Below are 72,089 nucleotides of genomic sequence, written 5' to 3' on the forward strand. Positions count from 1 at the left end.
ATGCCGTTAATAACTATATTCAGTGTAAAGAAGAACAAGGAGTCCTGGAAGTGATGGTTTGGCCCCCACAGAGCTTTAATTTCAAAATCATGTAGTCTGTCTGGGATTACATGAAGAGACAGAAGGATTTTAGGCAGCCTACATCCACAGAAGATCTGTGGTTCTCCAAGATGTTTGGAACAACTTACCTGCCTAGTTTCTTCAAAAACTGTGTGAAAGTGTACCTAGAAGAATTGATGCTGTTTTTAAGGCAAAGGGAGGTCACACCTAATATTGATTTAATTTTGACTGCTCTGCTGTTCATTTACTTTCCATTGTGTTAATTGATAAAAATGAACTATTAACACTTTTATTTCGGAAAGCGTTCCTAATTTACAGCATTTTTTCACACCTGCTTAAGAATTTTACACAATACTGTTTGCATGTATGCATGTGTGTGTGTGTGTGTATATGTATAGTAACTATACATACAAAAAAAAAAATATATATATATATATACTGTATATATATATTTTTTTTTTTCTAAAAGAATAGGTGTGGTAACTCTCCCCCCGCCCCTGGGTCACATTTGTCTATACCCCTACCAATTTCCTAGCACCGCCCCTTGTCTTAACCACACCCCCCTTCTGGCACCACTTTCCCATTTAACATGGAACCAAGTATAATTTTTTGGGGATATGTATTTTAACAAAAAAAAAAAGTAAAATATATGTACATAACATTTGAAATATACAGCACTTACCAACGTAAGCTCAGAGGCACCGTGCAAATAAATATTAAAGCTTTGTTCAAACAGACACTTGCACCTGTACTGCATGAAGGAGGCATTTGTTTTAGCTTCTGCATCTGCCTCGAGCTACATGCAAGCGCCTATAGAAGTGGATGCAAACGCAGAGGTTGTATAGACACAGCTGCATGTCAAAATCTGACAGTCATGCAGGAGCATCTGCACAGCCCTGTATGCACACTGTGTTTATGGATGCACGCCATCTGCATTTGGGGCTGTGCAGCCTCTCCTGCACAGCTGTCAAATGTTGAGATGAAGCTGCATCTGCATCCACTTCTTTAGGCTGTTAAGCCAAAACAAAGGCAGCCTTCACCCAGGGTGGGTGCAAGTGCCCATCTGAACGAGGTCTTATTAGCAAAACTTCACATGGATGTACTTCCAAGATCTGTGCTTTACTGTGCTCTACTGCTCGGTGACCCTTTAGAGTAGGGTGGCCAGACTTCCCAGGTTCTGTCCCCAGATTCAGGGGCGGTGTACTGACAGTGTGCTGACAGTCTAACACTACATTCAGTGTGACCGTCCGTCCAGCACAGTGAGAGTGCAGAGCTGTCAGATCGGAGCTCTGATGTTGGGGATGGGCGGGCTGAAATGTAGAACTCCTCCTCCCTTCCATCCACAGCCAGTCAGCAGGCAGTATAACACTCCTCCCCCGCCCCTCTTCAGCCCGCCACATTTGACTGGGAGCACCAGGAGGTAGATTCAAGGCAAGAAGGTATGACTACAATTAGAGCACTGTCAAATGTAATGCTGGTGGGCTGCAGTTTGTTCCAGATATCTGTGTATTCAGGCAGTGTGCAGGTTACTGATCAGCCTCCTCTCCCCTCGCTCCTTACCTTTTTTTTTTTATCTCCCTAACCTGAGCTGTACATTGCCTGATACACTAATAAGAAGAATAAGAAAACGCTGCAGCAACACCAGGAACACATGGCTGTTAACCATTTCAGCTTCCATTCAGCTAGTTTGAGCTCTGTGTGTGCTGCATGGGTTTTTTATTTGATTTTTTTGGAGGATTTACTGTTGGTTCAGGCTAGAAGCTTCACAAACCCATTACCTGTTTACTGAACTCCATTAATCTTGAGCAGTTAACTGTTTGTAAGACAATTTGTATTTTGGAAATTGGATGTGCTGCTGTTTTCTGTCACTTGGTTGTACTTTTAAAGGAGGATTACTGACTTGATCTTGCAGAGCTGGTTTAAATAGAGTGGCCCGGATTGGATTTGAATTTTGCCACCCCATCCCTCCCTCCAAGTTTTTCCTCTATCTTATCTTCTTTACGTTTGGTAGTCCTATCCCAAAAAATTCTGAACAGTATCTTTATCTTTTTTTTTTCTATCTCATAGACGAAATGTGAGAAATAACATATATATCATACAAACATTCCATAAACACATCCCACATACACTGCATATATCATTTCAAGGAAATATGCTTATAAAATAGTTTACCATTTGCCAAAAAAAAAAAATGTCCCCGGATTTCATTTTAAAAATCTGGTCACCTTACTTTAGGGGTCATGTACACGGGCATTCTGATCTGTACAGCGCAAAAAAGCAGACGTAATTTGGCCACACGTCTTTCAAATAAATAGCTGCTAACATCATGTAGAAATCAATGCCAGGATGAAATATGCAGGAGTTGTATTCATATTTACACATCCCAGCGATAACTGCATACAGGAACAAATGCCTACAGCAATATATGTCCTGAATGCAGACTGTGTTCAGAGCACATCTCCCTATACACATAAATCACTGGGGATGTGCATTAATATATTTGTTCTGCTGCTGTGTATTTCAGCCCTCTATTGATTTCTCCTAGCTGCATGCAAGACCTTTGATTTGCTAGCACAGATACATGCCCAGTTTTTACACTGTACAGCTCTAAGCACCCCTGTGCATGAGCCATTAGAGCACATCTTTGCTGCAGCAGCAACAATAACTCCCACTGACCCCAGTATTCAGTCCCCTTGAACTTTTCAACCTTTTGCCACATTTCAGGCTTCAAACATAAAGATATAAAACTGTAATTTTTTGTGAAGAATCAACAAGTGGGACACAATCATGAAGTGGAACAAAATTTATTGGATATTTCAAACTTTTTTAACAAATAAAAAACTGAAAAATTGGGCGTGCAAAATTATTCAGCCCCCTTAAGTTAATACTTCGTAGGGTCACCTTTTGCTGCAATTACAGCTGTAAGTTGCTTGGGGTATGTCTCTATCAGTTTTGCACATCGAGAGACTGAAATTTTTGCCCATTCCTCCTTGCAAAACAGCTCAAGCTCAGTGAGGTTGGATGGAGAGCGTTTGTGAACAGCAGTTTTCAGTTCTTTCCACAGATTCTCGATTGGATTCAGGTCTGGACTTTGACTTGGCCATTCTAACACCTGGATATGTTTATTTGTGAACCATTCCATTGTAGATTTTGCTTTATGTTTTGGATCATTGTCTTGTTGGAAGACAAATCTCCGTCCCAGTCTTTTGCAGACTCCATCAGGTTTTCTTCCAGAATGGTCCTGTATTTGGCTCCATCCATCTTCCCATCAATTTTAACCATCTTCCCTGTCCCTGCTGAAGAAAAGCAGGCCCAAACCATGATGCTGCCACCACCATATTTGACAGTGGGGATGGTGTGTTCAGGGTGATGAGCTGTGTTGCTTTTATGCCAAACATAATGTTTTGCATTGCTGCCAAAAAGTTTGATTTTGGTTTCATCTGACCAGCGCACCTTCTTCTTCCACATGTTTGGTGTGTCTCCCAGGTGGCTTGTGGCAAACTTTAAACAACACTTTTTATGAATATCTTTAAGAAATGGCTTTCTTCTTGCTACTCTTCCATAAAGGCCAGATTTGTGTAGTATACGACTGATTGTTGTCCTATGGACAGAGTCTCCCACCTCAGCTGTAGATCTCTGCAGTTCATCCAGAGTGATCATGGGCCTCTTGGCTGCATCTCTGATCAGTCTTCTCCTTATATGAGCTGAAGATTTAGAGGGACGGCCAGGTCTTCGTAGATTTGCAGTGGTCTGATACTCCTTCAATTTCAATATTATCGCTTGCACAGTGCTCCTTGGGATGTTTAAAGCTTGGGAAATCTTTTTGTATCCAAATCCAGCTTTAAACTTCTCCACAACAGTATCTCGGACCTGCCTGGTGTGTTCCTTGTTCTTCATGATGCTCTCTGCGCTTTAAACGGACCTCTGAGACTATCACAGTGCAGGTGCATTTATACGGAGACTTGATTACACACAGGTGGATTCTATTTATCATCATTAGTCATTTGGGTCAACATTGGATCATTCATAGATCCTCACTAAACTTCTGGAGAGAGTTTGCTGCACTGAAAGTAAAGGGGATGAATAATTTTGCACGCCCAATTTTTCAGTTTTTTATTTGTTAACAAAGTTTGAAATATCCAATAAATTTCGTTCCACTTCATGATTGTGTCTCACTTGTTGTTGATTCTTCACAAAAAAATTACAGTTTTATATCTTTATGCTTGAAGCCTGAAATGTGGCAAAAGGTCGCAAAGTTCAAGGGGGCCGAATACTTTCGCAAGGCACTGTATATATATATATATATATATATATATATATATATATATATATATATATATCACACACTTGTATATTTTTCAGTTAGTATGATGCAAGCCTCCACATAATGCCTCTATGGTGAACAGAACTGAATGAAATGTCACTTGTAACATTTCTATAAAGCACTGGCTAAATAGTAAACAGCATGATGCAGACAATTTAGATATAGCGGATGACTTCTACATAAGTAGTTGCATGTAGATAGTATTGTGTGACAACTGCAGTAGGAGGAAAAATGTTTTGTTGCTAACAGCAACCAATCAGAAGTGGGTTATTTTCACACTCTGGAGCAGCACTGACAGCTAAAAGCTGACTGGTTGCTAGGGGCAACACGAGATTTCTGACACAGAACACTTCTCCTACATCATCCCAAAACTGCTGCTTCGGGATGATGGCAGACTGTACATACCACACTGCCATGATATCTAAAGGCATGCTGGGACTTGTAGTCTGTACAGGCTGCATCCCACATTATGATATATAGGAGGGAATGAAAGACAGGGGGAAGGGCTACCAAAACCACATACCCCCAGGGAGAATGACTGGTCCTCTAGAGAAGGGGTAAGCCTGGCGGGTGGGGCTAGCACTGTAATTGGGAATATTGATTGGACCCAGTCTCAGATTAGCAGGGACACTGCTGGGGACAGGCCCTTCAAAACAAGGACAAACGGTAACCATAGTAAAGGTTTAAAATGTATTTATAAACACATACTAAGTCTCTGTGCATGAATAGACGTCATCTCCAGTCCTCTCCGAAAATTCAAATCACTGAAAAATCGCTGTGGGTATGACTACAATTCACTAGCCAAGTCTCTCATTTCCCTCCTCTCAGTCGTCTGAAAGCCGAGTGACTTACTGGTTTGAGGCGCCTCACATCATAACTGACATGATGACATCACAGTCACAGGTCACATGACACACCCTTTCACTGATGGAGACTTTTTTTCTGCATTTTCTTGCACACAAGCTAAACGGCACAGTTTTGGGATGACAATTACTTTACATTCTCAACAAATTATATATTTTCTGAAAGCAGAGACTCTGGGGAATAAAATAATGGTAGTTGAAATTGTTTATGAGACAAAATATTAGCACAGCAGTTTGAAAATTCCATATTGTTAGGAAAACATGACATTAAAGATAGCTTTAACCTCCCTGGCGGTCTGATTATGTCAGAATTTCTGTGCTAAAAGCGGTACATTGTTTTGCATGGAAATCTGTTGTTTTATATTTTAAAACTCATCTTCCCCTGCGATCCCCCGCCATCCTCCCCCGCCGTCCTCCAGCCATCCTCCTGCTGTCCTCCCGCTGTGTGCTCGGCCGATGCCGGTACTTGCCTTCCGGTTTCCTTCCCTGCGAGCGTTGCAACGCAGGGGGGTTGAACCGGCGGCAATTTAAAAAATGTAAATAAACCAAATGACATGATACAAAGTTGTGATTCTAATGGATTACACTGTATCATGCCATTTCACCACAGGATTTCACCTGGTGGCTTTTCCAGTGCCCTGCCTGTGCTTTTCCAGTTCTTTGTGCCTGGAAAATAGAGAACAACCATGGCGTCCAAAAAGCGTTCTTTTTGCGCAAAAGCGCTTTTAGACGAACTGGAAAACAGCGACAATGAAACATAATTACTTGAAGAACTGAGCGATAGCGATTCGTGGGTAAATTCGTCATCAGGTACGGAAAGTGACGACAGCGACGACTCTGATGTCTCTTTCTGGCACACAGCTCCATTGGAAATTCTGAAGAATCATTTGATATACTTCCCAAATTCCACAAGCTATGTGCCAGAAAGAGACATCAGAATCGTCGCTGTCGTCATCGGTTCAACACCCCTGCGTTGCAACGCTCGCAGGGAAGGGAACCGGAAGGCAAGTACCGGCATCGGCCGAGCACAGGCAGTGACTGGAAAAGTCACTAGGTGCAACAAAACAAAATATGTCCTTTTTTTCCCCCAAATAGAGCTTTCCTTTGCTGGTATTTGATCACCTATCACCTATCACCCTTTATATGTTTGCGCTATAAAAAAAAAAAGACTGACAATTTAAAAAAAGAAATTTTTTTTACTTTTTGCTGTAAAACACATCCAATAAAAAAACTGAAAAAATTCAAATTTCTTCATCAATTTAGGCCAATATGTATTCTGCTACATATTTTTGGTAAAAAAAAATCCCAATAAGTGTATATTGATAGGTTTCCGCAAACGGTATAGCGTCTACAAACTATGGAGATTTTTTTTAATATTAATGGTGGCAATCAGCGAACTGTAATATTGTGGCAGACAGTCTGGACACTAAAGCCCCGTACACACGTAGCGATCGTCGGCCGATCGATCGGCCGTCTTTTGTCCAGGGCTGTCGTGTCTGTTGAAAACTGCAAAAGACTGCACACGAATCTGTACTGACTGGCGAACAATCGGCCGTTCTGGTGACGGCCAACAAATATTTTAAAGTCTGCACGACAGATTCTGTTCGGCCGAAAATGCGCTGTCGGAAGCATCATACTAACAAGCCTACAATCGGCCGATTGATCGGCGGCCAAATATTTACGGCCGACAATCGGTACGTGTGTACGGGGCTTTAGTGCCTAATTCACTGTACCTCCAACGCTGATTTTGTTCTATTTTACCTCCATTTCGACTATTTTTAGGTGCAAATGCAATTCACTATAACACCATCAGAAACGTTATGAGCAGTGTCAAATTCATTAAGATCAAATAACGTCAGGACTGGACTTAAAAACAGTCCAGCAATGCGCCCAAGTACAGGGATATCCTGGACAAAAACCTTCTCCAGAGTGCTCTGGACTTCAGACTGGGGCGAAGGTTTACCTTCCAACAAGACAATGACCCTAAGCACACAGCTAAAATAACGAAGGAGTGGCTTCACAACAACTCCGTGACTGTTCTTGAATGGCCCAGCCAGAGCCCTGACTTAAACCCAATTGAGCATCTCTGGAGAGACCTAAAAATGGCTGTCCACCAACGTTTACCATCCAACCTGACAGAACCGGAGAGGATCTGCAAGGAGGAATGGCAGAGGATCCCCAAATACAGGTGTGAAAGACTTGTTGCATCTTTCCCAAAAAGACTCCTGGCTGTATTAGATCAAAAGGGGGCTTCTACTAAATACTGAGCAAAGGGTCTGAATACTTAGGACCATGTGATATTTCAGTTTTTCTTTTTTAATAAATCTGCAACAATGTCAACAATTCTGTGTTTTTCTGTCAGTATGGGGTGCTATGTGTACATTGATGAGGAAGAAGAATGAACCTAAATGATTTTAGCAAATGGCTGCAATATAACAAAGAGTGAAAAATTTAAGGGGGTCTGAATACTTTCCGTACCCACTGTATATATATATATATATATTGTGACAGGAAGTCAGGTAAATCTGTGAATGTAGTCACAGACAGGAGATACATTTCCCCCTGGTTTAGAAAGTTCACCAATTACTATCGGCTGAAAAGGTAGCCAGGACGGCTTAAGGAAGTTGAAAGGCCTTCAGCTGTTCAGAATGAGGAAGTTAAGGCCTCTATAATTTGTCCAAAGGAAGTCTATTGATTGCTGCCTCCTGACGCTGTGTGAGCTGGGGAGAGGAGGACAGTCAGATGTGTGCCCCCTGAAGCTGTGTGAGCATGGGGAAGACCTCCTGGAGCGATGTGCGCTGAGGAGGGTAAAAAGGGTGAAGACTTCTCAAGGTGAGAAAATGAACTATTTCTATGTGAAGAGTGTGAAGAGAAAAACCAATGGATGTTTTCTATGTTAAAGGAAAGTCCAATGAACATGTGCTGTGTGAAGAGAAAAGGGACATTCTCTATGTGAAGAAATAATAAATGGACTATTGATAGTCTGCTGTATGATCAGCCAAGTCTGCCCAACAGTAGGTTGGGGACAGACTTCATTAGATAGGTTCCTGTCTGTGAGAAGGTAGCCGCCCACAGTGGCAAGGATTTATTTTGTGTTTTATTTTATTTTGATGTTTTTGAGGCTTGCACTTGTGTGAAGAAAATTGCAAGAATAAAACCTTACACTGTTGTTTGCAACCACTTCTCGGCTATCTCCCTGTGTAACGAACCCCCCAAAGGGGTCATCCACGCCCGCCACCGAGCTAATTCCCCACAATATACATATATATATATATATATATATATATATATATATATATATATATATATGCCCAAAAATAGATCTACCACAAACCACATAATGTTAGGTCAAAGCTAAACAACACATTCACTTGTATCTAATTAGGCAGGCCTTTGTACTACATACTTGAAGGTAAATTTCAAGAAAATTGGACAGAAAATTGGAAGAAAATTGGAACATGTATGGCCAGCCCTAGTCTAAATGAAAAAGCCACTTTGTGCTCATGCTGAGATTATTGAAAGCATTTATTATGTGTGTTGACTTGTAAGAAACTTGGATCATGGATGGCCAGCCAAACACTCATTCATTAGTGAACTGGTGATTTTGGTTTAGGAACCAACAGACCCAATTAATTACTTTGCTGGGCTTCCTATACTGGGTGGGTGTAGTTTAACCAAGGTTATATATATATATGTATAAGAGCATATCATTTGGCCTGTGGCAGGGCCACATGTCTTTATGTGCGAATTTGCTTTTGGGGGTGAGGGGGGATTTGCTGGCATGCCTAATGACCCATATTGCAGTAAGTGTATTTTGTTGGATGAATACTTTTCATGCTCTAAATGTTTTGTATAGTTTTTGCAAAGTGTGTCTTTATGTACTATAGCTATACATGTGTTCTTTTTTATTTTCATGCCTCTGTGTAGCTGTATGTTCTACTGATTTGATGGTATTTAAATAGAAAGGCAGGCTCATGCAAACAATAAACATAAAAGTATGTTGGGTATGTTTTATGCTTAATACTAAGGTGTCTACAACTTATTTTGCTTGACTTTTGGATATTGTAAGCTCTATCTATCCATCATATGTTGTATCTTTGCACTGTAATTTGAATAAAAATTACTTGGTTTGGGGGGCATTTCACATTTCACATGCCTGCTTGAGTGATTACTGATGTTTTATACATGTTCAATAAAGCTTATTCATTTGTACACCGCTCCTGGTTTTTGTTTTCTTTTCTTCATATTTGTCTGGATGTAATTCAGATATCTTTTGTGTCTATTGAATGTGATCCATTTCTTGTATTTTTTTGTGTGTGCAATGGCAGTACAGTATGAACATGGGTAGGGTTTCTCCCTTTACTCCAGCGAAGTGTGTATGGGGGGGGGGAGGTGTGTGTGTGTGTGTGTGTGGGTGGGGGGGAGGTGTGTGTGGGGGGGGGGGAGGTGTGTGTGTGTGGGGGGGAGGTGTGTGTGGGGGGGAGGTGTGTGTGTGTGTGTGTGTGTGGGGGGGAGGTGTGTGTGTGTGTGTGTGTGTGTGGGTGGGGGGAGGTGTGTGGGGGGGGGAGGAGTGTGTGTGTGTGGGGGGGCTAAATTGTAAGAAATAAAGTGTGTATGTATATATTTAGCTAAAAATCTATATAAATTATGGAATAATACAAAATTTCCATTCAGCCTCTGTGGATGAAGGTAACCAAAACATTTAATAAAAAATCACTAAAAATTATTACTAAATAAAAGATTGCTACAGCGCTCACTCACCTTTTTAGTTGGCCTAGGTCAGTGATGAGGAACCTTGGCAACACAGGTGTTTTGTAACATTTCCCATGATGCTCACCTACACTGCAGAGTACATAAGCATTATGGGAAATGTAGGGCAAAAACATCTTGGGGGGGGGGGGGTGGGGGAGTTAAGGGTTACCATCACTGGCCTAGGTAAAACATTTTCAATACATATTATTTGTCTGTGTGCGCCATTTTTAAAATAAAGCAAAATCTCTTTACAATAAATTGCAAATGGCACATTGGCGTTCGCCCTGGACCAGACATGACACCGAATTGGCTTGCACACATTCCAGCAAGTGGTCACAATCAACTGGCTAATCATGGTGAGGGCCACTTTCAGCTGTAAAGAAATGGCATTCATATGCAAAGTAAGAGTGTGTGTGTGTGTGTGTGTGTGTGGGGGGGGGGGGGGGGTCTGTGCTTGTAATCAGAGCATTGATTACCAGTGCAGACCCTTGGGGGATGCCACTAGAGCCACCAGGGATGCCCACCCATGCCACCATTGATGCCAATCAGTGCTCAGGGAACCTGTTAGTGTCCTCCTCATCAGTGCTGCCCATCATTACCATCTATCAGTGCTGCCCACCAGTGCCAATCATTGCCCATCAGTGCCACCTATCAATGCCCATCAATGCTGTCTATCAGAGCTGCATATTAGTGTCTCATCAGTGCCTGCCAGCGCAGCCTTATCAATGCTCGTTAGTGCAACAAAAAACATATTGATTTACCAAATTTTATTACATAAACAAAAACACATTTTTTTTAGGGGTCAAACATTTAGGTCTTCTTTTTGCCAATAAAAAAAAAAACCTTGCAGTGATCATATACCACCAAAAGAAAGCACTATTTTTTATGAAAATAGTGTCATACATTTGTGTTAGGTACAGGGTTGCATGACCGCGCAATTGTCATTCAAAATGCAACAGTATAAAAAGCTGAAAATTGGCCTGGGCAGGAAGGGGTGTAACTGCCCTGTAAGGAAGTGGTTAACTATTGAAACATGCTCAATGGTTTAGTGGTTAGTGTTCCTGGCTATAAAAACTGAGAGCATGAGTTCAAATCCCAAGTGTGCCATCACCTCCTTAAATTTTAGACAGCTGTAAATAAATACTGAAACTTGGCAAATGCATAATTGCACCCTACACATATGCATGTCTGTTTCTTGAATATACATGGCCATTGACATGCAATTTTAGGTGATGTAGCCAAAGTATTACTATGTGGTCAAAAAAAAATTATGACACACAACTGTGAGCTCACAGGGTGTTATCATGGTTGGGCCTTGAACTCATGACCTAGCAATCTTTGGCTATGAGCTTAGCCCACTACACCAAAGTGCTGAATATAATCAGATATGCCTGAAAGTTTCAGATGAATAAAGAATGAAGACTGCTAATTAGACAGCTGTGTGGTCTATTAGTAAATCTAAAGGTTAAAACACATAAGATACATAACTATACCTTAAAATTAAAATAAACCATAATAGATGACATTGCTGTGTAATAGTGATTCAGAATAGACAAATTTCCTTTTATGAAAAACACAACAGGAATTTGGCTAACTCCAAACTCAAATTCAGCCTAAGTTAACTCCAAACCCGAATTCAGTCTAAGTTAACTCCAACTCCGAATTCACTAAAGCACCTAGTTGAAGGTTTAACTCCAGCCACTTACCTAATTAGGATGCAATGAGTTTAGGCTGGAGTTATTTCTGGAGAAGTGAGCAGCTCTACTCAAAACTTATACTGAATTAGGCCCTAACTGACACTTTTGACACTTCGAGCCGGTTCACACTGCCACGACTTGACAAGTAGCGATCCATTCTGTGCAATGGAACCATTCTAATCAGAGCAACCCAAGTCGCTCCGACTTAGAAAAAGGATCCTGCACTACTTAGGGGCGGAGTCGGAGCGGCTTGCATTGACTTCTATTAGAGAAGTCGTTTGCAAGCCGCAATGAAGTGGTGCTGCACGGGTGGCTTCAAAGTCGGGGCGACTTTGAGTCACACCGGAGTGAACCAGCTCTTATTGGGGACCAGTGACACTAATACAATGATTAGTGCTAAAAAATATGCATTGTCACTGTACTAATGACACTGGCAGGGAGGGGGTTAACATCAGGGGCGATTAAAAGATTAAAATGCGTGCCTGACCAGTGCTTTACTACTTTAGGGAAGGTGCTTGTACTAGGAGAAGGCATGGATCGGTGCCCCTGCTTGGCAGAAACGCAGGATCACATACGGTCGGCAAGCAGTTAAGGATGTACAACTGACATCCTCCTTGCTACCAGTGACACTGACAATGGGCAAAGCCTGATGGAGGAAGCTGAGGGACTAGTTCCCCATAGGGTCCACAAACTCCTTGTGACTGACAACAGGAATATTCTATTGCTAATAGCAGGCTGGGTATTGACTATGTATCCTCCCACTGCCAGCTGTCATTCATAAGGAGAGTGGACCTGATGGGGAACTAGTGTCTCTGAATTCCCGTCAAGCTCCAGCTACAAAAATGCCCGGCCATAGTGCTATCAGTGTGATAGTAGCAGGAGTGGGATCAGCTGCACTGAGTATTGAGTGTTCGTATGGACGCTCTGGCTCTTAGTGTGCACATCAAAATTTTAAAGGCTTTCAGTGCCATGGGTCTGTCACAGCCCCACAGACAACCCGGTACAAACTGGAAGAGGCCTACGTGTTCACATCTCAACAAAGCATCTTCCATGGGGACCATCCTTTTGTTCAGATCTAGTGCATTTACCTTCACTTCCCAATCCAAGTCAGCGAGCATCACTTCCAATATGCGAGACACAAGCTGCTCTGTGTCATGGATCTCTGTCATGTGACCTTTTTTTAGCCATTTAGAGAAGACCTTTACCAAAGCCCTCTGGGGAATCCTTCAGTGTCCTGACATAAAATGTCCATTAAAGTTGGCACCAGGTTCTGTCAAGAAAAAAAATGTAAATAATTCAAGAATGTTAATGTAGCACTACTGCCATGGGAGCCGCTGAATGTGGATTCCCCTGGGTTACCCATAGCAACAACTTAGTGATTTGAGGTACTCTTAAGTGCTTGGCTCGGTCAGAAAACAGTCCAGGGTAGTTGTTTTTTTTGTTTTTATTGAGAACTGGGATAGGAGAAGGGATGAGTGGGATACTCCAACTAGATGAACTATGCACAATTTCAGGACTTCTAACTGTGGTTGAATGCGGCAAGGCCGCTACTTCACTTTGCCACTGTAGTGAAGTAGTTAATAAGCGAACTGTAACGTGAATCACTCTTCAGGGTCCCGCTTTGCACCCCCTTTACCCCTACTCTTCAGGTTTCTACTTGGCACCCCCTTTACTCTGACATACTGTGTAAGGTGACCTTTTATCCTCTGACTTCACTTCCCCCCTCATGGGCAGACCCCTTGGCAAGCCCCCTGGTACTCACAGACACTGTTTTTCCCAGATGACTCTGCCAGCAGCTCCACTGTCAGCTTACAGGATCCTTTCTGGCTGTAATGTTCCGGTACCTTTGGTACCCTAAATTACACTTTCCACAAGTGTATGCGCCCCACCATTTACTTTTGGAAAGGTGCGCATACACCTTTAAGACTGGAGCTGTCATCACCCAGCGCCGGACTAGATGGCTATTTAAAGCGCCGGTTCTCACTCACATGTGTTCGTTCAAACACCCTTACCTGGATGCTAACCTTGCTTGAAGCTTCCATGCTTGCAAGCTTACTTCGCTGACGGAACCTCGCTGCGCTGATCCCTGTATCCCGCTACTGGATCATCCGCCTCTCCTGAACCACCCTTCGGCTGTATCGCTAATAGTGCTAAGTACCCCGCAGGGGAATTCTCTATAAACTTATACTAAGCTTACACTATCTAGCTCTGCATAGTAAAGACTGTTTATCACATCTGCATAACTAGATTGCTAGCTCTTTAGACTACTGCTACTTTTCTGCACTGGGTTGATCTCTTTTGTATGTCCACCTGCTATTCTATCATCTGCTATCATACAACATTGCTAAACCTTCCTGCATCCATCTGCTACTGTCTCACCTTCAAGTGTCTATCACCTACCACCTCCACTCAACCTATCCCTCAACCTTCATCATTGTGTTACCACATACATAAAGTCACTCTAGGAACCAGCTTGCTAATTGTGTGTATTTACTGGCTGAAATAAGACCTTCCACACATGATGAGTCATTGAGGTTGGGAATGGTATCTCAGCATATCTCTTACATGACTACTGACGTGGAACTATTTCTGCAGCTGAAAATCCACACCATATAAGAAACGCAGGAGCGTTACAGATTGAACGAACCAAAAAAATGGATTCAGCAGAAATAACCACTCAGGTGACACAATTAAAACAGCAAGTATCTGCGTTAATACACGCACTTGCTGAATTAAAAGAAGACAATCAGGCTCTGTCGCAGCAGGTAATTAGACTGACACAACTTACCTCTGCTCAGTCCCCTGAACCCAAGATAAATCCCCCTTTGGTATTTACAGGCGATCGCAAAAAATTTCGCGAATTTAAAAACGCATGTGAGTTACTTTTTTTGCTAAAACCTCGTACCTACCTTACTGATCACATTAAGGTTTGTACTATTATTTCTTACCTATCAAGCGATCCTCGAGCCTGGGCAGATTCTCTTTTTGAGAAAAACGACCAGCTTCTCAACTCCTATGCCTTGTTCCTGGCAGAGCTCACTAGCCTATATGATGACCCCAATAGGCAGAGTACTGCTGATCTTCAGTTAAGATCCTTGAAACAAGGAAGGAGGCCTGTAGAAGACTTTGTCGCAGAGTTCAAGAGATGGACCCTTGATTCAGAATGGAATGATGCATCTCTGAAAACCCAATTTAGGCTTGGCCTATCAGAAGCCGTTAAGGACGAGCTCGCCCGAGCGGATCTGCCAAAAACCCTGGATGCATTAATACAACTCAGTATTACCATAGATAGAAGACTACGAGAAAGAAAGGCTGAAAAGATGGGAATGCCATTATCCGTTTCCTCTCGGAGTCTGGCCGTTCCTATGGAGGTAGGAACCATACGCCCACCGCTATCAACTATGGAAAAAGCCAAAAGACGAAATGAAAATCTCTGCTTGTACTGTGCATCCCCGGATCACAAGATAAACGTCTGTCCCCTAGTCAACAAAAAGGAGGGTGAGTGTTCACATGTCTCCCTAGGAGGATTGACAACTTCATTCACTAACCCCTACATTTCTGTTTTTTTGACATTACAGTGGGACCAGAACAGGATTACTACTAAGGCCATGATTGACACAGGATCTTGTGGAAATTATATGGATATATGTTTTGCTGCTTTAAATAAAATTCCTATTATTTCTAAACTCAAACCTGTCTCAGTAAGTCTTATTACCAGTGTTCCGTTATCCTCTGGTCCAATCACCGATCAGACACAAGCACTTCTAGTCACTATTAACGAGTCTCATAGGGAGACTTCTACCTTCGATTTAATACCATCACCCCACTTTCCCATTGTGTTGGGACTTCCCTGGTTGCACACACACCAACCAACCATAGATTGGAAGAAACGGTCCTTGACCTTCCCTTCTTGTTATTGCGAGGAAACGTGTAACCTCCCGTTTTCCGGGAAGATTCTGTCTGTGGTGACAGATGAGATTGCACCACTATGTTATCAGGATCTTTCTGAGGTTTTTCTTGAGAAAAATGCTCAAGCATTACCTCCTCATCGAGACTATGATTGTAGCATTGATCTACTCCCAAATAGCAAATTGCCGTTCGGTCATGTTTATCCTCTTTCACAGGATGAACTTGCTCATCTCAAAACCTATTTGGATGAGAACTTGGAAAAAGGTTTTATTAGACCTTCCACTTCTTCCACAGCAGCAGGACTCTTTTTTGTTCGCAATAAAGATTCAAGTCTCAGACCTATCATCGACTACAGGAAATTGAATGCTATCACAATAAAAGATCGCTATCCTCTACCGCTTATCCCTGAGCTCATTGAGCAGGTGCGTGGAGCTACCTATTTTTCAAAATTAGACCTGAAAGGAGCATACAATCTCATTCGAATCCGTGATGGACACGAGTGGAAGACTGCATTCAGAACTAGATACGGATTGTTCGAATATCTTGTGATGCCATTCGGCTTATGCAATGCCCCTGCAGTTTTCCAACGATTTATAAACGATATTTTTAAAGACTTACTAGATGTCTGTGTTGTGGTATATCTGGACGATATACTTATATATTCACGGACCCTGTCTGAACACATAAGACATGTAAGACTTGTATTATCGAGATTGCTTGCACATAATCTTTATGTGAAGCTGAAGAAATGCTTGTTCCATAAAGATGAGGTACTCTTTCTAGGCTACATCATATCCAAAACAGGAATCGAGATGGACATGAGTAAAATATCCTGCATTCAGGATTGGCCTACACCAACTACACGCAAGGCGCTACAGCGATTCCTGGGATTTTCAAATTTCTACAGGAAGTTCATAAAAAACTTTTCTGCTATTGTGAGACCCCTCACACAGCTCACTAGCATAAAAATACCATTTAAATGGTCAGAAGAAGCAAATAAGGCTTTCCACTTGTTAAAGACAAGGTTTACTTCCGCTCCCATATTACGCCATCCAGACCCATCCCTCCAATACATTCTGGAGGTAGATGCGTCAAACATGGCAGTAGGAGCAATACTCTCCCAACGACCTACCCACACTTCACCACTTCATCCAGTCGCTTTTTTTTCTAAATCCCTGAGCAGTCCCGAGATAAATTACCCCTTGGGTGAAAAGGAACTGCTTGCTATAAAATTGGCTCTGGAGAATTGGCGACATTTACTCGAAGGCACCCAACTACCAATAATTATATACACGGACCATAAAAACCTCCAATATCTTCAGACTAGCAAAACTCTCTCGCATCGACAGGTACGATGGTCACTATTCTTTCTAAGGTTTAACTTCCTTGTGACCTACACACCTGCAGATAAGAACAAAAAGGCGGATGCACTATCACGACTAACTGAAGAAAACTACTTTGAAATCCCTTCCGTTCCTATAATACCTCACAAACGCATTATTGGAGTTGTCCGTTCCTTAAAGGAAGAGGTTCTGCATGGTATAAGTTTGGATTCACCCCCACCACAACTAAATACTGATGCAGAAGGCTTCCTCTACTACAACGACAAACTTTACATACCACCTACCCTACGCACCAAGATCTTGGAATTATCGCATGATGTGCCTATGGCAGGACATATGGGTATGACAAAGACTTTCAATTTGATTTCTCGACAATTCTGGTGGCCTGACATGAAAACATCTATACAAAAATTCGTCTCTTCATGCAATGTCTGTGCCAGGTCCAAGATTGACACTACGAGACCATCCGGTCTACTATGCAGTCTACCAATACCCCAAACTCCATGGGAGGTTTTGTCATTGGACTTCATCGTAGAATTGCCTCCTTCCAAAGGATTTAATACCATCTTGGTGTCAGTGGACCATCTGACAAAGATGGCACATTTCATTGCTATTCGCAGACTACCTTCGTCCAAACAAACGGCAGAACTCCTGATGAAACATGTCTTCAGATTACATGGTATCCCAAAAACTCTTCTGTCTGACCGTGGATCCCAATTTATTTCTAAATTCTGGCAAGAACTATGTCACATACTACGGATTGAGCGGAAGCTCACTTCTCCTTACCATCCGCAGACCAACGGACAGACTGAAAGAGTCAACCAATGCATCGAGCAGTATTCACGTTGTTACACTTCTTACCAACAGGATGATTGGTTGGATCTTCTCCCCCTGGCAGAATTTGCCTACAACAACGCAACTCACAGTACAACCAAGCAGAGTCCGTTCTACTTGAACTATGGGTTCCATCCCTCTATTCTCCCTCCACGCATCCTTCCTTCAAATAACCCAGTAGCCTCAGACTATCTTACCCAAATAAAGGATTCTCTGAGTTTACTAAATACTACCATTGCACACGCTCACAGTCAACAAAAGAAGTAGTATGATCTTCGTAGAAGACCTTCTCCACAGTATACTATCGGGGACCTCGTTTGGCTCTCAACAAAAAACTTGAGACTGAAGATCCCTAGCAAAAAGCTTGGACCTCTGTTCTTGGGACCTTTCCCAATCAAGAAACTTATTGGAAAAGCTGCAGTGCAGCTTACATTGCCAATGGACCTAAAAATCCATCCCATTTTCCATGTGTCGCTACTAAAACCCCATGTTCCGGACCAAGGAATAAGGCCTAATATTCCACCTCCCCCTCCTGTACAAGTTGAAGGTGGAGAAGAATACGAGATAAAAGAGATTCTGGATTCTCGTATCTACAGAAGAAGACTTCAGTACTTGGTTAGATGGAAGAACTATGGGCCCCAAGACGACACCTGGCTAAACACCTCTGACATACATGCCCCTAGATTAATCCGCAATTTTCATGCAAGATACCCAGACAAACCAGCTCCAGAGGCCTTCAGGAGCAGGCCTTAAGGGGGGGGGGGGGGTATTGTAATGTTCCGGTACCTTTGGTACCCTAAATTACACTTTCCACAAGTGTATGCGCCCCACCATTTACTTTTGGAAAGGTGCGCATACACCTTTAAGACTGGAGCTGTCATCACCCAGCGCCGGACTAGATGGCTATTTAAAGCGCCGGTTCTCACTCACATGTGTTCGTTCAAACACCCTTACCTGGATGCTAACCTTGCTTGAAGCTTCCATGCTTGCAAGCTTACTTCGCTGACGGAACCTCGCTGCGCTGATCCCTGTATCCCGCTACTGGATCATCCGCCTCTCCTGAACCACCCTTCGGCTGTATCGCTAATAGTGCTAAGTACCCCGCAGGGGAATTCTCTATAAACTTATACTAAGCTTACACTATCTAGCTCTGCATAGTAAAGACTGTTTATCACATCTGCATAACTAGATTGCTAGCTCTTGAGACTACTGCTACTTTTCTGCACTGGGTTGATCTCTTTTGTATGTCCACCTGCTATTCTATCATCTGCTATCATACAACATTGCTAAACCTTCCTGCATCCATCTGCTACTGTCTCACCTTCAAGTGTCTATCACCTACCACCTCCACTCAACCTATCCCTCAACCTTCATCATTGTGTTACCACATACATAAAGTCACTCTAGGAACCAGCTTGCTAATTGTGTGTATTTACTGGCTGAAATAAGACCTTCCACACATGATGAGTCATTGAGGTTGGGAATGGTATCTCAGCATATCTCTTACATGACTACTGACGTGGAACTATTTCTGCAGCTGAAAATCCACACCATATAAGAAATGCAGGAGCGTTACACTGGCTCAGCTCCACACCTGGCTCACCAGGCTGACTGCCTGTGACCACCTTCCTCAGACAACAGGAGGAGAGACAGCCATCACCCTCCTCCTGGGACTCTGCTTCCTGCCAAAGACGCCCTGTCACATGTCTCCTCAGTATTTATGGTCAATCCCAGGATGCACTGTGGTGGTGCCCTCCCACTGGGACTGCCACAAACCCTCCTGTGTCACTGGCTGGGTTACTTCCACTGTCCAATAGGCCTCGCTACTAGTCCATTGGATAAAGTGGGGACACTCCCTCAGACCAAGTGACTCACACCTGGAAACATGAAACAGACATAACTAACAGATCAGGCTCCTCTGATAAGCAGATGGAGAATAATAATGCTTTTAACCTAGCACCTATCTAGGAGGGTGCTACATTCAGATAAGTACTAGTAAATGCGTACAGTATATTGGGAATGTACAAATGTTTTTCAGTGTACTTGTTTTGTCAGTGAGCGGGCTTTGCATAGGAGAAGGGCAGAGAAGGACAGTGGAGACCAATATGTAGCCACAAAGACTGAAGAATGGTCAGCAGTGAGAAGATGGAGGAGAACAGTTACCAACAAAATACTTTTTCTGCTGGATTCACTAACCGTGTAACCCCTCCGTGCCGAAGGGTAAAACAAATCTTAATGCCTATGCACAGTTTTGCTTCTTTGACATGTGTTAGTAAAACTGTACATATCACAACTACTTTGTGCATCCAGGTGGATTATACCACGTTTATTTCAGGAAAAATTGGGCCTTCCTTTGGTTGCAAATGTTAATCTGATTTTTTTTTAACAAAGGAAAACTGGTCTAAAATAGTAAAAAAAACTTTTATTAAAATGTAGCTGTATATTTCTTGCTACTACCATAACCTACAACCTAAGAACAACCCAAATGTAATTCCCCTGCTCCTGACGATCAAGCAATACCACATATTTGTATGTTAGTTGTTGTATGTACCCGTAGTACAGCCCAAAAACAATAGTGCGCTTTTTACATTTTTTTTTTTTTTATCCTACCCAAAAACACTTAGTACAGTAACTACAGCCCGGGCAACAGCATAGATGACAGGCTGATCATTTTTAATGTCAGCCTTGCCCCCATGCTTAGTCCCAACTCTGGGATCCAGGCTGCAGTAGGTACCCGTTTTTTGATCTTCTTCTTCGCTATCTGTGGCTCACTGTCTTCACAAGAGGGCCTCTTCCTTGTCTCCTTTCCACGATCCTTCTGGTGTTCCAAAGTGGGCAGGTCCTCTACAAACATAGTGCAGAGAAAGATATATTTACGTATATATATCCTGAATAATGTGCAAACACAAATGATGACAAAAGTGTCAAAAACCGTTAATATAAATTGATTCAATAATCAGTAATATGTAACACTTCTTTCATAAAGTGCATCGATACGGAGCTCTTATATTTGTGAAAATAATTGTTAAAGTGCAAAAACTGCCCCCCTTCAAGTTCATTTACATATCCAAATAAAACAAGTCAACACAAAGGTGATGCTGCATATATTCAATGCTGAATTACTTTTACTTACTGGACTGTTTTGACCCTTTAATGTGATAGTATAGGTATTTTTTGTTTCAAAAAAGTATTTATTGAAGATAGCAAGATAACAATCAATTGTAAGGTACAATTTGCACATATGTTGAGAAACCAGGGAGAGGGTATGAGAAATAACACAACATAATACATTGTCATGATAATGTAGCAAGAGCTTAATACACAAGAACCAAACATTTATATGATGAACATTATATAAACTCTTCAGATACTGGGAGTATCTCCTCCTTTAGAATTGAGCAGTGAGTCATGCTGGGTCCCAATCCACCGGACACCCCAGTGGGTTCAAAACTGCGTCACGGTGTAGGGACATCGATGTTAGTCTGCATCGTCAGTTCGTCAGAAGGTTTGGTTTAATCTTAATGGTGAGGTACATTTTTAACAACTTTGGGACATAAGTAATGATAATCAATCTGCATTTTAAAAACTTTAAGTTTTTGAGTACTAGTGATGTAGAAAGAGAGGGTTCTGTATAGAATATATTGTGGTAATAGAGTGGGAAAAGATAATGAGGTTAAATACTTGAGTAGGCAAGTATAGGTATTTTTATTTAAATTAACAATATTACATGCTCTGTACAATGGTTTTGCACAGAGCAGCCTTGATCCTCCTCTTCTTTGGGTCCCCCCCCCGCCAATCTTCCTGTGTCCTTTCCCCTGCCTGCTATTGGGCACTTGTGCATGCTCACTCCTGAGCTTGCTATGTGTGTCAATAGAAACACAGAGCATGGCTCATACCCACCCCCTTCTCGCTGGCTGTAATTGACAGCAGCGGGAGCGCAGACCCGGAAGGAAGACGGGCGAAGATAGATGCGGTCACCAGTGGGGACAATGCAGACTTTGTTTGCAGGTAAGTGTCACATAATGCGCTATAATGCGATGCATACTAGCACATTATGCATTTATTTTGCAGGGAAGAAAAAAAATGGAAGCCTTTTTAACCATTAGACATCCAGAGCATTGCCAGAGCACTGCAATTGTTATCACATTTTTTGCAATTTGCGATAGGACACTACGTTCATTTAACCACTTGCCGACTGCTCACATTATATTTACTGCGGCAGTCGGCCCCGGCCAGGCAGAATGACGTAGGTCTACGTCGCTCGCCTGTCACTCCTTTTAGAGCCAATAGCGGCGAGCGCGCGCCCGCCGAGGCTCGTTCACAGAGGAGTGCGGGAGTGTGACTGGCGGACCTGAAGGCCGCCGGTCACACTACGATCGCCGGTACAGCGGGAGAAAGACAGAGCGGCTGATGTAAACAAGCCGCCTGTCATTCTCCCCTGTGTAAAAGTGAAGATCAGACGGTTCTACTATGTAGAACCGTTGATCTTTGTTTTTACACTAGGAGACCTGTCCCCCTACAGTTAGAAACACGCCCCTAGGACACACTTAACCCCTCCCTGTCCAATACAGTTAACCCCTTCCCTGCCAGTGTCATTTTTGCAGTAACAGTGCATATATATAGCACTGATTACTGCAGTAATGTCACTGGTACCCCCAAAAGTGTCAAAAATGTCAGTCAAGGGTCCGATCTGTCCGCCGCAATGTCGCAGTACCGCAAAAAAAATCGCAGATCGCCGCCATTACTCGTTAAAAAAAAAAAACACCAAAAATGACAAAAATCTTTCCCTTTGTTAGTAAACGCGATAACTTTTGCACAAACCAATCAAAATACACTTTTTGCGATTTTTTTTACCAAACATGTAGCGTAAAACAATTTGGCCGAAAATTTTAAAAAATTTAGATTTTTTCATTTTTTTGGGGGGGAATTTCATATAAAAAAAAGTGAAAATATTGCTATTTTTGCAAAAATTACGCTCTTTTTTTGTTTATAGCGCATGATCAAAAAATCGCACAGGTGATCAAATACCACCAAAAGAAAGCTCTGTTTGTGGGAAAAAAAGGACGTGAAATTCGTTTAGGTACAACGTCGCACGACCGCGCAATTGTCCGTTAAAGTCACGCAGTAAAAAACCCCCTGGTCATTAAGCAGCAAAATCTTCCGGTCTTAAAGTGGTTAACTGACAATTGCGCAGTCATGTGACGCTGTACCCAAACAAATTGTATGTCCTTTTCTCTGTCGCTCATTGACAGACGCAGGACTGATATCTTGCTATCCGTAGGGTTATACTACCCCCTACAAGAGTAGGACACTAGGCAGGAAAAAAGTTCTGGCCACACCTATGGGCAGTCCCAGGGGGTATATCCTCTCTCTCCCTGCCACAGGATGTCAGTTTTTTTCTGCCTAGTCAGGATTTAGGACCTAAGTTCCTTGCTGGGATCTCTGGTCCTGGCAAGCTTTTTTAGATAAATCTTTTTTTAGTTAGCTTTTTTCTCCAGTTGTTCCTGGGAGATCTTCAAGCAATTATGCCGGATCTGGGCGACAGGCTGGATGTTGAGATCCAGTGGTCACCCCAGCCGGCCTACGAGCGCGTGCAGACCCAGCTCTGCGCTGGGTCGGCCGCGGCATAGTCCCGCTGGACGGGGACTGGCCCGTGGGTTAAACGTCCCGCCGAGTCGCATATGACCGATCGACGGCCGAGTCACAGCGCCTCCTTTGGCCGACACCCCCCCCACTGGGCGGTGAGGGGTTTTGTCTGGAGTGGCGCCCGCTCTGTTCCGGTATGGTGAGTAAATGCTTCCCCCCTGCTCCTCATGGCTGACTCTGGGGTGGACCCGGGCCCCTCCCTGGGACGGTCGGACCCACACTAATCTGGGTTCCCCTCTGTTCCCCTGTGCACCCTCCCCCTGTGGTGTCCCTTTCTCCCCTCCCTTCCCCCCTATGGGGGGGAGGGGTGTTTGTGTGTGTGTGGGGTGGCGCGCCGTTCATGCAAGCCACTAAGGGGGCGGGTGGCTTCCTCCCTGGCTTCCCAGGGCCTACCTGCCGATCGATCGTCTGTTAGTGGATGTGGGGACCCCCCTTCCCACCGCAGCGCGCGGGGCCGCCATTTGTTTGGAGTCCCTCATGTGGCTCATGGGGGCGGCCATCTTGGTACACCCAGCTCGTTTTGTTTGCAGAGCTGGGCAGCTGTGGGAGTTACTGAAGGCGTGTGAGGGGGCAGAGCCCCTCCCGAGACCAGGGAAGATCGCTCCACAGGACTTCCTTGTCATGCAGACAAACGCTGAGAGCAGTCCTGTTGAACTCTGGTGCATCGTGTGGTGAGCCTTTTGGGGGTCTCTCTCTCTCTGCCGGGATCTCGAGGCACGCTGTCTGACCATTGAGGGGCGCTGCAGCGCTGGGTGACATTTTGCAAAAAAAAAATTTTTTTTCAATTTTGTCATATTTTGCTGACGGGTTCCCCTGGTGTGTCCCCACCTGATCCCCAAGAGGTGGCCGCAGGGCCCTCCGATTCTCCGCTCACCATTGAAGCGCTTTCGGCAGTCCTGGAGTCATTTGTGTCCCGGGTGGAGGTGGCCTGTCAGGGACGGGGGGCTAAAAAGCGACCCCCGCCTACCCCTGTCTTGTCTGATGCCTCAGATTCTGATCCTGAGCCAGACGCTGCTGCTGCGGGTTCCTCCTCTGGAGCTGCTGTCTCACGCCCCGTCTCCTCTGATAGTGAGGATGACCTTTCTGCCTCTGCCATAGCGCAAGACAAGGCACTGGTGGACGCATGTAATGTTCTGGTACCTCTGGTACCCTTGTTCCATATTTCTCCTTTGCTAATTGCGTCCCATCTTGTGTAACAAGAGACGCATATACCTTTAAGACCGGATGACATCATTGCCGAGCGCCGCTATGAGCGGCTATTTCAGTCGCCGGCTTTCTCTCACTCATCGCTCGTTCAAACCACATGTTCACCGCACCTTCTCCTGTGAAGTCGGAGCTGCTGACATTTCCTTTGCTGAACTGACGCCGGAACCTCGCCGCTGATCGGTATCTCGCTACGGGATCACCTCTCTATCTATGGACATTGTTACTACTAACCTATCTAAGTGATAAGTACCCCACAGGGGATTCCTTACTAACCAATCTCCTACTGTCATCTACTGCAAAAACCAGGACTATCTATCTATCTATTCCATACCATCTGCATAGACTGTTAGCTCTTGGGACTACCTTCAACTATCCTTGCACTAGGTTACTCTGTCTAAGTATACTCCATCTGTGTCCTCTTACCATCTGCACTATACTAGACATCAGAACCTATCTGCTTTACCATCACCTGCAACTCTCCTAATATTACTCCTAGTAATCACCATACAACCTGTCTCTCATCTATACATTCTCATATGTTCTATCCCTCCACTAAAACATCTGATTGAGTATATGTATATTGCATAACAGGCTGTACACCGTGATGAAGTCCTGAGAGTTGGATAGGTTTATTCAACAGTATCTCTACAAGGCTACTGAGTGTGATAATTCTGCAGCTGAAAATCCATCCATTAACAAAAACGCATGAACGTTACAACGCACTGATTGTGTCCGTCCGGGAGACCCTAAAACTGGAGGTTGCACTGGCAGATGCAGCTCATACGGAAGTTGCCTTTGGCACTCGCAAGCCCTCCAGGGTGGCGAAGGTGTTTCCCTTTCCCAAATGCTTTGACGATATCATTAAGAAGGAGTGGGTCCGTCCAAAACTACCCCCTGGGATGCCCAAACGGATTGCTAGGCGCTACCCGTTTGAAGAGTCCCTCCTTAAAAAATGGACGGTGCCACCTTCGGTGAATCCGCCGGTTTCCAGACTAAATAAGGCTACTGTTATCCCGTTGGAGGATTCCCTGTCCTTTCGGGATCCAGTTGATCGTAGGGCGGAATCTGTGTCCCGTTCCATATTCTCCTTGGCAGGGTTGGCCTTAAGGCCAGTGTTTACCATTGCTCTGGTTTCACAGACATTGACGGAATGGGCCAAGCTGTTACGCCATGACCTGGAGGGGAGAAGTCTCCCCCCCCCCGCCGTGACGGATTTGCTGGAGCAGATGGTGCAGGGGCTACAGTTTGTTTGTGACACCACACTGGACGCTGCTCCATTGCTGGGGCGTGTGTCGATCTCGGCGGTGGTCCTCTGGCGCATGCTATGGTTGAAGTGCTGGTCGGCGGATCAGGCTTCCAAAAAAGCCTTGACTGATCTCCCTTTTCAGGGGGATCGCCTGTTTGGTGCTACCTTGGATGAGATTATCAAAGATCTTACTGGGGGCAAGAGCACCTTTCTACCATCCTTTTCAGCTCACAAGAAGTTTTTTCGCTCTTCCGGGGCGGGCGACAAGGCGAAGTCCTCCAAAGCACCCCCGGGGGGTTTCAAGAGAAAATACGGTCCTTCCAGACCTGAGGATAAGACCGCTTCAGTCTGAAGGTGCGCCCCCACCCATAGCCCCCCCGTGGCTCTCCAGGATTCAAGACAAATGGGTTCACGAGGTCATACGGTCGGGATACAAGATCGAGTTTCGATCGCTTCCACCGGTGCGGTTCTTCCCTTCCAATATGAGACTGTCCCCAAATCTCCTAACGGCTCTGTTGGGGGCAGTGCAGGACTTGATGCAACAAGGAGTGGAGGCCATTCGCACAGTGGTGACCTCCCTGCATCAGGGGGATTTTCTGGCGTCCATAGACATCAAGGATGCCTATCTTCATGTTCCCATTTACGCAGGATACCAGCGGTTTCTGCGCTTTGCTGTGGGAGAGGACCATTATCAGTTTGTGGCATTACCCTTTGGTCTCGCTTCTGCTCCCCGGGTTTTCACAAAGGTTTTGGCCCCAGTTCTGGTGCTGTTGCAGCATCGTGGCATATCGGTCCTGGGCTACCTGGACGACCTCCTCCTCTGTGCGGAGTCTCCGCAGGCTCAGTGTCATACGCGGACTCTCCAAAAGGAGATTCTTCTCAAATGGAACCGGAATCCCGATTCCCTGGACAATCGGATCCGGCTGAGCGAGCGGACCAGGGAGTCTCTGGTTTGGTGGCTTCGGTCTCCGATGCTCAGTCAGGGGAAGTCCTTTCTTCCGATCTATTGGACGATTGTCACCATGGATGCCAGTCTATCCGGATGGGGAGGGATTCTTGGCAGGCTGTCTGCTCAGGGGCTCTGGTCCCTGGAAGAATCCAGGTGGCCGATAAATGTGTTGGAACTGAGAGCGATCAGGTTTTGCCTGGTTCACTGGACCGAGCATCTCCGGGGCTGCCCGGCTCGGATTCAGTCAGACAATGCCACGGGTTGGGGCACCCCGGATGTGGATCTGTTGGCATCTCGGCTCAACAGGAAGGTGCAGAGGTTTGTAGCCCACCCCCGCGATCCTCTGGCGGACGCCGCAGATGCACTGGTTTCTCCGTGGGGGCAGTATCAGCGTCCATAGACATCAAGGATGCCTATCTTCATGTTCCCATTTACGCAGGATACCAGCGGTTTCTGCGCTTTGCTGTGGGAGAGGACCATTATCAGTTTGCGGCATTACCCTTTGGTCTCGCTTCTGCTCCCCGGGTTTTCACAAAGGTTTTGGCTCCAGTTCTGGTGCTGTTGCGGCAGCATGGCATATCGGTCCTGGGCTACCTGGACGACCTCCTCCTCTGTGCGGAGTCTCCGCAGGCTCAGTGTCATACGCGGACTCTCCAAAAGGAGATTCTTCTCAAATGGAACCGGAATCCCGATTCCCTGGACAATCGGATCCGGCTGAGTGAGCGGACCAGGGAGTCTCTTGTCTGGTGGCTTCGGTCTCCGATGCTCAGTCAGGGGAAGTCCTTTCTTCCGATCTATTGGACGATTGTCACCATGGATGCCAGTCTATCTGGATGGGGAGGGATTCTTGGCAGGCTGTCTGCTCAGGGGCTCTGGTCCCTGGAAGAATCCAGGTGGCCGATAAATGTGTTGGAACTGAGAGCGATCAGGTTTTGCCTGGTTCACTGGACCGAGCATCTCCGGGGCTGCCCGGCTCGGATTCAGTCGGACAATGCCACGGGTTGGGGCACCCCGGATGTGGATCTGTTGGCATCTCGGCTCAACAGGAAGGTGCAGAGGTTTGTAGCCCGCCCCCGCGATCCTCTGGCGGACGCCGCAGATGCACTGGTTTCTCCGTGGGGGCAGTATCAGCTGCTGTATGCTTTTCCTCCTCTCAAGTTGCTACTGGAACTTCTTTGCAGAATAGAGGCGGAGGGAATTCGAGTCATCCTTGTGGCTCCGTACTGGCTTCGTCGGGCCGGGTACGCCGACTTGGTCAGGCTGGTCGCGGACGTTCTCTGGCTACTTCCTCTCAGGGAGGATCTGCTGTCTCAGGGACCGATCTTCCATCCTGCTTTACGATCAATGGCTTTGACGGCTTGGCTGTTGAGAGCCAGGTACTGAAGGACATGAGTTTGTCTGTTTCAGTTATTCCTACTCTGATTAAAGCAAGGAAAGCGACTTCCAGAAAGATCTATTATCGCACATGAAAGTCTTATATCGCGTGGTGTGAGTCCCTCGGGGTTCCTCCACGTTCTTACTCGGTGGCTCGGATATTGGCCTTCCTGCAACGGGGGGTTGAGCAGAAGCTGGCCCTGAGCACTATCAAGGGTCAGGTTTCAGCATTGGCAATCTTCTTCCAGAGGCCACTGGCTACTCATTCCTTGCTGCGGAATTTCATCCAGGGGGTGCGGCACCTGGCTCCGCCGGTGCGCACGCCCTTGCTGCCCTAGGATCTTAATTTGGTGTTGTCGGTTCTCCAGAAACCTCCCTTTGAAAATATTAGGGAGATTCCCTTGCTTACCTTATCCCAGAAGGCCTTTTTGGTGGCTATCACTTCTGCATGCAGGGTGTCGGAACTGGCCAGTCATTCCCCCCATCTGGTGGTTCATAGGGATAAGGTGGTTCTTCGTCCGAATCCATCCTTCCTTCCTAAGGTGGTTTCCGACTTTCACTTGAATGAGGATATTGTGTTACCTTCCCTGTGTCCTAAGCCCAGTCATCCTCTGGAGTTTGCGTTACACTCCTTGGATGTGGTTCGGGAGATCAGGGTGTACTTGGCTACTACTGACTCTTTTCGTAAGGCTGATTCACTTTTTGTGATCACGGATGGCCCTAGAAAGGGGTTGCCTGCGTCTGCCGTGACTATCTCCAGATGGATCAGACAGACGGTGGTGCAGGCCTATTCTTTTAAGGCTCGGGTTCCTCCGTTCCCTATTAAGGCGCACTCTACTCGGGCTCTTAGTGCTTCCATCAGGCGTCGGTGCTTCAGGTTTGCAAGGCGGCTACCTGGTCTTCGGTTCATACCTTTACAAAATTTTATAAGGTTGATGTGCTGGCATCGGCGGATGCCTCTTTTGGCCGCAAGGTTTTGCAGACTGCTGTTTGAGGGGACCTTTGGTCTACCTCGGTGGTTTTGTTTTTTTCAGGTGGGTCTCATCTGCTTGTTTCGATGAGTCCTCTGGTCTTCTGGTTGGCTCTGTTTTGGCCTTCTGGATTGGATTTTATTTCTGTTATCCCACCCCTCATTTATGGCACTGCTTTGGGACGTCCCTACGGATATCAAAATATCAGTCCTGCGTCTGTCAATGAGCGACAGAGAAAACTGGATTTTTGACTTACAGTAAAATCCTTTTCTCTTAAGCTCATTGACAAACGCAGTACCCGCCCTTCTATTTTGAGTTGGGTTGGTATGAGTCTCTGACACTGCTTTGTTACATAACTGACATCCTGTGGCAGGGAGAGAGAGGATATACCCCCTGGGACTGCCCATAGGTGTGGCCAGAACTTTTTTCCTGCCTAGTGTCCTACTCCTGTAGGGGGCAGTATAACCCTACGGATATCAAGATATCAGTCCTGCGTCTATCAATGAGCTTAAGAGAAAAGGATTTTACGGTAAGTCAAAAATCCATTTTTTTCCCACTAATAGAGCTTTCCTTTGGTGGTATCACCACTTTGATCACCACTGCAACTTTTATTTTTTGTGCTATAGCCAAAAAAAAAACAATTTTGAAAAAAAAAAAACAAACAATATTTTTTACTTTCTGCTATAAAACATATCCAATAAAAAAATCCAAGACATGAAAAAATCGAATTTCTTTACAATTTAGGCCAATATATATTCTGCTACATACAGTCAGGTCCATAAATATTAGGACATTGACACAATTCTAATCTTTTTGGCTCTATAATGGATTTGAAATGAATCAAACAAGATGTGCTTTAACTGCAGACTTTCAGCTTTGATTTGCGGGTAAATAAAATAAAAACAAGGGGGAATTGGGACTTTTCATGAAACCGCGGGTGCAACCCAGGGAAGTTGAATAAAGGGATAATATCACATGTTTGATTAATGTGTCCATGTGTAAAGACATAGCACAACAAACATACATATAAAATATTGCATTTAATTCATGAAAAAACATGACATACAATATGGTAATAATAATAATCAGGTAACAATTTATCACATATAATCAGTGATGGAAGTAACTGCGTTAAAGTAAACGGCGTTACTTAACGCAGTTACTTTTGAGGGTAACGAGTAATCTATCAGATTACTCGATTTCTCCCTGTAACGCCGCTGCCGCTACTTTCGGCTGCGTTACTGCAATTACATCTACTGCCACCAGATGGCAGCAGATGTAATTGTAATTCCCCCTCTCCTCTATGACTGCTGTCTGCGGTACAGGAAGTAGAAGAGGAGGAGACTCAGCCAAGGAGTTTCAGCATCTGTGCTTCTGCTGTCAGGCACATCATCTCAGCAGGGGGCTGCCTGTCCTGGAGACACTACCATACACAAAGATTACCGTTTTCTGCCAGCAAACCATTGCTATTAATCCTCTAAAACATGCCTGACCCTGCCAGCCTGTGCCTGCTCGGTTAATGAGAGGAACCCCTGAGACCTGCATATAATCTGTCACTGCTTCTACAAACAACAGGTCGTATATCAGTTGCGACACCTAGTGGTCACACAGGTGGATGCAACTTTCTTCTTTTTTGTAATACACAGATTGGGAATTGTTTATCACCTTTCACCATTAGCATCACCAGAAATTCTCATATTTTTGAACACTAAACTCTTTACAGTAATCACTAATGTCTGTCAGACTCTGCACTGTTTAAAGAGGTTTTGGAATAAAATACCACTTGTTTCTAAAAAAAAAAAAATTTTGTTTATTTATTTGCACATAAGCACTTTGCACGTGGTCACCACCACACACAGTCCAATCCAGTGGTTTTCAATTGGATCAAATATTGAGGTACACTTATATTATTTGGTGGTATTTCTTTCATTTGGATTTTATTACTTTGAGTCACTACACCATTTATTTGACACTTGGTTATTCACAGTTAGCGCCGTTTCAACCTCTTTTGCACTTGTACTTAAATCAGCCAAGGAGACACTAGAGACTCGGCAGATGATGATGGCTGCAGAGGGGCGGAGATGATGGCTGTGGAGGCGGAGATGACGGGGAGATGCAATGCTCTGGCAGAACCTGCCTGGCTACATATCCATGGAGGGTTTTGCAAACTATGGAGATGACTACAGCGGGCGGAGGCAGATCGATTTTCATGCTACGGAGCTGCATGCGGTATAGAGTATGGGGAGAGGCACTGCTCTGGGGGGGTGGGCTAGTGGCTACATATCCATGCAGGGTCCTGCAAACGTCAGGAGTTGGGGGGGGCTGCAGATGAGTGTGCATTGGGCCTGTTTAGTAGTGGGATGGGAGTTAGTTGCTGGATGATGGATGGCAGCCCCCAACTCCTGACTTTTGCCCCCCCCCCCCCCCGGGCAGTGCATCTCCCCGTACTCCACACCGCAGCTCCATAGCATGAAAAACTATCTGCCTCCGCCCGCTGTAGTCATCTCCATAGTTTGCAGGACCCTCCATGGATATGTAGCCAGGCAGGTTCTGCCAGAGCAGTGCATCTCCCCGTCATCTCCGCCTCTGCAGCCATCATCTCATAATGGGTTAATCATATCAAGGTATATCGGGCTCGGCGCTCGGCTTGTTCGGTGGAAATCCTGCGCATGAGCATTTGCGGCAGGCAGACCGCTTCTCTCTGGGAGATTGATTTTCACGCTACACTGGTTCACACTAGGTCGCTCTGACTTCGGGGGCGACCTGAGAGGCAGAGAGCACAGCACGCCAGCCCCAGGAGGAGGATGGAGCCAGACGGACCCGGACAGTGTGCCAGTGCCTGCGAGGCCACATTACCTCCAGCAGCCAGCACAGCAGGTACCAAAAAAAAAAACCCTCACAGTCAGTCAGGACTCAGACCCACACCACCACCACCAGTGTGCCACACTGCCACCACCAGTGTGCCACACCATCAACAGCCAGCCACTCCAGGCAGCAGGTACCAAAAAAACAAACAAAATACAGTTACTCACAGTCAGGAGGACTCAGGACTCAGACCCCCACAGTGTGCCACACCGCCACAACTATTAAAGATCTCATAGAACGTAATTGCATTATAGAATAGTAAAAATAGTCGCAGTTACTTTTCTGCGTAACTAATTACTTTTTCAATGTGGTAACTGAGTCAGTAACTCAATTACTTTTTGGGAGAAGTAATTTGTAACTGTAACTAATTACTTTTTTAAAGTAAGATGACCAACACTGCATATAATACATGAATATCAATGCATGGTACATAGCATGAGTGCACATTATTTGTCAATGTAGATCTAGGTGTCTCTCTGAATAAATAACAACATAAAGAATAAATAATACTTAAAAAATATATAAGATTTCTTAGAGATATATTATAATAAACGTATGATGGTAAATCGTGGCATCTAAAATAGCTCTACGCGTTTCGTGAATATATTCACTCATCAGGAGCAGATGCGATGCGTACAAATGTACATATCTATAAAAAGATGCAAGTTAATTAGGTTACTATGTCAGTGGGCCGGAGAAGAAAAAAGGGGGCAACAAAATGGGGGAGAAGAAAGGAACAGAGAGCTACCCCCAATAATACTTACAGAACTACCGAGGTTGTGAGCATTTAGACGCAGAGCATGTGGATGGCTGGGACAGTATTTTTTTCTTTTTACTGTTCAGCAACTGGGGTAGCAAAATTTGCCTGGTGGTGAAATCAACAAGTGGTGTACTGCTAGCAGATTGGATGCAAGTACCTGTGGCACCCACATGCAAGCTCTATTAAAGTCTATGGGACACAAACATGAAAAATCAATAGTCCCCATTTTAAAGGCTTATATGCAAGTTATTGCCATAAAAAGTGTATGGGGACCTGGGTACTGCCCTTGGGGGCATGCATCAATGCAAAACAAATTTTAAACGTTAGTTTTAACAGGAGCAGTGATTTTATTAATGCTTAAAGTGAAACAATAAAAATGAAATATTCCTTTCAATATCGTGCCTGGGGGGGTCCCCTTAATGTGCCTGTAAAGTGGCGCATTTGTGTGATGTATGTAGCCTGCTGCAGCAATACTGACATATTGCTAAAGGAAAAAATGTAATTTAAACTTCCTCGCGGCTGCAATGTATTGTCGGCTCCCGGCAATATAGATAAAAAAAATGCGTGGGGTCCCCCCCCCAATCCACACCAGGCCCTTATCTGAGCAAGCAGCCTGGATGGCCAGGATGGGGGGGACAGGCGAGTGAACCATACCAGGCCACTTGCCCTCAACATGGGGAGGGTGCTTTGGGGTGCCCCCCAAAGCACCTTGTCCCCATGTTGATGGGGACAAGAGCCTCTTCCGGACAGCCCTGGGCTGTGGTTATCGGGGTCTGCGGGTGGGGGGCTTATCAGAATCTGGAAGCTCTGTTTAACAAGGGGGCCCCCAGATCCTGCCCCCCCCCATGTGAATGGATATCGGGTACATCATACCCCTAGCCATTCACCAAAAAAAGTGTACAAAAAAAATAAACACAAAAGACAGTTTTTGACAAGTCCTTTATTAAAAAAAAAAAAAATAGTGTCCCCAACTGTAAACCTATCGTCAATCACGTCGCCTGCCGCACCCAAAAAAAAAAGACGCTCCTGCCTCTTCACACACCTCTCGTGTAATGAGCTGTTTGAGCTGTGACAGCTCTTTTATAGGAAAGGGGTGAACTTCCCGCCGAGCGCCCTATTTGTTTGTGTGTTCAGCAAACACACGAACAGCTGATGTTCGACTCGAACATCAAGCTGATCCCTAGTAGAGATACCAGATGAGGAGCAAGGAGAGGCCTGCATTTTTTTTATGACGTGGTTCTGTCAGGTGCTGTTGCCAATGGACTGTATGGCAGGTCATCATATGTCTTGTCAAGCATGTGGTGCCCAAGCGGCTGGTGTTCAGGCCACGCTTGATCTGCTTCAGTCAGAGATTGCAAACAACAATGCTGCGGTCTGCTGCTCATATGTTGAAAAAAGCCCACACCAATGAACTTTTGGAAGTCAGCGGGGAGTTAGCAGTGCCCTGCACCTGTGGAGCTTTGTGGTGTGATGCAATAGGGTGGCTGCCCTTAAGCTGGCCCCTGGAGGACATCCTGCCTCATTGGAGTTGTGCCTCCTCCTTACTTTCCTCCTCTGTTCTCTCAGTCACACAAGTACAGTCAGTGACCTCAGCATCCCCTCCCTCCTCGTAACTGGAGCAAACTTGACAGTATGCTGCAGCTGGGGGGACAGCATCCCATCTAATGTAATTAACTTAATTTAAAACATTTGGAAAACCGGATCATTGACATAGTTTGCAATCGTTTGCTCCAAGGAATAGTGATCTTGCACACCGGAAGAGCAAAAATAGTGTTAAGCATGTCCAAAAAAATCATTCCTATTTTGTCCCCGGAAGGCACCCTTATGAAGGTGCAGAACCTAACAGTCTATTAGAGAGTGGGCGGTTATAGAAGCCGGTGGACAGCGATTGGATGCTGTGAGCTTACCAGTCTCTATTTATATTGTGAGGAAAATTACGGTCACATGATCCCCTGATGACGTCAGCGTCATCAGGGGATCATGTGACAAAACGTGCGTCGGGAGCGTGAGACCGTAGAGTTCCGGTGAGGTGGAGCGCAGAGCGCAAGGGGCGTCCCATCCACCAGACCAGCCGAATGTATTGTACTTCCAGGCGTTGAAATACTGCTATGATGTAGGTGCAATCTATCTTATTAAAACCCAGTATATGACGGTAATACACTATTGGAGTTTCCTTTATCTTTTTTGCATTATGATGCCCGGAGATCCGGAGCTTTGTAAAGGCATTGGGGCTAAAAATCCTTTGATGTGGTGACAGCGATGAGGACAGTCTTGAGCCTGTGCGGAGATAAATGCCGGTTTTGACCCCCTGTAATTAAGGGGTCATCTTCTTCTGGTAAGGAGTATATTGTCTGACCACTGGGTGGAGGTGTTTGGTGGAGGTTTCCCATCAAGTCCAAGTTTGCTGAAGACACAGTCTGCACAGAGCACTTTAAGGACTTTTAGTTCATCACATAAACCACCATTGATTTATTTATTTATTCACTAATTTATGCAACATTTATTTATGCATTTATTGAATTAGATTTTTATATTGCAAGTTTGTGACCAATCACATATGCACTAAAGCACTTTACAGTGAGAGCTGATTGCTGAGCGCAATACTCACCCTTGCTAACAATTTTTCACGTTTTTACGTTTATATTGCGGCTCGCAGTGTGGAAGAAATTCCCAGAAACAATTTCACATATATTTATTTATTGAAAATTCCTGTTGTCAAATATTATCTTTTTTGCGCAGGTCTCTTTTTGGTTAGCACCAATTTTTTGCGTTACATCATCATGTCTGTGATGCTTTGAAACAGACAGGTATGTCCAGATCGGCCTTCCAACTGTTGACAATCAGCTATCTGTGAAGGGGTGTGGATGCGGCAACAGATGTGCATTAGTGGCAGCCCAGGATCAACTTGGTGCTTTCAACAAGCCTACTGGATAGTGGCGAGATCGTAGCAAACAGTTCTTTGCTGCACATCTACTTTTTTCTCACCCCTGCATAGCATCTCTTACATCTCCATACCTGCACACCGCCCATACCCGCAATCATCTACTACTCACCTGCTCTAGGTTATCCCATGTGCTGCTTTGCACTAAGTGGAAGACTCCCATCACTCATATAGCACGGAACTGCATGCTATCTGTCTAATGGGCCATACACACTATAAGATTTTCTGAAGACTTTTTCCTTTAGATTTACCAAAACCATATAATATGAGGTCAAACCTAAACACTTTCAATGTGTATGCAATCTGGCAGGCCCTTGCAATACATAGAAAAGGTAAATCTGAAGGAAAAAGTCTTCAGAAAATCTTATAGTGTGTATGGCCCTTTAGAGTTTGATTTTTCTCGGTGCAGCCTGTAAGGGATTGGAGGAGCTATTCACTCCGAACACCCATCTGATAATACTACTATATGTGTATGGCTTTGGTTTCATTGGATTGACTTTCCCCTGCCTTTTAAAGCAGATTTACTGCTGTGGACTGTGAGATTAATATCTGTTTCCAATACCGAACTGTCCTGATCATTACTTATTAGGTCAACTCAGATATATGTGTATGGATGGAAGGGTGTCTGTTGAAGCTGCCTGTTTGTGGTGACAAACAACGTAGTCATTTTTTAACTATGGTCATGGTGGAGGTGTTTTTTCTTAATATTTGTATATTTTAATAAAAATAATTTTGGATTTTCAAGCCCATTTTTTGCCTCTGTGATTAAACTTTTGAGGGCTCTTTCCTCTTTACCTGTCTTTCATGGCATTTGGTGCCTAGGGGGACATATAAGTGGGGAGTGTGAGGGGGCTGAGCAGTTTGTGGTGGTGGTGGTGGGGGAGGGGGGGTAGATACCCTTCTGTCCAAATTTCATCTCCAAAGGCAGATCAGTTCGATTCGTTACCATTCCATTATTTTCAATGCTATGCCATTCTTCCTGCACCTTCATCACCTTTCTCTCACACATCCCCTATGGCAGCCTAACAATCCTTGGCAGCTCCCCTCAGCAATCCATTATGCCTCTGATCACACCTCCACTGTCTGCAGCTGCCTTTTTGTGTGCACACACTTTTTCTCCCCAGGTCTAATCGTCACCTCCTCAGTAACCACTTGGCTCTATTTCCTGCACCTAAAGCTGGATACACACTATCCAACTTTTGTGGTTAGATTTCCTTCAGATTTACCTTTTCTATGTAGTGCAAGGGTCTGCCAGATTGCATACAAATTGAAAGTGTTTAGGTTTGACCTCATATGATATGGTTTTGGTAAGTCTAAAGGAAAAGTCTTCAGAAAATCTTATAGTGTGTATGGCCCTTTACTAAACCTCCATGCACACCTGCTCCCTTTAAAGTCAGCTCAGCAACTCCCAAAACACATGGATCTTTATAGCTGACAAATGTTTCATGCTGATGCTGGCTATATTCCAATAAATTTAGTAAAAGTCTGTATTTTTAAAGCCTTTCTTTACAGTCCATTTTTTCATTTTCAGCAAGGAGATAGTTTGCCTAACAATTACTCAGTCATGCAACACTGTACCCAAATCAATTTTTACATTTTCTTTGGGAGAGATAGAGCTTTCTCTTGGTGGTTTGTATTAACCACTTCTTTTTTTTTTTTTTTTTATATTTACTGTACAAAGAAAAACATTTTTGGGGAAAACTGGTTTACCAACTTTATAAACAAATATCTAATAAATATTCTTACTTCATAAATGCAGAACAAAATACTTCCACTTGTACATTCCTGAGGGGGTGTATACAGGAGGGGGTGTATACATTCTATAGGGGGCGAGTATCATGCTCACACATGTACAGGCAGAAGGGGATGTATATAGATTGTATAGGGAGTGTCTTGTTCACTCGTGTACAGTTATGAGGGGATGTGACTTAGAAACCAGCAGGTAAAGCTATGATCTGACCCCTATGGATCCTTCTGTCCTGAGTAAACCACTTATTAATTTTTAATAATAAAAGAGGCAGTTTTTACATTTGTAATCTCTGTAATTGGCCATCACAGTGATCACAAAGCACAGAGCCAATCTGATTGGCTTTGTAGAATTTTCCTGTCTAATGACAGCTTGATCACAGAATTCAATGGGCATACTGGCCACATGTGTTTTCTGTAGCTCGGTATATAAACTGTGCTCCAGAAAACTGAATCCACTTACCCACTCTATTTACTCCTGCAATCTAAGCACTTAAAATGTGATCTCTATAACTAAGCCAGTTGTGATGGGATAGCTTAAACACTTGCCGACCAGCCGCCGTAGTTATGCTGCGGTAGGTTGGTTCTGTTATGTGAAACAACGTACATGTACGCCGCGTTGAGTAGCAGTTAGTGTGGGTGTGCGCGCGCCGCTGGAGGCTTAAGGGGGAGCCAATCAACTAGTCTGGCGGCTGCGATGCTTGCTGTGGGGGCACTCAATAGGAGAGAGGGGCTTGAAGCGCCAGTGAGGGACCTGAGAAGAGGAGAATCCAGGTGCTCTGTGTAAAACTATTTGCACAGAATTGCTAAGTATAACATGTTTGTCATTTAAATAAAAAAAAAAAAAAGAGAGAGACTTTACAATCACTTTAAGCAATGTTTATTTATTATTATTTTTTTTTTAATGCTTTAAATCACTTTGCAGCGATCTGATTTCATGAAAGAGTCTGTTTCTTTTGATCCTCTGAAGAAAAAAAAAAAAAAGTGAATAAATAAATAAATACACTTCGATTCAAAGTTTTAAGACAATAAAACATGAAGTTTGAAAACTTTTTATAGGCACTGTTTACAGAAATGCTGCACTGTTTTTACCAGTAGTTGCTATTTAAAAATAGTCCATTAGGTGGTGCTCTAGCAGTGTAAAAGTATAACTAATTCATAACCTAGTGACACTAATACAAGCGTGGTTTTGTTCATTTTTCGAAGGCCAGAGTGTTTGTTTTTTTTTCTTTTTGTACACATAAACAAAGAAAGTTTGCTTTTAGCCTCGATTCACACTAGCGCGACTTGTCAGGCGACTTGTCAGCCTGACAAGTCGCGCTCCCTCGCGGTCCTTGACTGCTACAGGACCGTTCTAATAGGAGCGACACAAGTCGCTCCGACTTAGAAAAAGGGTCCTGTACTACTTCGGGCGACCTCGGAGCGAATTGCATAGACTTCCATTATGTGAAGTCCATGCAAGTCGCTCCAAAGTCGTGGTGCATGGGAATGCACAAGTCGCCCCCCGAAGTAGTACAGAGTCGTGCCGCCCCAGTGTGAACTGACTCTTAACCACTTAAGCCCCGGAAGATTTTCCGACCAGGGCCTATTTTGCGATTCGGCACTGCGTGACTTTAACAGACAATTACGCGGTCGTGCGACGCTGTACGCTGTACAAATTTGACGTCCTTTTTTCCCCACAAACAGAGCTTTCTTTTGGTGGTATTTGATCACCTGTGCGATTTTTTGATCATGCGCTATAAACAAAAAAAGAGCGACAATTTTGCAAAAATAACAATATTTTTCACATTTTTTTATATGAAATTCCCCCCCAAAAAATGTAAAAATCAAATTTTTTTAACATTTTCGGCCAATTTGTTTTATGCTACATATGTTTGGTTAAAAAAAAATTGCAAAAAGCGTATTTTGATTGTTTTGCGCAAAAGTTATCGCGTTTACTAACAAAGGGAAAGATTTTTGTCATTTTTGTTGTTTTTTTTAACGCGTAATGGCGGCGATCTGCGATTTATTTTGCTGTACTGCGACATTGCGGCGGACAGATCGGAACCTTGACTGACATTTTTGACACTTTTGGGGTTACCAGTGACATTTCTACAGTAATCAGTGCTATAAATATGCACTGTTACTGTAAAATTACACCGGCAGTGAAGGGGTTAACTTTTTTTGAGAGGGAGGGGTTATGTGTGTCCCTAGGGGCGTGATTCTAACTATGATTGGCTGTGGCTTGAGGTGTAGGAACAGTGATCAATGTCCTACATAGTAGAACCGTATAATCACTGTTTCTACACCGGGGAGAATGACAGGCGGCTTGTTTACATCAGCCGCCTGCCTTTCTCCCTCTCCACCGACGATCGCCAAGTGACCGGCGGACATCGGGTCCGCCGGTCACACGCCCGGGGGTCCGTGACCGTGCGGGAGCGTGCCTCCGGAGGCGCGCGCTCGCTCCCCAGAGCCCTTACAGGCTAGCGACGTAGTACTACATCGCTCTGCCTGTGAGGGGCTGACTGCCGCAGTAAATATACTGTGAGCAGTCGGCAAGTGGTTAAAGTGGAGTTCTACCCATTTTTAATAACTTAGATTACATAGATGTATGTAACCCCCTTTAAAGCGACTTTTACCAATGGAAACTGTATGTATTGTATTGAGGCCGTGCTATGCCCCGTCTCCGCCCCGCCTCCTCTCAGTGAGCGAGGACTGAAAGCATTATATCCTCACTGAGCTCACTGAGAGGAGGCAGAGCACGGCCTCAATACAATACATACAGTACAGCTCACTGAGAGGAGGCGGGGCAGAGCACGACCTCAATACAAACAGTACAGATCAGCTCCTGTGTAATAATGCGAGATTGCATGCCATGAGATACATCCCAGCACCCCCTGCGAATCGCCGAATGACGTAATCGCCGACTGGACCCAGAAGTGGATTAATTTAGAAGAAAATAAAAGTCGTTTTAAAGGGGATTACATACATCTAAAGTTACTAAAATGTGTGGAACTCCACTTTAAGGGTCCTTTCACATGAGTGATCCGATCAGATCCGCCTGTCAGTTTTTTAGGCGGATCTTATCGGATCCTCCATGCATCTCTATGGGGCAGAGGAGACTTGTCCGCTGACACCCGCTGCCATCCGCATCCGATCCTGTCCATGAAATCCGGACGGATGGAAACCCTATTTTACATCCGTCGAGGGGATCGGATGGGATCATATGAGAGCGGACAGGCGGTCCGCTCTCATCCGATTCCCCCATAGAGATGCACGGGGCTCTGACCACTCCCTCTCCGCACACAGAGTGTAGAGGGAGCTGTCACCTGCCTGCTCAGCGGGGATCTGTGTATGGATCCTCCGCTGAGCAGCACGGATCCACCTATGGAGGCGGACCGTGTGAAAGAAGCCTTACTGTCCAGATATTGATAAATCATTATAGAAGTGTTCATTTTGTTTTAGAATGTTTGGTGACAAATAAGTTGAGTTTTTTGTTATGTTTGATGACTTTAAATCCTAAACTAAACAAGAATGTTATATTTTGCAGCTAATCAGTTCTCATATGTGTTCACTGCATTATTTTTATTTTTCCAGGATTTAATTCTTATTTTTCAACACACCCTGCCCTAGGGTGGCTACGCTTACTCGCTACTCTGTATCTGTGGAGGGAGTCATAGTTGTCATCCATGCTGGACTTCAAACATATCTTCCTTTCTTCGTCTACATTACATGGGGGTGGGGATTAGTAGTAAGACGTTTGCTCTTCCAGTGATGAGCAGGCTGGCCTGAGCCCTATTATGTGTGTCTTTTGGTGAAACATAGCAAGGCACGAATGGGTGCCCCCATAGCAAGCAGCTTGCTATGGTAGGCACTCGGAGGGAGGGAGAAGCCTGGAGCGCCAGCAGGAGATCCGAAAAGAGGAGGATCATGGCTGCTCTGTGCAAAACCATTGCACAAAGCAGGTAAGTATTGTGATGGTTGTGCTTACTGGGGCTGTGTGTGTGTGGCAGCCATGTTGTTCAAAATACAGCTTTTGCATTCTACTTGTCACTATCTTTCCTGTGTTGAACCAGAGACATAACTGTAGTGACCTTCCATTCTCTCTCCTCCTTTAGTTCATGGAATACACACCAGTTAACTGATGCCAGCAACCAGGGCCGCCATCAGGGGGGTATAGGCAGTACTGGTGTAAGGGGCCCGAGCCTCTAGGGGGGCCCGGCAGGGACTGCTTCCCTTACTTTAAAAAAAAAAAAAAATTTCAGAACTCCCGACCGCCGCCCGCACCCGACCCCCCCTCCCCCCGCCACGGGGGGGGGGGGGTTGTATGGGATAATACTGTTTGTGCGTGTCTGTGTTTAGTGGGGGTGTTCTAATCATCACCAGCAAGATCGTCGCCGCATGCCTCCTGCCCCCACCGCCGCCTGACTGAGGAGGAGAGAAGAAATCCCTGCATACAGGCTTCCGAGTGGCCGCTGGTAGATCCTGGCAAGTAGTAGCTGATTGGCCAGCACTCAGCATGGGGGTGGAGTTATCACTATGCAGGAGGAAGTGTCCCCAGCCCTCGGTACATGCAGCAGAAAGAAGATCATCGTGGAAGGCAAGTGACTGAACTTTGAATGTGCTGCCTGCTGCTTGCTTGTTCACCTGTTCTTTTGTTTGGACTCCTGATGAGACACAGACAGACTCCAGACATGATGGAGTTGCATTGTGAAAATGGCTGGGGATGATTCTGTGTGGGGAAAGGAATTACACTGTGGAGAGCCTCTTCACTTAGTAACTCTCACTTCCACCCAGAATCATCCTCATCCATTTTCACAATGCAACTCCATCATCCCCATCCCCACCCAGGGGGGGCACACTGCATTGAAGGGGGCACGCACACACGCTGGTCTCTGCATTGAAAGGGGGCCTGTACGCTAGTCACTACATTCTCAGGGGGCCTGTACGCTAGTCACTTCATTCTCAGGGGACCTGTACGCTAGTCACTACATTCTCAGGGGGCCTGTACGCTAGTCACTACATTCTCAGGGGGCCTGTACGCTAGTCATTGCATTTTCAGGGGGCCTGTACGCTAGTCACTACATTCTCAGGGGGCCTGTACGCTAGTCACTACATTCTCAGGGGGCCTGTACGCTGATCACTACATTCTAAGGGTGCATGTACGCTGGTCACTACATTCTCAAGGGGCCTGTACGCTGGTCACTGCATTCTAAGGGGGCCTGTACGCTGGTCACTCCATTCTCAGGGGGCTTGTACGCTGGTCACTGCATTCTAAGGGGGCCTGTACGCTGGTCACTACATTCTCAGGGGGCCTGTACGCTGGTCACTACATTCTCAGGGGGCCTGTACGCTGGTCACTGCATTCTAAGGGGGCCTTACGCTGATCACTACATTCTCAGGGGGCCTGTACGCTGGTCACTGCATTCTAAGGGGGCCTGTACGCTGGTCACTACATTCTCAGGGGGCCTGTACGCTGGTCACTGCATTCTAAGGGGGCCTGTACGCTGGTCACTACATTCTCAGGGGGCCTGTACGCTGGTCACTACATTCTAAGGGGGCCGGTACGCTGGTCACTGCATTCTAAGGGGGCCTGTAGGCTGGTCACTACATTCTCAGGGGGCCTGTACGCTGGTCACTGCATTCTAAGGGGGCCTGTACGCTGGTCACTACATTCTCAGGGGGCATGTACACTGGTCACTGCATTCTAAGGGGACCTGTACGCTGGTCACTACATTCTCAGGGGGCCTGTACGCTAGTCACTACATTCTCAGGGGGCCTGTACGCTAGTCACTACGTTCTCAGGGGGCCTGTACGCTAGTCACTACATTCTCAGGGGGCCTTTACACTGGTCACTACATTCTCAGGGGGCCTGTACGCTAGTAACTGCATTCTAAGGGGGCCTGTACGCTGGTCACTACATTCTCAGGGGGCCTGTACGCTAGTCACTACATTCTCAGGGGACCTGTACGCTAGTCACTACATTCTTAGGGGGCCTGTACACTGGTCACTACATTCTCAGGGGGCCTGTACGCTAGTCACTGCATTCTAAGGGGGCCTGTACGCTGGTCACTACATTCTCAGGGGGCCTGTACGCTGGTCACTACATTCTCAGGGGGCCTGTACGCTAGTCACTACATTCTCAGGGGACCTGTACGCTAGTCACTACATTCTCAGGGGGCCTGTACACTGGTCACTACATTCTCAGGGGGCCTGTACGCTAGTCACTGCATTCTAAGGGGGCCTGTACGCTGGTCACTACATTCTCAGGGGGCCTGTACGCTAGTCACTTCATTCTCAGGGGGCCTGTACGCTGGTCACTACATTCTCAGGGGGCCTGTACGCTAGTCACTACATTCTCAGGGGGCCTGTACGCTAGTCACTACATTCTCAGGGGGCCTTTACGCTGGTCACTACATTCTCAGGGGGCCTGTACGCTAGTAACTGCATTCTAAGGGGGCCTGTACGCTGGTCACTACATTCTCAGGGTGCATGTACGCTAGTCACTACATTCTCAGGGGGCCTGTACGCTGGTCACTACATTCTCAGGGGGCCTGTACGCTAGTCACTACATTCTCAGGGGGCCTGTACGCTGGTCACTACATTCTCAGGGGGCCTGTACGCTAGTCACCACATTCTCAGGGGGCCTGTACGCTAGTCACTACATTCTAAGGGGGCCTGTACGCTGGTCACTACATTCCCAGGGGGCCTGTACGCTAGTCACTACATTCTCAGGGGGCCTGTACGCTGGTCACTACATTCTCAGGGGGCCTGTACGCTGGTCACTACATTCTCAGGGGGCCTGTACGCTGGTCACTACATTCTCAGGGGGCCTGTACGCTAGTCACTACATTCTCAGGGGGCCTGTACGCTGGTCACTACATTCCCAGGGGGCCTGTACGCTAGTCACTACATTCTCAGGGGGCCTGTACGCTGGTCACTACATTCTCAGGGGGCCTGTACGCTGGTCACTACATTCTCAGGGGGCCTGTACGCTGGTCACTACATTCTCAGGGGGCCTGTACGCTGGTCACTACATTCTCAGGGGGCCTGTACGCTAGTCACTACATTCTCAGGGGGCCTGTACGCTGGTCACTACATTCTCAGGGGGCCTGTACGCTGGTCACTACATTCTCAGGGGGCCTGTACGCTGGTCACTACATTCTCAGGGGGCCTGTACGCTGGTCACTACATTCTCAGGGGGCCTGTACGCTGGTCACTACATTCTCAGGGGGCCTGTACGCTGGTCACTACATTCTCAGGGGGCCTGTACGCTGGTCACTACATTCTCAGGGGGCCTGTACGCTGGTCACTACATTCTCAGGGGGCCTGTACGCTAGTCACTACATTCTCAGGGGGCCTGTACGCTGGTCACTACATTCTCAGGGGGCCTGTACGCTAGTCACTACATTCTCACTATTCATGCAAATATGCATAAAGAATATATAGAAAGAATACAGGAATGTTTATAAAATGTGGGGACCTGATGGTTGGGTTTTTTGGTTTTTAATAGTGTTTGTTTCATGCCTGTTAAATTGAATTTCTAAGGAGAATAAAGGTATTGTGTTTTAGTCAATCAAGAGTTGTTATATTGTTTGATTCATGTATGAAAGAGGAAATATCTAAGATAAGGGAGGGTTGTATTCCCTAAGTCTCGGTTCACACTGCAGCGGCACGACTTTCGGGGCGACCTGTGAAGTCGCGTGCACCGCGACTTTGGCACGACTTGCACGGACTTCATTAAATGAATGTCTATGCAAGTCGCTCCAGGTCGCCCGAAGTAGTATAGGACCCTTTTTCTAAGTCGGAGCGACTTGTGTCGCTCCTATTAGAACGGCTCCTGTACCGCACAATGGGAGCGTGACGGACCGCGACTTGTCAGCCTGAGACGGACTAGTGTGAATGGAGTCTTACTGTTAAATATTGAAAGCACTGATGACTTGTAATACACTTTTCATTTCCATATATTAAGTTGTAAGAGTGCTAAAATAAAAGTGGGTGCACTGAAGGACTTGGTAATATGGCCAGTGGGCAAATTTGGTGGGATGGCCAGTGGGCGGGCCATGGGGAAGATTGGTGGTCAAGCACCGGGGGGCCCAGTCCTAAAGCTGTGTAAGGGGCCCCAACATTTCTGATGGCTGCCCTGCCAGCAACCTATGAATCTATAAATCGGACACACAGACCTCTTCATTACCCAATCCACAATTTCAGTCTGGAAACACAAATAAAACTGTCACCCTCACAACCTTGAAAAATCCAGAGAACTAACTAATACCGGTCGTGAATTTCTTAGCTGGAGTGAACAGCTAATATACATTTCTGCTAGAATGGTTAGCAGCCATTCTAACAGAAAATTGTACAAGAAAATTGAACATGTATGGCCAGCTTTAGTCACGTGTACCTAGCTCTAATTTTTGTTTTATTAAAGTGTAATTCCAGCCAAGATTTCTTTTTTGGTCTTTAGCAGAGAAGTGTTAGGCTTCGTTCACATCTATGAATGTAAAAGAGAGGGATAGGTGATGCTGCCTGAGAAAAATGTCAAGTATCTAAATTAAAAATGGTAAAAGTGCTATTTCTTTAAACCCACGTGTACAGGAAAAATATAAGTGATGTATATGCAATACAATAATAACACATTTAACCAGGTCCAGCACACTGTGTCATGTGACACAGCGTGCTGGAAGAGCCTGGAAATAATCACAAACAATAAAAGTGCTATTTCTTTAAACCCATGTGTACAAAGCATAAGTGATGTATGCAGTACAGTAAATTGAGCGCCATCGCGTCCCTTTCGGCCTCGCACTTCCAGTCCGTGGAACACATTGCGCACATGGAACAGACAGCTTTGAACTTAAAGTGGAGTTCCACCCTATTTTTATACTTACCTCCATCTTCTCGCTCCGGGTCACCTGAAAAAGAAATGGATAATCGCATATTTTTTTTTTTTTTACTTACCTCGTAGCGAAGAAAATATACTTACCTTACTTCCTTCTTCCTCCTTCCTCGGCCGCGGCCCGTCGTCACTTCCTGGCTCTGCAATGATTCCTGGGAGCTGGACGTCATAGCTCCCAGGAATCATTGCGCCTGCACCGGCCCCGACGTCAGTTCCGGGTCGCGCGCGTCATCCCCTTCTAAACAGCTTCTGGGCATGCCCAGAAGCTGTGGAGGGGTGACGCGCGCGACCCGGAAGTGACGTCGGGGCCGGCGCAGAGCATCGTGGGACCAAAGAAGGCGGAAGAAGACGCCGAAGAGGACGCGCTGGCTTCAAGCTGCCCACATCTGAGATGGCAGCGCTGGACAAGACGTTTGCAAGGTAAGTATTTCGTCTTGCAGGTAAGTGCAACCCGGGACAGATCAGAGGCTAGCCATTGTGGAATGCACTAGCCCTGACTGTCCCGGGGGTATTAAAAAAAAAAAAATCCAGGGTGGAACTCCGCTTTAAGGCTTTTATTTACTGCTCCTTTGTAAGTGCATTTTACTTGTATTAAATAAAATTCCCATATACGGAATTACACTATGAGATGCCACTTTTCATCGATATAACCCCGTGATAGGAGCGCCCAATGACCTGGTATATTGAGGTGGAGAAGGAGACATATCATTGTTCTGATTATCTTTTGGTGTCTGTGACCTCTGCAGGGGTTCTACCCTCTGGTGAGTGTGGACCTGAAAGGGGGGGAGCACGAGTTGATGCACCTTTACAGTTCAACACCAGAGACTGTGTTTTATTTGCACTCATTTTGCACTTGTCACTTTAATATTCTATATGGACTTATACATTTTTTGGATTTTGGTACTGCAATTTTTGCACTGAGAGCACTTTTTACCCTACATGACATAACGTGTTGTCATGACATAACCTGTTGTCATACATTTGTGAGATAAATTGCCTATTGAAATTTATATTTTTGTCACTTTATCTGCACTGAGAACACTTTATCATTGGATTTATAAGCTACAATGTACTGGAATCGGTTATATATTTACTGTATGGCATAAATGTCACTTATGCTTTCATGTACACACGGGTTTAAAGAAATAACGCTTTTTATTGTTTGTGATTTTTTTCCAGGCTCCTCACATGACACAGCGTGCTGGAATTGGTTATATACTGTATATAATTATAGTATTGCATATACATCACTTATATTTTTCCTGTACACATGGGTTTAAAGAAATAGCACTTTTACCATTTTTCTCAGGCAGCGCCACCTATCCCTCATTTACGTTCATTGCATTTCATATCCCACCTTTCGGATATGTGAGGTAGGCTGCAGCCTTTTCACACACATCCTAGCACTGAATTAATTTATTGTATTTACGTTCATATCTAGGCATTGCTATTTTTACAGGTGTTTTTTTTTCCGGGCGTTTTACAGTTGTTTTTGCAGCATTGTAACCTGCCAAAAAAGAAGCTCATGTACTTCTTTGAGTGACAGTCCTTTTGCTTAAAGCGGAGTTCCGGCCACGAAAACGTTTTTTCAATAAAAATACCCCCGGGACAGTCAGGGCTAGTACATTCCACAATGGATAGCCTCTGTACTGTCCCGGGTCGCACTTACCTTTTAGAAGAAATACTTACCTTGAAAATTTCTTCTCCAGCGCTGCCATCTCGAATGTGGGCAGCTGAAGCCAGCGCGTCCTCTTCTGCGTCCTCTTCCGTGTCCTCTTCTCCCAGAATGCACCGGCCCCGCTCGTCACTTCCGGTGCGGGCGCGTCATCCCTGCACAGCTTCTGGGCATGCCCAGAAGCTGTTTAGCAGGGAATGAGGAGCCGCACCGGAAGTGACGAGCGGGGCCGGTGCAGGCGCATTGATTCCTGGGAGCTATGACGTTCAGCTCCCAGGAATCATTGCAAAGAGGAAGTGACGGCGCAGGCCGCGGCCGCAGAGGGAGGAAGTGGAAGAAAGGTGAGTATATTTTTCTTCAATAACAAGGTAAGTAAACAAAAAAAAAAAATCGTAACTATCCATTTCTTTTTCAGGTGACCAAAAGCAAGCGGATGGCCCAAAATCGATGATGTCGATTTTGTGGCCGGAACTCCGCTTTAAGGCAACAGAACGCTCAGATGTGAACAGGGGCCATTGAAATAAATCGGATTTGTCTTGTTGGGCATTTTTAGAGATGAGGCTTAGAGCAGAAAATCGCCCAATAATGCCTAGATGTGAATGGAGCCTTAGGTTTTAATTACAGTCTACGTCCCTACCAGTGAGACAGCACTCCTGCCCCCTGACACAACAAAAAAATCACCATCCTCTGAAAATTAGAAGAATTCCCAACATCAACAATTTAGGCCAGTGTGCCTATTTGAAGATATCAGGTGTAAATATACAGTAAGCCTTTTACAGATATTCCAACTGCTTCCTACTCTACTCCAAATTAGAAATAAATATTTTGGCTGGAGTTCTATCCAGGCTTTTTTTCATTTATCGCTTACGTTCCAAGTGCCATCTTAAAAACGCACAAGCACATCGGCTGTTTTTACAGCACAGTTTTTTAAAATTGTGCTGGAAATCAGCAGTTCTCTTGGGCCCAAACTGGCATGCAGTATGGATTTGGTGGCTGTCAGTGAAATCCAGCACTAAGCCCAGGAGCTAAAACAATCAACTCCTGGGCTTCCCATGGGAGCTCCAAAGGAGTGCGTGTAGCGGATCATTGTCAACACAAGCTTACGCATTGTGTATACATTGGAACTGATGTCACAGCACTCTTTGTACAGAGGCTCAGGCACAGCTTTTGTTGCCCTGTCTAGTGTCTCCCTGCAGAAACAGATGACTTCATCAGGGGTCAGTATCAGGTGTCTACTGAGCAGATCCAGGCCCCCTTGAAGAATAAAGTATAAAAAGAAAAAAAAAATGTTATATATACTGTATATCTATAACACGGGGGACCATTAGCTCTAGTGGTAGATGCGTTTTCAAGTGATTCAGGTCAGTCAGCACTTCAGTTTTAGGGCATGGCAATCCATTTTTATTAAAAGGCACAAGGAAAGTCCATTACATATAAAGGTTTCCCACACAGTGGTTCTTCTGCAGTTAATACACACATAGTTACATAGTTACATAGTTAGTGAGGTTGAAAAAAGACATCAGTCCATCCAGTTCAACCTATGATGTGTGTGTGTGTCTGCTTTTAACCGTACATTGTATACCCCTGTATGTTGTGGTCTCTAAGGTGCCCATCTAACAGTTTTTTGAAACTATCAATGCTCCCTGCTGATACGACTGCTTGTGGAAGAGAATTCCACATCCTTACTGCTCTTACAGTGAAGAACCCCTTACGCATTTTAAGGTTAAACCGCCTTTCCTCTAGTTTTAGTGAGTGGCCACGTGTCTTATTGTATCTCCTTTCTCTGAATAGTTTGTTCCTTATGCTAGGGTCGCCAGTACAGTATTTGTACATTGATATCATATCCCCCCTCAGTCGTCTCTTCTCCAGAGAGAATAAGTTCAGTGCTTCTAGTCTTTCCTCATAGCTGATGTCCTCCATTCCCCTAATTATTTTTGTTGCCCTTCTCTGGACTCTCTCCAGTTCCAGCACATCCTTCCTGAGGACCGGTGCCCAGAACTGGACAGCATACTCCAGATGTGGCCGGACCAGAGTCTTGTAGAGTGGGAGAATAATCTCTTTATTTCTGGAGTGAATCCCCTTTTTTATACATCCCAGTATTCTGTTGGCTTTACTTGCAGCGGCTTGGCATTGCATGCCACTGCCAAGCCTGTTGTCTACCAGTATCCCCCAAGTCTTTTTCCATCCTAGACTCACCCAGAGGCTCCCCCCCTAGTGAGTAGCTTGCTTTCTGGTTTTTGGCCCCCAAGTGCATTACTTTACATTTTTCAACATTAAACCTCATCTGCCATGTAGTTGCCCACCCCGTTATTTTGTTCAGGTCCGCTTGTAAGGTTTCCACGTCCTGCTTAGAAGATAATGTCATGCTTAGTTTAGTATCATCTGCAAATACTGAGATTGTACTAGATATCCCCTCCTCTAGATCATTTATGAATAAATTAAACAGGATTGGTCCCAGGACAGAACCCTGGGGAACCCCACTTTCCACACCCGCCCAATCCGAGTACTCCCCATTAATCACCACCCTCTGAACTCTCCCCTGGATCCAGTTCTCTATCCAGGTACTCACCTTATGGTCCATACCTACCTTCCTTAGTTTGTACAGTAAGCGTTTGTGGGGAACGGTGTCAAAGGCCTTTGCAAAGTCCAGATACACCACATCCACAGGCTTACCTTTATCTAGGTGGCAGCTCACTTCATCGTAGAAGGTTAATAGATTGGTTTGGCAAGAACCATTTTTCATGAATCCATGCTGATTACTACTAATAATACAGTTTTCATTACTAAAGTCTTGTATGTGGTCCCTTAACATCCCCTCCAAAATCTTGCAGACTACAGATGTTAGGCTGACCGGCCTATAGTTCCCCGGGATACACCTCGGCCCCTTTTTAAATATTGGTACCACGTTGGCTTTTTTCCAATCAGCTGGCAACATACCCGTCTGTAAACTATCCTTAAAGATCAAGAATATAAATAGAAAATGCTAGCCCACCTGACTCTTAAGCTCTCACTCAGCTTTAGTTGCAGTACCTCTGCTCTTTATGCTGATCCCCAGACCATGAATTCTCCAAAGCTAGCAGCTTTACTCTGGCCTTATTCCTCAGGCCATCAGCTGTCTCTTGCAGACATACATATGCTCTGGCTGCCACCTGCAGCCTCTGACTCCTAGAGACCTCCTGTCTCTCTTGAGTGGTGCCATCTCCAACTGTGAGCCCTGAGGTATTCCTATACCTCCATTATTCTGGCTGTGTGCACCTGAGCACACACCCTGCTGGTCATTCACAAAACATGGACATGGGGTTGGAGATTTCGTCCCACCCGATGGAATCTCCAAACTACAGAGCCCCTTTCATATATACCAAAACCTGGAGAAAGCTGCAGAAGCAGTTTTCTCCACTCCACAGCTACACTCTGTAGTTCTGCACAGAACCTATGTGCCAACTCCTGCGTCCTTTAAATTACCAATTATTACCAATTTCGCAGTGACAGTTGTCTCGTTATGTCACAATATATATATATATATATATATATATTCCAAATACAGAGAGCACAGGCAGGGGTTTACTACAAGAAGGCAAGAAGGAAGGTGGTTTGGGTTCACACTGTTCTTGCACATTTTTTGCTTTCAAAGCATGCGGATAGAAGGCGACTCCAAAACATACAGGCAATAATAATAAGTGAATGCTGTGATTTGGTTATGGTTTACACCTACTAAAGTGAATGTAAACCCTCACATATACCCAGTGAAGTGAACCGCCTCAGATGATACACAGAGATGAAACAAATCTCCCTACCTAAGCTTTACATATGTATGTATATACACTATGTTGTCTTCAGACAGCGCACATCCTGTTAGAATTTCTTCTTCCTGTTTCAGCTGTGGGTGTGGAGTCCTGGCATATACTGTGTGACAGCTGATTGGAGAAAAGGCACCCCCCCCCTCTATATAGGCAGAAGAATAAAGATACTTGTAGAGCTGTGCTGTATATAGACCAGCTCTCTACAAATATATCTATAGCACCCATTCAGACACAAATTTACAGTTGCTTTTATCTCCACTGCTGAAGAACTTGTCAGAAGTTATCATGTTAATAACAGAAGAATGGAGCAGCAGAAAATCACGTGACTTAGTGCTATGGAGAGAGATAAGTAACCACTGCAGATAATTGTAGCAAACAGAAAAAAGCCGCTCAGGTGAAGCAAGACACTCCGGTGCCGGTGGGATCCGTCATCCAGGAATCAAGTGTTTGAAGAGAAAAATTGACCGCACTCTGGAGTAAGTGAACTGGAGATGTTTATTTCCATAAACTCAAATACACAGGTTCATCACACAGACATGGGACAGGTTGTCATAACCAATTATGAGTAAGCGACCGATAGAGTCGTGAAACGCGTCAACCTGTCCCATGTCTGTGTGATGCACCTGTGTATTTGAGTTTATGGGAATAAACATCTCCAGTTCACTTACTCCAGAGTGCGGTCAATTTTTCTCTTCAACCACTGCAGATATATGTGTCCATATCAAATTTCATGAATCGGGTTTACGTCCACTTTAAAGGTCTTTAAGGAAGGTACTTTTTCCCACAGGGTCTTCAGGCAAGATAAAAATACCAGGACTTTTCCTACCTTTTAGAACTTTGCAGTGGGCAGGGCAGTGTTGGGGAAGCACCATATTTTGACTGGCTAAAGTTCCTCTTTAATAAACCTTGTATTGCTTATCTGCGTTCTTCAATTACTTAGCTATGTCTGCCTACGGCCCAAAACCGTCTAGCTGGAATTCAGTTATTACCAAACAAGGAGTATACATATCAGCATTAAAGCAGGATATGGATCATATCTGGATTTTATCTGCTTGGTTTAATTTTGAATCACTGTTATTGTCCCAGACAAAATGCAACAGGAGAGCATTTAGAGTAGTTTGGCATATGGTAAGATTACAATTTTGATGTTGAAAGCAGCTTAAGGGATTTCAGAGAGATAGTAGGCAATGCAATGTAATTTACAAGAGGAAGTTTCTATGCTTATGTGAATTAATCACTGTGTGGTTCAATTTCTAATGCATGGAGTGGTAGGCTGATCTACAAAAGAAATTGACAGGATAGAGAACAAAGCAGTATTGAAAACATAACATTATAAAGTATTCTACATATTGTTTCATGTGCAAAGGGGAGGTAAGGAATATTGGCATTTATTCAGAAAAAATATTTGAAGTTGGAGTAAGTAGATAGATTTTGTGTAGAAGATTCCCAACTATTAGTGATCTGAGCCCCTGCCATTTGTGCCATTTTGCTGCCATGCTTTTGTAACATTGGCAGAACTTCCCATTAACTCTAGCATCTCTGTGACCAAGGAGAGAGCTTTTCCTCTATCTGCAGCAGCTATTCACAAGCTGGGAATAGAATGAGCATTCCTACATATAAAGTGAAGTGAGAAGGTTAGGATACAGAAGGCTATTGTTTTTGTGGTAATTTGTGCATTGCAGATCTGTGGCTACAGTGTTTCATTTTATTGTTTTGGCATAATTTATATTCTGCATCTCGTATTCTGGTCACTACACTGCTGGTGCATTAGAAAAACTACAGGACACTTTGCCTTTTCTGTACTTTGGAAGTAAAGCTAACACTGATAAATTTGCAGATTATTTCTGTAGAAAAAAACACTATTCTAATTCAGTCTAATACTAGGTCATGGTGTCAATGCAAACAGATTACTCTGCCGGCTGCCTTTTTTGTAGCAAGGGAATCTTATTTGACTGATGCTGCCCGGTGCACATGGGTGATTTATGCTAGAGTGATCATAGCCTGTGATCACTCAATGAGTTATTAGTGATAACTACACATAGGGAACAATGGAATGTAGCATGAAGTTTGCAATTAATGGCAAGTAGTAGCATACTGCATACTCCAAATGTGTGCAATTGATTGCTACTACATGCAACTGCATGTACAATAATTGCTTGGTGCTCATGGGCCATTATTGCTCTAGCAGCCTTATAATCAAGCACACATACCTTAAACATGATGCTTTAAGTGAACCCAGGAAAGTACAAAAAGCGATAAACTGAGATCTCCAAGACAAAGCAGGCAGCCTAAGCTTTCAGCAGATAACACTTGGTCACCAAATAATTCCCTTGTATAATGGTGTGGAGAGCCTCAGGATTACATTTTCACTGTGCCTGCTTCTTATCATAGGTCCAAATAAGAGCAGGGTGATTGCTTGATGGAATAACCTACTGATGGAACATGTATTCTTCTCTGTTCTATAGCACCCTGGAGCATGCCTACAGGTACTAGCTGTAGTAAGTTGAGATAAAAATTAGCTAGTACATGCTTATATATTAAAGTGACCCAATACAGCTCAAAGCAGGTTGCATAGGAAAGAGTTATTTGAAAGAGGGGCTAGCATCATTTTGGTTTCAAGCCATGTTACTGAACAATTACTGGGCCACATTTGCTGAAGTAAAATGTCACTGGCTTTAATTTTAAAAACAATTGTCTGCCTTTCTATAATTACACCACAGAAGCTCCTATGTACAATCATTCTCATCACATTTTCCCACTAGTTTTGTCACACGGGTTACTGAATAAGTAAGTGTAAATCTGGAAACATGTTCATAACTTGGGGCTTGCTCAAATTAGAACAAATGTAGTGTGGGTTACTTTGACAAGCCTTTGCAAGCATTTTAGACTTTGTTTGGAAAAGACTTAATATAAACCGACCTGAAAGGCGCACTATACCTGTACCAAGCTGTGAACAGCTATCCTAAACTGCAAGCAGTCACTAAGGTGCCAACTACTAAGGGACCTGTCCAATTATAGATGTACACCCCTACATTTAGGATACTTGGCAAAGTACAAATAGCAGTAGTTTAATATACTGTCTCAAATGTTAGAGCATAGCTTTTGAAACGTATGTAAGCCTAAATCACTGGAGTACAAGTTACATCCACATCCTAATACTTACCCTTTTCTGTTTGGACTGAATTCAGACATGGCTCTGTTATCTTTTCTACTATCTTTTCTGCTTTTCTGCTATCTTTTCTGTTATAAAAAACAACAAAACCTAGACTGTGCTGAACATGTGTAAATTGATGTTCAAAATTATTAGAAATTTAATAAAAAAACATAATTGTGCAGTACCTGAGATCAAGAATGTAACATAGCTATTAATTCCCACTTGAAAATATAGGAAATCTACTCACAGGTTTAATGGACAACTATACCTTTGGTATAAGTTGTCCTTTAGGGCATGCCCACACCCAGCTAAGTGTAGCTCTTGGTCCAATAGGTACCTTCCCCCTTTTCCAGCGATCTTTACTGTACATCCCTACCTGTGGCCACCCAGCCTTTTTCAGAAAGTGTCCCTGCTGTTCATGTACACCATGCTTCCTTTAATTTCTATTCAAGGCAACTGGAGGCCACCATGAGTACGGCTCCCCATAAAAATGAATAGGATGCAAGGTGCATGTCCAGAGTGAGGAGGACTTGGCAAAGGGCACTTTCAGAGGAAAGCCTATGCGGTTATGGCTAGGAATGCACAATGATGATCGCTAGAAAGGAAACTAAAATAAGTATTGGACTACGTGGGCTGCACTCAGGGTGGTTGGGGCATGCCTTCAAGACAACTATAGCAAAGATACAGTTGTCTTTTAAAACGTTTGTGCATTTCAACCATTTAGATATTTACCTGAGCTTTTACATTAACCACTTCCAGCAAATCAATGTACCTGTACATTGGTTTGAAGAAGTGGTTGTACCGGGATGTTGCCTTTTTTAGAGCCGGCGATCGGCTTTCAGAAGATAACAACCAATGCGGCACAGAAGCCGCCTGGCTGTTACCCCAGCGAGCGAGAGGGGACAACCCTCCCCCCAGCGTGGCTCTGCCCGGGTCTCCGGCCCCACCAGCTGGTTGGACTCCCGAATTAAGCCAGATTCAGCTTTGATCGGGTCTCCGATCATGTAACCCTGAAGCGACATTACAATGTCACTTCCAGTTTACACCAATGGCACCGATTTAAAAAAGTATCAGTATTCAAAAATGCCTATTTCAGCATTTTGAATATTTTGAAGTACAGTGGAGGGGTCTGGGGTGTTTTATACCCCAGATCCCTTTATAAACAGTACCTGTCACTTCCTAACACTGCAAGGGATGTTTACATTTCTTGTGACAGCAATAAAAGTGATCAGATTTAAAAAAAAAAAAGTGTAAAAATTAAAAATAAATTAGAAAAAAAAATTTAAAGCGCCTCCATCCTCATGAGCTCGCGCACAAGAGAAAACTCATACGTAAGTCGTGCCCGCAACTGAAAATGGTGGTTAAATCACATCATCAAAGCGAGAGCAATAATTCTAGAAAAAGACCGCCCCTGTAACTCTAAAGTGGTAACCGTAAAAAATTTTAAAGCGTCCCCTATAGATACTTTTAAGTACCGTAGTTTTTCGCCATTCCACGAGTGTGCACAATTTTCAACTGTAACATGTTAGGTATCTATTTACTCAGTGTCACATCATCTTTCTCAAAATACCAAAAAATTTGGCTAACTTTGCTTTTTAATTTTTTTTTTTAATTCAGTGAAATTAAGTGTATTTTTTCCCAAAAAATTGAGTTTCAAGGACCGCTGTGCAAACACTGCGTGACAAAAAATATTGCAATAACCGCCATTTTATTCTCCAGAGTCTTTGCTAAATATAGTGGTTAAAGTATAGAGTAACTAAAGGTCAGTTTTTATTGCTGTCTGTGCCCCCATTAAAGAGATTCTTTCCTGCTTACTATTATCATTGAAGCATTACCATTATTAAGTAAAAGAAAATACCACATTTTGGGTTGTCCCCAGAAAAGTAATAGGGGGGAAATCTTCCAATGGGGACACTAGTTCTGGTGACCTGGGGGTCCCCAAGGAATTCTTTTAATTTGCAAGGATTTACTCTCACTTCCTGTTTGGCTATGGAACAGTAAGGGAAGGGAAATGTACTCAATGGGACACAGCTGGTGAAAAAAAACTGACACTTACTTTGTATTTTCCAGATGTTTATTAGCTCCAGGTTTACATAGAGAGGGTTAGGGTGTCAGATACTTCAACATATTTTTGAGACTCTGACCATACTCCTACTATCTCAGTCCATAAAGAACAGGGACCACAGTATCGAAAAAATAAGGACCATCAAGCAACCATGACAGCACTGTCTTCAGAGCTCCAAACCAGGCAGTGGGTACCTCCATGCATCCCCTCCAACGGTGTACAAGGATCCTCTGAGGGTCATACTCATTCTGCTTCCAGCAGGACTTCTTCCCCTGGCTGTCCACCTTGAGTGCTGTATCCTCCTTGACCAGACAAGACTTCAAAATGATTACGCTAGGCCCAAACAGGCTTCCAGCCTAGCCAGCACAAACTCCTACACACACCTCCACAGAACACAGTCTGGGATGTCATCACATCATTACTTAAATATTCATAACATAGCATTAACAAATCTCCCCTGTCTATTGTCAAAAGTGCCAGTGATACCTATTGGCAGCTGCCAGGAAAAGCAGCAGAGCAGAGCTTAGGGAGCCAAATGAGGCACTACAAATCAGTCTAGGCAGATTACCATCTGGTCTGGTATGGATTTTAAGGAGACCCCCATACCAAATTTAAAAAAAATATATATATTTTTTTTAAATGGCGTGGGGTCCCTTCCAAAATCCATGTCAGACTCTCATCCAAGCATGCAGCTGGCATGCCAGGAAAGGGGGAAGACAAGCGAGTGCCCCCCCTGAACATTGTGGGGTGCATTGTGGTGCGCTCAGCAGGTGAAGATCAATTCAGGGGTTCATCGAAGGGGCTAACAGGCGATGTTCGGGCCAAACTGTTTCTCGGCTCGAACTGTTCGTCCAACTCTTTTAACTAGTCATCACTGTTTAACCAGTTCTGGACCGGAAGGATTTGCCCCCTTAATGACCAGGCCATTGTTTGCGATTATTTTAACGGAAAATTGCGCAACACTGCACCAAAATAAAATGTATGTCATTTTTTTTCCCACAAATAGAGCTTTCTTTTGGTGGAATTTGATCATCTCTGCGATTTTTATTTTTTGCGCTATAAACAAAAAAATAGCGACAATTCTGAAAAAAAAAAACAATATTTTTCACATTCTGCTATATAACATCCCCCCCCCCCAAAAAAAAAAATTAAAACATTTTCATCCTTTTATGGCCAATTTGTATTCTGCTACATATTTTTGGTAAAAAAAAAATTTTTGATTGGTTTGTGCAAAAGTTATTGCGTCTACAATCTAGGGGAAAGATTTATGTCATTTTTATTTATTTATTTTTTACTAGTAATGGCGACGATCTGCGATTTTTAGCTGGACTGCGACATTGCGGCAGACAGATCGAACCCCTAACTGACATTTTTGAAACTTTTGGGGGGACCAGTGACATTACTACAGTAATCAGTGGTAAAAAATATGCACTGTTACTGTGATAATGACACTGGCAGGGAAGGGGTTAATCCAGGGGTGACCAAAGGGTTAAGTGTGAGCCTAGGGGAGTGTTTTCTAACTGTTTGGGGGATGGGCTTGTGAAATGACCACAGAGACCTGTGATCCTATATACAGTATCTCACAAAAGTGAATACATCCCTCACATTTCATATCTTTTCATGTGACAACACTGAAGAAATGACACTTTGCTACAATGTAAAGTAGTGAGTAGTGAATGTACAGCTTGTATAACAGTGTCAATTTGCTGTTCCCTCAAAATAACTCAACACACATCCATTAATGTCTAAACCACCGGCAACAAAAATGAATACACCCCTAAGTAAACATGCCCAAATTGGGCCCAATTAGCCATTTTCCCTCCCCGGTGTCATGTGATTGATAAGTGTTACAAGGTCTCCGGTGTGAATGGGGAGTAGGTGTGTTAAATTTGGTGTTATCGCTCTCACTCTCTCATAGGTTCTGGAAGTTCAACATGGCACCTCATGGCAAAGAACTCTCTGAGGATCTGAAAAAAATAATTGTTGCTCTACGTTAGGATGGCCTAGGCTAAAAGAAGATTGCCAAGACCCCGAAACTGCGCTGCAGCACGGTGGCCAAGACCCTACAGCCACTCAGTTCCACTCAGAACAGGCCTCGCCATGGTCGACCAAAGAGGTTGAGTGCACATGCTCAGCGTCATATCCAGAGGTTGTCTTTGGGAAATAGACGCATGAGTGCTGCCAGCATTCCTGCAGAGGTTGAAGGGGTGGGGGGTCAGCCTGTCAGTGCTCAGACCATACGCCGCATACTACATCAAATTGGTCTGCATGGCTGTCAACCCAGAAGGAAGCCTCTTCTAAAGATGATGCACAAGAAATCCCACAAGCAGTTTGCTGAAGACAAGCAGACTAAGGACATGGATTACTGGAACCATATCCTGTGGTCTGATGAGACCAAGATAAACTTATTTGGTTCAGATAGTGTGACCGCAATCAGGTGAGGAGTACAAAGACAAGTGTGTCTTGCCTACAGTCAAGCATGGTGGTGGGAGTATCATGGTCTGGGGCTGCATGAGTGCTGCCAACACTGGGGAGCTACAGTTCATTGGGGGAACCATAAATGGCAACTGTGACATACTGAAGCAGAACATGATCCCTCTCCCTTCGGAGACTGGGCCGCAGAGCAGTAGTATTCCAACATAACGACCCCAAACATACCTCCAAGATGACCACTGCCTTGCTAAAGAAGCTGAGGGTAAAGGTGATGGACTGGCCAAGCATGTCTCCAGACCTAAACCCTATTGAGCATCTGTGGGGCATCTTTAAATGTAAGGTGGAGACAGAGACACCTGGAGGAGGGCGTGGTTCGTCAAATGGCCGAGCAGTGAGGAGCTCTGCTTGGTGGAAGAGAGCGCCGTGCAGTGAGTGAGTCGGCTCTCCCCCCCCCCTACCCCGCTAGGTGCAAAGCGGGGCCCGAGGCTCACGGAGGACGGTAATGGGGAAATCCAGGCTCGGGGAGCCATAAAGCAGCGGTGGTGGCAAGGAAGTAGGCGGTCATACGCTGAATGTGCGGGACCCTGCCTCAGAGTGAGACAGGTACAGCATAGGGTGAAAGACCGTGCGGGTCGGCGTGGGGCTGAGGGGCTGTGGAGGAGGAGAGCCGGGGTCGAGTGCCAGCTGGGACAGTAGATACGGAGGTCGCTGGTCTCCCCTGTATATATGACTCAAGCAGCCAGCCCGGAGCAGAAGCAAGCCCTAGAGAAAAGGACAGACATCACCTCTTATTTTCTGAGACGCACAGTGGCATCACGAAGCACTGTTGGGACCAAGGCATCACAGAAACGCCAAACAAACTCAGGAATGGCAGTTCGACAGAAAGGGCCCAAAGCTACAAACACTCAATCTACTGGGGTCTCTTCTGGTGGGAAGAAGCCTTTAGTAATGGATATATCGCATGAACAAAGGAACAAAGAGCCCAAAGAGTCCCTGACTATGCCGCAACAGCCCCAAATACCATCAACAGCGGAGTGGAGTGAGTTTGTAAAGCTGATCCCGACGAAACAGGATATCCAAGACATGGCTGCAGCAATCGTGAGTGACATTAAAATGGAAATATGTGGTTTAAAACAAAAAGTTGACCAAATTGAAGGCAGACTGGTGAATACAGAGACAGTACAATGTGATTTTGAAGTCAGAATCTCTGAATTAGAAAGTTCACGAGCGCAGTTGCAAAAACAAGTCACCTGGTTGCGGCTGCAGCAGGATGATGCCGAGAACCGCAGCCGGAGGAATAATATTCGACTGCGGGGCTTGCCTGAATCCGTAAAGGGCCCAGAGCTCAGAACCACGGTAGTGGGTATTTTGAATGGTGTGTTGGAGAGACCCCAATTGGAAAAATGGAAATTGACAGAGTGCACAGGGTTAAAGTGCCCCGAAGGACGGTAACAGAACTAATCCCAGATGTCCTGATTAGGATTCACCTGTTCTCACTTAAAGAAGACATAATGAGACAAGCATGGGTAAAGAGCAGATTGAGTATGAAGGTTCTCAGCTGAAACTGTTGCCAGATCTTTCACGGGGGACCCTAAAGATGAGAGCCGCAATTAAACCCCTCCTAGAGGTCATAAGAAAAGTGGGAGCAACCTATTTTTGGGGACACCCCTTCCATTTGAAAGTGGTGAAAGACAGAGAAACGTTCTTATTGAAATGGCCAGACCAGCTCCCCGGGCTCTTTACATTTTTGGGGTGCGCCCCGGTCCATGTGAGTGACTGGATGGATGTCCTAGGAAACTCTGTGAACTATTACATGAATTAAGCCATACAACATGGGTGAAATTGGGAGCAGATAGGTGTGGGAGCAAAACAGATGCTCAGGACAAGGAGACATTAATACAACAAACCTAAAAGTGCTGCACACAGGTTCCTGGCCTATTCCATGTTTTTTTTTTTTTTTCCGGTTTTTCCCATGCGTTTTTTTTTTTCTTTTGTTTGTTTCTGGGGTTCTCCCTATCTCCTCTTCTCCCTCTCTTTCTGGGAGGGGGGAAAGTTAACCTGCTCACATCCGCGCTACAGCCTATATACGGCTGCAGCGCGGACTTGAATTTTCGGGAGGCCGTTTTTAAACGGCCTCCCATAAACACGCCCGCCGCGCGCTCCCGCGAGCGCGCATCGGGCAGAAGCTGTGTTGGCCGTGTCCCTTGGACACAGCCAATCACAGATCGAGACGAATGGCCAATCACAGCGGCCATTCGTCACGATCGAGGCATCCAATGAGAGATGATCTCAAATGTAAACATTTGAGATCATCACTCATTGCCAGCTCTCCCTCCTCACACACAGACTGCAGTGTGAGGAGAGGAGAGATCGTAAGTGTAAAAAAAGTGCCCACCAGTGATCACCAGTGCCCACCAGTGCCCACCAGTGTGCCCACCAGTGTGCCCACCAGTGTTCCCACCAGTGTGCCATCAGTGTGCCATCAGTGTGCCCAGTCTCATCAGTGCCCACCAGTGTGCCCACCAGTGCCCACCAGTGTGCCCACCTGTGCCCATCAGTGCCTGCCCAGTGCTCATCAGTGCCGCCCAGTGCTCATCAGTGCCGCCCAGTGCCCACCAGTGTGCCCATCAGTGCCCGCCCAGTGCTCATCAGTGCCGCCCAGTGCTCATCAGTGCCGTCCAGTGCTCATCAGTGCCGCCCAGTGCTCATCAGTGCCGCCCAGTGCTCATAAGTGTGCCTAGTGCCCACCAGTGTGCCCATCAGTGCCGCCCAGTGCTCATCAGTGCCGCCCAGTGCCGCCCAGTGCCCGCCCAGTGCTCATCAGTGTCGCCCAGTGCTCATCAGTGCCGTCCAGTGCTCATCAGTGCCGCCCAGTGCTCATCAGTGCCGCCCAGTGCTCATCAGTGCCGTCCAGTGCTCATCAGTGCCGCCCAGTGCTCATAAGTGTGCCCAGTGCCCACCAGTGTGCCCATCAGTGCCGCCCAGTGCTCATCAGTGCCGCCCAGTGCTCATCAGTGCCGTCCAGTGCTCATCAGTGCCGCCCAGTGCTCATCAGTGCCGCCCAGTGCTCATAAGTGTGCCCAGTGCCCACCAGTGTGCCCATCAGTGCCGCCCAGTGCTCATCAGTGTCACCGTGCCCATCAGTGTCACCAACGATGGCAAAAAAAATTTTCTCAGCCGAGGAGGCCTTCAATATAATCAGTGAGGACATGGACAGGGAGCTTTCTGCTTCGGAATCTTCGGAGTCAGAGTCTGACTCCGAAGTAAATTACGAGCCGGTCATTAGCAGCGGGACGCAGACCGACTCCGACGAGGAGGAATACTGCCCGCCTGCCAAACGAAGGCGTTCTGGTGAGGAGGAGGCAGTGCCATCCACCAGCTCCGCGGTGCCATCCACCAGCTTCGCAGTGCCATCCACCAGCTCCGCAGTGCCATCCACCAGCACCACAGTGCCTCGGCAAGAAAGGCCAAGCTCAAGTGGGGTGTCACCTCGCCCCCAAAGGGTTAGGACCAACGCCAGCCTTCCCTATGCCCTTCTGAACCCCCTGTGGCTTCCTCCCAACTCAGGAGAAGCCATCATCCCCCCTTTCACTGCCCAGCCAGGAGTCCAGGTCAACACTGAGAACTTTGCCCCAATTGACTACTTCCGTTTAATTTTTACGGAGGACCTGCTGACGTCCATTGTGGCCCAGTGCAACCTGTATGCACATCAATTTATCCAGAGTAACCCCACATCTTTTTATTCCCGTCCCTTTGAGTGGAGAGACCTAACGGTGGAGGAGTTCAAGATATTTTTAGGCCTCACCCTCAACATGGGACTCAATAAAAAAAACGAACTGCAAGCATATTGGTCAACCAAACCAATCTACCATATGCCCATCTACTCTGCAGTAATGCCCAGGGCCAGGTATCTGATGATCATGAGGTTCCTACATTTCAACGACAATACCCAGTGCCCTCCCCGAAATTCCCCAGCATTTGACAAGCTGTTCAAAATTCGGCCACTTCTAAATTATTTTTCAGAAATATTCCCTCAATTATTTACCCCAGACCAAAATATATGTGTGGATGAGTCCCTTGTGAAATTTACTGGCAGGCTGGGCATCAAACAATTCATTCCCAGCAAACGGGCCCGCTATGGGGTGAAGCTTTACAAACTATGTGACCGAGCCACAGGGTACACCTATGCCTTCAGGGTGTACGAAGGGAAGGACACCCAGCTGCATCCCCCTGAATGTCCGGACTACATGGGATCAAGCGGGAAAGTCGTTTGGGACCTCATTTACCCCCTCCTTGAAAAAGGCTACCACCTGTACGTAGACAATTTCTACACCAGTTTGCCCCTGTTCCGAAACCTTCACAGAAAGAAGACTCCTGCATGTGGCACGGTCCGAAAAAACCGGAAAGGCTTTCCTCAAAGGCTAGTAAACACCAAGCTGAGAAGAGGGGAGACGGCGAGTCTGAGAAATGAGGAAGTTCTGGCTGTGAAGTGGAGGGACAGAAGAGACGTGTACATGTTGTCTTCGATCCACAATGACAACTATGTGGAATCCCGACGAAGGAATGGCCCAGTCCGAAAGCCAACATGTGTACATGAGTACAAATTATTCATGGGGGGAGTGGATTTCAACGACCAAATGATGGAACCCTATCTACCCACAAGACGTACCTATCATTGGTACAAAAAAGTAGCAATTTATATTTTTCATTTGGCCATATACAATTCCTACATTTTATACCGCAAATCCACCGAAAGCCCCCAACCCTTCCTTTATTACCTGGAGGAAATCTTCACAACCCTCATATTTCCAAACGGCCCACCAGAAAACATTAGATCTGACGTAATAAGCAGACTGTCTGAACGCCATTTTCCAAGTAAAATCCCTCCCACACAAAGAGACCAAAAACGGCAGAAAAAATGTAGGGTGTGTACCAAGGCAGGAATTTCGAAAAGACACCCGCTATTACTGTCCCCAGTGTCCTTCCCAACCAGGCCTCTGTGTAGACGACTGTTTCCGCCGTTACCATACTTGTCTAAATTATTAGTATGGTAAACGTAGTCCTCCGCTTTCACCCCTTATGCCACTGTATACTCCTGAAATGACCCTGGACTGTTATACAACGACGCCTTTGCCTGCTGATTTTGTACCTATGTCTGCCTGCTCCGGAACTGACCCTGGCCTGTTTTTTGACCATGCTTCTGCCTGCTGATTCTGTTCATACCTCTGCCTGATCTGGAACTGACCCTGGACTGTTATTTGACCACGCCTTTGCCTGCCGATTTTGTACCTACCTCTGCCTGCTCTGGAACTGACCCTGGACTGTTTGACCACGATTTTTGCCTGCCTCTGGAAGTAGTGGGATTCATACCACAGGGGTCTCGCATATGTGAGGGGACCAGAAATGTTTTTCTGGATGAAGAAAACAATTTTTTTTGTTTTTCTTCTTCTCAGATTAGGGTCTGGATCCCGGAGGCTTCAAAGCGATTTGGGTGGGAGAAGCCTCTACCCCTGTCCCCATTCTATCCCGACAGAGGCCCTACTTCTGCCTGCAGGACTTACTGCCATCATGCCTCTGCCTGCCGCATGCACTGACACTGGACTGGTATCCTTGCCTGGAGAATTGCATGCACTGTTGCTGATCAAGTCCCTGCCTGCTGCCTGGACTCAACTCCTGTGGACAACTGCGCTTCTAAAACTACAGGTAAGCTTTTGTTTACCCTTTGCTCAGCAGAATGTATTGTGGGGTGTAATTCATGGTAATTCATGGTATGTGCATGCTATGTGTCTTTGCATGTTGGGCCTCTGTATGTGACCTGACTGCGTAAAAGTCTCACACATGTGGTATCGCCATACTCAGGAGGAGTAGCAGAATGTATTTTGGGGTGTCATTTTTGCTATGTACATGCTATGTGTTGGAAATATCTTATAAATGGACAACTTTGTGTAAAAAAAAATGCGTTTTCATTTTTTTTCCACATTTTCCGAAAGATTCTGGAAAAAAATGACATGTTCAAAAGACTCATTATGCCTCATAGAATATACGTTGGGGTGTTTGCTTTCCAAAATGGGGTCATTTAGTGGGCTTTTTCATTGTGCTGGTGCTCCAGGGCCTTCAAAAGTGTAATAGGTGGTTGAGAAATGAAAAGTGTATTTTATGCTCCGAGAACGCCTGGAGGTGCTACTTCAATGTTGGACCTCTGTATGTGGCCTGGCTGTAAAAAAGTCTCACACATGTGGTATCGCCATACTCAGGAGGAGTAGCAGAATGTATTTTGGGGGGTCATTTTTGCTATGTACATGCTATGTGTTGGAAATATCTTATAAATGGACAACTTTGTGTAAAAAAAATGCGTTTTAATTTTTTTTCCACATTTTCCGAAAGATTCTGGAAAAAAATGACATGTTCAAAAGACTCATTATGCCTCATAGATTATACGTTGGGGTGGTTGCTTTCCAAAATGGGGTCATTTAGTGGGCTTTTTCATTGTGCTGGTGCTCCAGGGCCTTCAAAAGTGTAATAGGTGGTTGAGAAATGAAAAGTGTATTTTATGCTCCGAGAACGCCTGGAGGTGCTACTTCAATGTTGGACTTCTGTATGTGGCCTGGCTGTAAAAAAGTCTCACACATGTGGTATCGCCATACTCAGGAGGAGTAGCAGAATGTATTTTGGGGTGTCATTTTTGCTATGTACATGCTATGTGTTGGAAATATCTTATAAATGGACAACTTTGTGTAAAAAAAATGCGTTTTCATTTTTTTTCCACATTTTTCGAAAGATTCTGGAAAAAAATGACATGTTCAAAAGACTCATTATGCCTCATAGAATATACGTTGGGGTGTTTGCTTTCCAAAATGGGGTCATTTAGTGGTCTTTTTCATTGTGCTGGTGCTCCAGGGCCTTCAAAAGTGTAATAGGTGGTTGAGAAATGAAAAGTGTATTTTATGCTCCGAGAACGCCTGGAGGTGCTACTTCAATGTTGGACCTCTGTATGTGGCCTGGCTGTAAAAAAGTCTCACACATGTGGTATCGCCATACTCAGGAGGAGTAGCAGAATGTATTTTGGGGGGTCATTTTTGCTATGTACATGCTATGTGTTGGAAATATCTTATAAATGGACAACTTTGTGTAAAAAAAATGCGTTTTCATTTTTTTTCCACATTTTCCGAAAGATTCTGGAAAAAAATGACATGTTCAAAAGACTCATTATGCCTCATAGATTATACATTGGGGTGTTTGCTTTCCAAAATGGGGTCATTTAGTGGGCTTTTTCATTGTGCTGGTGCTCCAGGGCCTTCAAAAGTGTAATAGGTGGTTGAGAAATGAAAAGTGTATTTTATGCTCCGAGAACGCCTGGAGGTGCTACTTCAATGTTGGACTTCTGTATGTGGCCTGGCTGTAAAAAAGTCTCACACATGTGGTATCGCCATACTCAGGAGGAGTAGCAGAATGTATTTTGGGGTGTCATTTTTGCTATGTACATGCTATGTGTTGGAAATATCTTATAAATGGACAACTTTGTGTAAAAAAAATGCGTTTTAATTTTTTTTCCACATTTTCCGAAAGATTCTGGAAAAAAATGACATGTTCAAAAGACTCATTATGCCTCATAGATTATACGTTGGGGTGTTTGCTTTCCAAAATGGGGTCATTTAGTGGGCTTTTTCATTGTGCTGGTGCTCCAGGGCCTTCAAAAGTGTAATAGGTGGTTGAGAAATGAAAAGTGTATTTTATGCTCCGAGAACGCCTGGAGGTGCTACTTCAATGTTGGACTTCTGTATGTGGCCTGGCTGTAAAAAAGTCTCACACATGTGGTATCGCCATACTCAGGAGGAGTAGCAGAATGTATTTTGGGGTGTCATTTTTGCTATGTACATGCTATGTGTTGGAAATATCTTATAAATGGACAACTTTGTGTAAAAAAAATGCGTTTTCATTTTTTTTCCACATTTTCCGAAAGATTCTGGAAAAAAATGACATGTTCAAAAGACTCATTATGCCTCATAGATTATACGTTGGGGTGTTTGCTTTCCAAAATGGGGTCATTTAGTGGGCTTTTTCATTGTGCTGGTGCTCCAGGGCCTTCAAAAGTGTAATAGGTGGTTGAGAAATGAAAAGTGTATTTTATGCTCCGAGAACGCCTGGAGGTGCTACTTCAATGTTGGACCTCTGTATGTGGCCAGGCTGTAAAAAAGTCTCACACATGTGGTATCGCCATACTCAGGAGGAGTAGCAGAATGTGTTTTGGGGTGTAGTTGTAAGTATTCATATGCCATGTGAGAGAAATAACCTGTTGAATATGACAATTTTGTAAAAAAAAAAAAAAAAAAAAATATTATTTTGCAAAGAATTGTGGGAAAAAATGACAACTTCAAAAAACTCACCATGCCTCTTATTAAATACCTTGGAATGTCTACTTTCCAAAAAGGGGTCATTTGGGGGTCATTTGTACTTTCCTGGCTTGTTAGGGTCTCAAGAAGTGAGATAGGCTGTCAGTACATTAGGTGTGATCAATTTTCGATGATTAGCACCATAACTTGTAGACTCTCTAACTTTCACGCAGACCAAATAATGTACACTTATTTGGGTTATTTTTACCAAAGATATGTAGAAGTATACATTTTGGCCAAAATTTATGAAGAAAAATTACTAATTTGCAAAATTTTATAACAGAAACTAAAAAAAAAACGTTTTTTTTTTTAAATTTGCGGTCTTTTTTCATTTATAGCGCACAAAATAAAAAGCCCAGCGGTGAATAAATACCATCAAAAGAAAGCTCTATTTCTATGAAAAAAAGGACGAAAAATTTATATGGGTTGAGTGTTGCATGACCGCGCAATTGTCATTCAAAGTGTGAGAGCACTGAAAGCTAAAAATTGGTCTGGATGGGAAGGGGGTTTAAGTGCAAAGTAGGCAAGTGGTTAAGATGTGTGGAGGTCCCTTGTATCCCCACACCCGCCTCGAACATTTGCTTTGTCAAGATATGGGCGTTTTTTCTGCATTTTTTCTGTTTTACTTTTTATATGTCCTTACTATCTGAGTCACCCTCGAAGGGGAAGGGGGGGGGGTTACTTTTAGTGTGATTTGTGTTATTTTTCCATGCTTTTCATGTTTTTCTTATGGGGGATTTGTGGTGTGCGTTTTTGGATTTTTTTTTTTTTTTTTTTGTTTCACAGGAAAGTTGGATATTATATATTTGTATCTGTAGAAATCAACAATAACTTCACAAGGTGTTTTTTTTTTTTTTTATAATTTTTTTTTTTTTGTTTCTATTCGTGCCCCCGCCAGCCATGGAGGGCCGGAGCACGATCTTAAGGGTTAAGAGGGAAGGGGGCACTGAGGTAGAGGTAATTCGAGAGTGTTCCCTCACTTCGTGCGGGACACGCTTAAGACATAAAAAAGAAGATATGTGAGACTTAATAATACCGAATTTAAATCACTATTAGGGTGTATACAGAGGATATAGTGACTCAGGGAATAGTTATGGTTAATAGCAACTAGAAGTGAGTAAGAGAGATCCTCCCAGGACCTAGCGCAAGTCTGAAGGGTTAAGATGGAGTTGAGGGGAGGGTAGATGTTTTGCAGAAGGGGGGGGGTGAGGGGGTGGCCCCGGGGCCCTCAGGAAGGGAGATGGGGGGAGGGGGAGGGGAATCCATAGAGTGATAGGAGTAGAAGGCACAAGCAAGGGATCTGACCATGTAGCAATTAAGTCCCCTTTATCTGCGACCTGGCTCGGGGTAGTTTGACTAGATTGGGAGGCGTAAGAGGGGGTCTCTGGGGCGGGGGGGGGGGGAGTAGGACATTGACATTATGTGAAGGGAGGCGATCGTCCGCCGAGTTAGAGCTCCTCTAGCTGGACACTTTAAATTTATAGTTTTACTGTCTGCCAGGGATAAGATAGGGACTACATCCTTACCACCACGGTAGGGGTGAGAGGGAGTAGAGCCCATTTTCTTAGCTCCAATTTTTGGAGCCCAGCCTTTTCTTCTTTTTTTCTTCCCTCTTGTGTTCTTGAAGGAGAGTGTCCAGGTACAGTGGCTTGCTCGCGGGGTTTTGGGAACCACGGCCCCCTCAGTAGATAGCGCCTGGTTGCGCTGGTTTAGATAACCATTAGAGGGGGGTAGGGGTAGTGGGTATTAAACAGTATATACATACTTGTGTGGGTGAAGGGGGGGTTTCTTTTCTTGTCAAATTTTTTTTATTTTTTTTTTATACTAATTTTTTTAATTATTTTTTTTAATTATTTCTTTTTTTTTTTCTCGCATAGGTTGTGTGGCCGTAGGGGGCAGGGGACCGTTCCACAATGGTGGCTGGAGGTGGGGCGACCCTGGGGGGGGGCAGCAGGTTGTAAGATTACGACCTATAATGTGAGGGGACTATCAACCCCACAGAAGCGTAGGAGACTTATGGGAGATCTAAAACGAGATGCTACACAAATAGCTTTCATTCAGGAGACCTACTTCCGCAAAGATGCAGTACCAAAATTGTACAATAAAGACTTTCCATGGGTTTACCACGCTACATCCCCTATTGCTAAATCAAAGGGTGTGAGCATTTTAATATCAAGTGCTATGAATTGGACCCTGAAAGAAGAATTGGCTGACCCAATGGGTAGGTTCGTGTTGGTAAAGGGGTGGATAGGACGGGTCGAGGTAACCCTCGTAAATGTCTATTTTCCCAACTATGAGCATGTAATGTTTTTACAGAAAATGATTCCAGTTGTCTTGGAATTCCGGGAAGGGCACTTAGTGATGGGAGGTGACTTTAATTATGCCCCAGAACCTCTGTTGGATACCTCCAAAAGAAGTTCATATATGTCATTTGCTAAATTACGAAGGCTACAAAAAGAGATCTCCCTCCTGGGCCTCATCGACCCATGGAGGTTGATGCACCCAGGGGAGAGAAATTACACTTTCTATTCTCCAATCCACAAGGGATATAGTAGGATAGACAGAATCCTGGTTACCCAGACAGACCTGCCGTTAGTTACAGACTCAGATATCGGAGATTTTTCAATCTCTGACCATTTTCCGGTGTATGGGAGTATAGAGTGGGAATCAAAAAACTGTAGTCCAAGATCATGGCGCATAAATGAGGCCTTATTACAATCCTCGGAAACGGAGGGGAAGATAGAGGAGGCGTTACATAACTACTTTTTGGAAAATACATCGGAGTCGCTCTCACCTTCCACGATCTGGGAAGCGCACAAGTGCGTGATAAGAGGGGTTCTGATACAGTTGGGTGCACAGCGTAAAAGAGAGCGAGAGGCGAAAATTAAAGAATAGTCAAAATGATTTAGTATGTGCGCTCCTAGATCGCAGGGTGTCTAGGCGCACAAAAGAGAGGGTAACATGGTGGTATCCCCATCCGGGGGGGACACACATACGGTCGCTGTAGCGGTAGCATTCACAGCCTGAATACACCTGGGTTTTAGGCACATGAGGTTACTCACCTCACCTGCCCGTGTTTTGGGTTTGTAGGCCGGGGCTTTCTCTCCATTCGGCCGCCACATACTACCTCCTTATGGGACCAAAACTTCCATGATAACAAGCCCCTACCTTGTTCCGTACCTATGTTATTTGAAGTTCCTTGTCTTATATTAGGTTTGGCAATCCTACCAGGCTTTTTGCTCCAACTACAGCGCACCGATCCCCCTCGTTATTATTTCTTCTAGCCTTTAAGGCTTGATTCATCATAAGGTTCTTTCACCTGAAATATCTCCTTTAGATGTTTGCCTTCATCATATGCTCCAGAAGAAGCTTACTAGGTTAAGTGAAACATGTAGGGCAGCTGGGATTCAACCTAACATCTGCATCTACTATGTACAGACGACCCTTTGGAGACGGCTATCCCTTCTCCAGGGCCGCCTCATGAACACAGGTCATTCTTGTATCACTTGTGATTGCTGTACAAATAATCAATACCTGATAGGCTATGTGATTTGCACAACTGTTTTGAGGCTTTGCCGCCTTATTGTAATAATTGTTGTATATGATATGTTGTCCTTTTTTAGATGTTTCTTCTTTTGCGTTTTGTTATCAATGTGCTTTTGTAAATTTTCTAATAAAGAATATACTATTTTAATATTGGTGCCTATAAAGTCCAATCTCTTCCCTCCACTTTCATCACTTTGAAAATTAAAGAATATCTAACTAAAATTGAACATCTGAGTAGACAGCATAAGAGAACGCTTGCGGAAGCTCACTTGATCCCTCTCATGCGGGTAAGAGAGGAATTGAATCAGATACTTTTCCAAAAGACAGTACGAAATATGTTATGGTTGAAAAGACACCTGTATGAATACGCAAATAAACCAGGGGCGATGCTGGCACGAGCATTGAGGGGCCCAAAAAGACGAACTCAAATTTTACGTCTTAGAAATACAAAAGGTGGGGAGGTTCACACTTCAGCTGACATAGCAGAAGAGTTCTGCTCTTTCTATCGGTCACTATATAACCTACCGGAAATAGGGAGCAAGAAAAGTCCAGAAAAGGGGAAGCAGATAGAGGAGTATTTACGAGACTCGGGCATGCGTACACTTTCAGAGGACCAAGTACTGACTTTGGAAGGCGAGATATCGGGGGAAGAGCTGGCCGCTGCGATT

This window comes from Pelophylax lessonae (genome assembly GCF_965119305.1).
Source record: "Pelophylax lessonae genome assembly, chromosome: 1".
NCBI classification, from domain to species: domain Eukaryota; kingdom Metazoa; phylum Chordata; class Amphibia; order Anura; family Ranidae; genus Pelophylax; species Pelophylax lessonae.